Source organism: Panulirus ornatus, chromosome 56 (assembly GCF_036320965.1).
Source record: "Panulirus ornatus isolate Po-2019 chromosome 56, ASM3632096v1, whole genome shotgun sequence".
Classification (NCBI taxonomy): domain Eukaryota; kingdom Metazoa; phylum Arthropoda; class Malacostraca; order Decapoda; family Palinuridae; genus Panulirus; species Panulirus ornatus.
In genome coordinates this window covers 25,481,235-25,553,323 of record NC_092279.1, presented here as the reverse complement: position 1 = coordinate 25,553,323, position 72,089 = coordinate 25,481,235, and the positions used below count along the sequence as shown (strand labels likewise).

The following is a 72,089-nucleotide window of genomic DNA, read 5'->3' as shown; positions in this document are numbered from 1 at the left end:
ATGAGAGCCATATTTCATATCATCCTTTGCAGATGATGCAAGAACAAGTATGAAAATCATGTCAGTAGAGGAAGCCAAAAGGGTACAAATAGAGAAGGAAAATTTTTTATCTGGGCAGTGGAGAACAACATGTTTTTCAATGGAGATAAGTTCCAGCTCCTCTGGTTTGGGAAAAATGAAGAAAATGAAATACAGAATACCAAACACATATATGTTATCACAAACCAGTTGAATAATGTGAAGGACCTTGGAGTAATAATGTTTTATGATCTAGCCTCAGCAAACAACAAAACAGCAGTTTCCTCATGCAGAAGGATGTTGAGTTGGATCCTGTGGACCTTCAAAGCAGGCAAAGAAAAACCAATGACGATATTATTCAAGTTACTGATTCTTCACAAATTGAATATTGCAGCATTCTAACATCACTTACAAGGCTGGCAAGTATGGGGAATCAGAAAGTGTCCAGAGGTTTTTCACAGCCCATATAGATGTGGTAAGGGGACTGAATTACTGAAAATGGTTGAAACCTCAGAGACTATACTCTTAGGTGCAAATGATAGTGGTATATCATCTATATCTGGAAAATCCTAGAATGTATGGTTCCCAAATTACATTCTGACGTAACAGTCTACTGGCATGACAGCCACAGAAGACTTTGTAGAATACTACCTCTGAAATCCAAGGATGCAATATAAACAAAAAGAAAGAATCCCTTAAACATCAGGGGCCCAAGACTTCAACACCTTGTTTCCTATCATCAGAAACAGAATGGGATGCAGAGTTGAGAAGTTTAAGAGTGTACTGGACAAATAATTACAAAGTGTACCAGACTAGCCAGGCTGTAGTGGCTATGTTGGCCTGCAGGTTGCTTTGGTAGACCAATGACCCAATCCAACAGCCTGGGCTGTGGGGATAAAGACCATAAAGACTTCACCAGATCCCAGATATACTCACCCAATTTCACATATTTTTATTCTATGAAATTCTTCACGCAATCTCTCTTGGTGTCTGAGCACCCAAGCCACATTTTCATACTGTCTCCTTCACTTCTTTTACAAATACGTCATTTACTCTTTTCCAAACCATACACTTGCTTTTACCAAGAAATTATCGGGCATTCCATGTGCTGCCTTTTAGCATTTTCACATCCAACATCCATCCATTTTACCGTTATGAAGTAACACATTGTCCAGCAATACCCATTGACCTTAACCATACTCATCCATGTGTACTAATGTGTTAACCTATTGTAAATAATGTATTCTCAATCACCATTCCTCTTTCAGCAGACAGCTTAAGATGTTTTCCATATTCAATTTTACACCTTTTACCCCATGCTCCCCAGTTATAGCCTCTGTTGCCACATTACCCATCCATGTATTTAGATCCTTCAGCAAAAAGATTTGATTCCCTTTATCAAAACTGCCACAGTTCTCAATCATCTTCTCCCAAAAATCACTCCTTTTTTCTGTACTCTTCTAAGTACCAGTTGTATAAGGACTAATATCCTCCCACCTCTTGTAGTTGATAAACAAGAGGTGGGAGGATATTGGTGCTTAAATACATGGTACTGAGAAGAGTACAGAAAAAAGGTGTGATTTTTTTGGAGATGATTGAGAGCTCTGGCACTCACATCAGTCTTGAAATCATTTCCCTACATTTCATCAAAAAAGCCACTCATTGTTTCACTGTTGTCCTTTCCCAAACCCAGGACTTTGTCACTTAAATATTCTTGAATTATTTTTTTTTTCTTCCCTCTCAGCTTTGTTTTGCTCAGAGCCAAAACACCTAGGTCTCTGTCATCAAACATAGCACTTTTTTTTTCTTTTTTTTTTTTACCTTGTTTTATGAACACACATTCAAACACCCTAGCCCAGGCCTTCAAGGATAAGTTCTTGCTTGGCTGTTTCTTCATTTCTTTAAGTGATAATAGGGAAGGTTCTCCAGCTCCTGTGAGTCAGTTCATGTGACTTGCAGGAGATATTTGGGTAGTATTCTTGCTCCTCTATCCCTAAATGTTTATTACAAGAAGGGATAGTTTCCAGCCCACTACTTCCACCTGTTTCATTCCTCATCTGATATACAGGTTATATGTAGGTTGCATTCTTATTCTCCTATCCCAGCAGGTATCCTGTGTACTAATGGGCCTGAACTTTTATTGTTTTTAATGAAACTGGTTAGAAAGTGCTTTGTTGACTTAACATGAATGAGTAACACTTGACCAGTGGTCATTATATCTGAAATAGATAACATTCTTTTTAGGGGTTTGTAGTTACTGTGAAACCTATCTCTTGATTTCTTGGTAATTACTCCCTTGTTTGTTTGTGGTGTTATGTAAAAGTAAACATTATATTGCAGGTTCAACATGGGAGACAACAGCTATTCCTGTCGGGGCTTTGAAACTCCTACTCTTGGAAGTGACCTTTGGCCGGTTGGGTTTGATGTTGACCTTGCACTAGATGGACCAGGGGTTCGGAAGGGTCCTGGTGGGAATCTGGGTTCTGGTGGACTTGGTGGTGGAGGACTAAGTTCCCTCCAGTCAACAGGAAGTACCTCTGTAGGTGGAGGTTACAATGATATTCACCATCTCTCTGGCTTGTCCTCCATCTTACAAAAGTTTGATGATCTACATCCTGGGGATATATGTCAAGTGACGGAGCTCACTAACTCCTTACCTAAAGGAGATAGTGAAACAGCTCAGAGTCTATTGGCAAAGTTGGCATGTCAAGATTTAGGGCCTGACTTGTCCTCAGGAACAGATCCAAGCCACAAAGAACTGGAAACCTCCTTATTTGATCATGCTCCAAGTGGCATTTCTCATGGGTCTGGGAATAGTACTCAGGGTGTTGTGTTACCACACAAGACTCTCCTGGAATCAGCTGATGTATACGGCAGAATGACTTGCTATAGTGGGAAACTCGTGCTTCAGCTGAGACATATTAACTTAAACACCAACTATACTTTAAATGTGAGTGAATGCTGGCTTTGTGGGGAGAAGGTCAATATAGGATCACAAATTTGCACCCACAAACATACTTTGAATGGTCTGTTTCAAGTTAGTGATGAGTATGTGCAGATGGACATAGACAATTATATAATTCCTGAGCAAGCACTTGATCCACCTGATGGCCATGATATGACAGATAGTGTGCTTCAGCATTCTGACTCTTCTGGTTTGCATCATGATCTTGTTTCTTCAAGAGAGTTAGAGCTGCCTGAGAATTTGACAGGAGGTGGAGATAGTTTAAACCTAGGTGGAGGTGGTCCATCTTTACATTATACAACTGGCCCAGACACGGGATTGGTACCCCCTCCAAGTACTGCTTCCAATCTCATGAGCCCTGCTATCCCTACAAATCAGAATTCTTGCCTGAATTCATCATTTGGACAGATGCCACTTCCAGGAATGCCCATGACTAGCATTCACAGTGGCTTAGCTTCAAATATACCTTCTATGGCAGTCACGGGAAATTTAGCACAAGCATCACAACCAATTTGCTCAGTAAGCACTCCCATGTTTGGTTTGACTCACCCAGACCCTTCATCCACAAATGCAGTTTTAGTATCAGCTCCTAATGAAAGGAAAATAGTGCAAAACAGTCAACTTGCCATAGCAAACAGCTACTCTGTGGGAAGTGGACAGAATAACTTTAGTGTACATAATCAGATGAGTGGTGGTTCAGTACACAGTCAGCCTCTTCACCGTGATCTTTCAAGTCGTAACAAACAACCACAACAGTATCACTTATCTTTTCTGAGTAGTGGAGAGTACTCATGCCATGCATCAGCCACAATTGACAGTATACCAGAAAAGCATGCTGAGGCTCCTTGCCTAACGCCTTTACATTCTGTTACTGCGAGCTTTGATTCAAGGGTACAGAGGACAGATGTAACACCCAGAAAAACTGAAATTGGTGCAAAGAAAAGAAAAAGCAGAGCTCAGAGAAAGCCAAGTGTCATTCAGATGCGAGATTATAAAACTGACATGTCTGAGAACAGTGATGTTAAGAACTTCAATGCTGAATCCCTTGAAACTTTGCCTGTCAAAAATTATACCACAGAGCAAACACAAAATATTCTTGTAAAAAATGAGTGTGCTGAATTCCTTGAAAGTTTGCCTGTTAAGAATTATAACACAGAGCCAACACAAAATATGCCTGTAAAAAATGAGTGTGTTGAAAGCAGAGAAACAGCAAGACCTGATGCAAGCATAGAAGACTGGATCAAGCACAACTTGCCAGAAGGGGATTTGATAGTAGCAGACAATAAGATGAAGTATGTTGGCGAAAGTCAGTACAAGTCTTCATCTTTGGGTGTAAGGTTTGATGGTTTAAAAACATCACATGAACTTTCAGAAAAATCCCCAAGGCAGTACTCTGATCTTCAAAAATCACGAGAGCCAGATCAAACATCTCGCCTAGCAGCGCACATGCTAACCAAGGGGCTTGATCTGTCTTGCCGTTTATGTCTCAAAGATTTTGGAAAGGATATAAGAAATTACAAAAACCATATGAAGGAACATGGATTAGATGATATGGCATTCTTTGCTTGCTCATTTTGTTCAAAGACATTTGCAAAAGGCAAACACTACACGCAGCACCTCAAGACACACGTGAGGACACGACGCTTCTCTTGCCGAATGTGTAATGCAAGTTACAGCCGTGAGGCCAAGCTTCGTAGGCATGTGTTGAGTCACAGTCAGGAGCATCAGGAGAAGGAACACAAATGCTCCAAGTGTTCGAAGTCATTTAGTGCAAAGGAGTACCTTCAGGCTCATTTGAAGCTACATGGTGGGAAAAAGTATAAATGTGAAACGTGTGGGTTCCTCTGTTCCTCACCATTCAATTTGGATACTCACAGGAAGAAACATTTAGGTGATAAACCTTTTAAGTGTGAATTATGTGAAAAAACCTTTATTAGACGAGACTTCTTAGACAGTCACATGGAGCAGGTGCATAAGAACAAAAAGAGCAAGTGTGAAGTGTGTGGGAAATTATTTTCAAGAAAAGATGTCCTGAAAAGACATCTGGCAGTCCATAATAATGAAACATATGATTGTGAAGTATGTGCAAAAAAATTTTCACGGAAAGACATTCTTGCCTCTCATAAAAAGCTTCACAAGTTAAACTGTGAATACAAATGCTCCCTTTGCCCTGCATCATTCACCAGAAAAAATGTTCTAGGGAAACATGAGAAAGTACATAAAACCAAGGAACAGTGTAAAGTTTGTTACAAGTTTCTCCTCTCCAAACAGAGGTTAGAGACTCATATGAAAGTGCATGAGAAAAATGATTCAGGTAATGGCTCAAAAGATGGTAATGAAGGTATGCTTAAGTGTGAATTATGTGATAAGTCTATGACAAACAAAGATATTTTGCGAAAACACATGAGGAAAATCCATGGAAAGTTTCCTGAGAACAAAAAGAAAGTTGAAGTAGTGGAGAGAGAGAAAAGTTTCATTTGTCATTGGTGCTCCAAGGGATTTACACGGAGCTGTAATCTTAGCACCCATATTTTAAAAGCTCACCGCAAGGACTTAGAGGACGATGATTTTGATGATGATCTTCCCTCGGTGCTTCAGTCTCCTAAGTCAGAGAGTAGTAGCACGTCAAAGAGCACTAGTACCAACCCTTCATCTTCTGCTATATCAACTTTTACTACAGCTCCTTACCATAGTTTGTCAACAGCAACATCTTCACTTAGTATAATAACAACAGTAGGACTTTCAGGGGCAAACCAAAGTGTTGGAAACTCCTTGGGCAGTCTCCCATTCCACGTTGATGTGCCGGCTTCTTCACCATCACCATCACCATCTCATCCTCCTCCACCACTGCCATTGTCTTCCTCTCACTTCCCTTCATCTGGACCACCTGATTCTCCCATCAATTTGTCTGCAGATGCAATCACTGCAGCAGCTTATCTTCTGGCTCACCCCTCATACCCAGGTTCTTACTAGTGATCATTATTTAGAAATATGATTTCATTAATATTTTGCTTTTCCTTGTATATGATATAGTTATTTTTTATGTAAATCATAACCAAAGAAATAGCTGAACAAAGCCTGGTGAAGCTAACAACTGATTCATAAAGCTATTTCACCATTATTGTAGGTCAGTGGTTTGATTACCTGAAATGTTTTTCAGTCCATTACAAAATTTCAGGAACTTTAAATTTGTAACTGCCGATATTCTTTTTCTGCCTATATGTTTTTGTCACTAAGTATAGGATTCCACATGAAAAGATGTTGAATTTCATATTTATCTTTGTACACTTATGGATTCACAGTGGGAAGGGATGTGATGAACACCATGTGGTTTTAACTATTGACGTGTGACTGAAATTAGATGTGATATTTTGAAGTGTTAATCTTTGTTCCCAGTAATTTTCATTTTTTCTGATGTTTTGATGTCAAGATTATGACAGTAATTATTTTCATATTACAGATGGATTTATGATGACTGTGTATGATTTAGGCAGTATCATGTATAGCAACTTAACCAAGAAAGTGCCAGTAATTCATTACCTTATTTGTAAATTTTTCATTGTTCCTAGCATAAAGGACCATATCTTTTTTTATGGATGGTTAGCTTCCTTTTTTGTAACATTTTAGTTTATCCTTAAATACTGAAGGGAAAGACTTGAATTTTCTCTGTCATTTTGAATGTTTACATGCTTAATGAAGTTTTGCAAAAAAAGAAATATAAAAAAGAGCCATCCTTTATCAAGCCATGATACCCCATAGTGTTGAAGCAGCTTTGTTATGAAATAGGAAATCCATACCTGCCATGATATGGAAAGTTCATTCCTCATTATGTCTGTTATGGTCAAAAGGACCCTGGTATGCATGGTCATACTGTATGAGTTTTCATGTTCAGTAAACTGAGAATGTTTACATTTGCACATAAAGTTTATAGTTTACTTGATTGATACTAACCTTTACATATACAGTACCACAATTATCTGTAGTTATTGTATCATATTTAAAGAATCTTAGCTGATTATTACATAATTTTTTCACAAGTCTGCAGTAAAACCTACTTATTATGGGTGAATTTGAGTCTGGCTAGTTGAAATGTAATTTATTTAGCTATTTCCTTTTAAATTGCTAAGTAGATTAGTGTGTTTTCATACAGCTAGCATGCTCTTTCCTGCATGTCGAGGAGGTTAACTGATGCAAAACTTTCATGAGACATGTTTCAGAATTAAGAAAGCATTTGTTTATGAAGGTCTGCTTGGTACTGGTTTTCATATGGAACCTTTGATCTTTTCCTAGGATTAAAAGAAACTAAATACTTTATTACTTTATGGTATGAGGATAACTTTCTGGCTTGCAGGGATAATTTAATTAAAGTATGAGTAGCAAAATAAGAAAAGAAACATTTAAAAGTTTTCATTGTTAAAAAGAATAATAGTAATACTATACAACAGACTGCATAAAGTACCTTACAGTATAAAACAGCTTTTAGCAGACTTCTTCCTAAGCTGGCTGAGCTTTTTCTTTCACCCATCTTATGCCAGTGTTTGACCTTATATAAGATCTGTCATATTGATAGAACTTGCTGTAGAAATTTAGTTTTCTAAGTAATTTCTCGGGAAAAAATTTGCCTTGGCCTGTCGTCCAGTTAATGTAAATGATTAAAACATTATACAGATTATCTTTAACGTATGGAATGCATTTACCCTTGGGTAGTTTGTCTCTCATCAACATTATCACCATACCCTGTACAAACACATACAACTACCTTCATGCTCTACACACACACACACACACACACATACATATTCATACACGTACATGCCTTACATGCAAGGATGTACATGCACATGAACATACCAAAAACTGCATCAAACTATAGACAGGGTAATGCATTTATGTGCATGCTTACATATGATGCATGCACTCTTAATGGTGTGTGTGCATAAATTTTTTAAATCATATAACCCAAGCACTCTTTTAAGAGCTTCCTGCATCTTCAAGGTTACTCTACGATCATTAGCAAGGTGGTATGCATGTGAGAAAGGATAGTGAGTGATAGGATGACACTTAATGCAAGTGAAAGAGAAGAGATAGATGTATTGGCATTTCTTACAGGGAAGGAGTGTAAGCAATTTGAAGATGTACTAAAGGAAGGGGCGGGACGTCAAGAAGATGCAGGGGCTGAAAGAGAAGTCAGTTGCGAGTTTGGGTGGGTGATTATCAACAGATTTCAGGGAGAATATGAATTAGTTTTAGGAGGTTGATAGCAAGAGAAAAACAAAAGAACAAATAGGAGCATTGGTGAAGGTGGCAAATGGGGAAGTGGTAACATGCTGAGATGAATTAAAAGAGAAGATGGAGTGATTACTTTGAAGGATTGCTGAATGTTTTTAGTGATAGAGCAGCAGATATAGGGTGGGTAGGTATGCAAAGTGAGTCATGGCAAGTGGTTTGTTGGAAAGAGAAGAGTTGGTGAAGGCCTTGTTTAAGATGAACTGTGCCTGAAGTGTTTAGTATTGCTGTTTAATTTCTTAAGAAAGGGATGACTGTGTTGTTAATCAGTTAAAATTTTCTCTGTATGTATGGATTATAGTGAGGTGCTTGAGGACTGGCAGAATGTACGTATGGTGCCATTATTAAGGCAAGGGGCATAAGGGTGAATATTCGAAGCACAAAGGTACAAGTTTGTTAAGTATACCTTGTAAGTTGTGAGGGGAAAATGGGGATTAAGAGGGTATGGCATGTGCAGGTCATCAGATTGGGGAGTATTGTGGGTATGGGATGGGTAGAGGATGTGTTGCTTTGAAGAATGTGTGTAAGAAATGCTTATAGAATAAGAGGGATTTGTGTATCCTGTGTAAGGATCTGGAGGAAACATTTGATGGGATCCATAGAGATGCTTTGTAGAATAGGTTTAAGATATATGGTTTAGGAGGAAAGCTATATGAAGCAATGAAGCATTTTTACCAAGAGAGTAAGGTGCATGTGTGAGTAGGTAGAGAGAAGGTTGAGTGGTTCCAGGTGAATATTGGTCTGCAGCAGGGGTGTGTGATGTCACTATGACCTTGCAATCTAGTTATGGTTGAGGTGGTGAGGGGGGGGTAAATATGAGAACTTTGGGAAAAATAGTAGATCTGCAGTATGGCGGGGGTTGTGATGCTTGTGAAGTAAATCACTGGTGGCAGTTTTAAGTGAGAAACTGCAAAGTTTGGTTTCTGAGTTTGAATGGAAAAAAATTGGAGAAAGTGAAGTGTTTTATATACTTGGGAGTAGAGATGGCCGTGAATGGAAACATGGGAGCTGAAGTGAGTCAGGGTAGGTGAGGGGATAAAGGTCCCTGGGGCTTTCAGGAATGTGTGGAAAGACAATTCATTATCCAGAAGGGTGAAGATGGGCATGTCTAAGGGTATAGTACTCCTGACAATATTGTATGGATGTGAGGTATAGGCCCCAGATGAGAATATATGGAAGTGGGTGAATCTCTTGAAATGATAGGGTAAGAGCAAATGGTTGAGAGAGCTGAAGAAGTTTTGCTGAAATGGGTCAGACATATGGGGAGAATGCATGAGTAGAGATTCACAAATAGGATATACTTCTATAAGCCAGAAGTGGACTTTTTGTCTGTCTTCCTTGTGCTACCTTGCTGAAAGGGGGGGGGGGGTGTTTTAGCAAAGCTGTTTCCTGTGGGGCAGGGTAGCGACAGGAATGGATGAAGGCAAGCAAGTATGAATATGTACATGTGTTTATATATGTATATGTCTGTGTGTGTGTGTATATGTATGCATATGTGTGTATATGGGCATTTATGTGTGTGTGTATATATATATATATATATATATATATATATATATATATATATATATATATATATATATATATATATATATTTTTTTTTTTTTTTTTATACTTTGTCGCTGTCTCCTGCGTTTGCGAGGTAGCGCAAGGAAACATATGAAAGAAATGGCCCAACCCCCCCCCCCCATACACATGTACATACACACGTCCACACACACAAATATACATACCTACACAGCTTTCCATGGTTTACCCCGGACGCTTCACATGCCTTGATTCAATCCACTGACAGCACGTCAACCCCTGTATACCACATCGCTCCAATTCACTCTATTCCTTGCCCTCCTTTCACCCTCCTGCATGTTCAGGCCCCGATCACACAAAATCTTTTTCACTCCATCTATCCACCTCCAATTTGGTCTCCCTCTTCTCCTCGTTCCCTCCACCTCCGACACATATATCCTCTTGGTCAATCTTTCCTCACTCATTCTCTCCATGTGCCCAAACCATTTTAAAACACCCTCTTCTGCTCTCTCAACCACGCTCTTTTTATTTCCACACATCTCTCTTACCCTTACGTTACTTACTCGATCAAACCACCTCACACCACACATTGTCCTCAAACATCTCATTTCCAGCACATCCACCCTCCTGCGCACAACTCTATCCATAGCCCACGCCTCGCAACCATACAACATTGTTGGAACCACTATTCCTTCAAACATACCCATTTTTGCTTTCTGAGATAATGTTCTCAACTTCCACACATTCCTCAAGGCTCCCAGGATTTTCGCCCCCTCCCCCACCCTATGATTCACTTCCGCTTCCATGGTTCCATCTGCTGTCAGATCCACTCCCAGATATCTAAGACACTTTACTTCCTCCAGTTTTTCTCCATTCAAACTTACCTCCCAATTGACTTGACCCTCAACCCTACTGTACCTAATAACCTTGCTCTTATTCACATTTACTCACATTTACTCACTCATTCACATTTATATATATATATATATATTTTTTTTTTTTTTTTTTTATACTTTGTCGCTGTCTCCCGCGTTTGCGAGGTAGCGCAAGGAAACAGACGAAAGAAATGGCCCAACCCCCCCCATACACATGTACATACACACGTCCACACACGCAAATATACATACCTACACAGCTTTCCATGGTTTACCCCAGACGCTTCACATGCCTTGATTCAATCCACTGACAGCACGTCAACCCCTGTATACCACATCGCTCCAATTCACTCTATTCCTTGCCCTCCTTTCACCCTCCTGCATGTTCAGGCCCCGATCACACAAAATCCTTTTCACTCCATCTTTCCACCTCCAATTTGGTCTCCCTCTTCTCCTCGTTCCCTCCACCTCCGACACATATATCCTCTTGGTCAATCTTTCCTCACTCATTCTCTCCATGTGCCCAAACCATTTCAAAACACCCTCTTCTGCTCTCTCAACCACGCTCTTTTTATTTCCACACATCTCTCTTACCCTTACGTTACTTACTCGATCAAACCACCTCACACCACACATTGTCCTCAAACATCTCATTTCCAGCACATCCATCCTCCTGCGCACAACTCTATCCATAGCCCACGCCTCGCAACCATACAACATTGTTGGAACTACTATTCCTTCAAACATACCCATTTTTGCTTTCCGGGATAATGTTCTCGACTTCCACACATTTTTCAAGGCTCCCAAAATTTTCGCCCCCTCCCCCACCCTATGATCCACCTCCGCTTCCATGGTTCCATCCGCTGACAGATCCACTCCCAGATATCTAAAACACTTCACTTCCTCCAGCCTCTCACCATTCAAACTCACCTCCCAATTGACTTGACCCTCAACCCTACTGTACCTAATAACCTTGCTCTTATTGACATTTACTCTTAACTTTCTTCTTCCACACACTTTACCAAACTCTGTCACCAGCTTCTGCAGTTTCTCACATGAATCCGCCACCAGCGCTGTATCATCAGCGAACAACAACTGACTCACTTCCCAAGCTCTCTCATCCCCAACAGACTTCATACTTGCCCCTCTTTCCAAAACTCTTGCATTTACCTCCCAGGTAAGGATATTCCCTCAAAGGCCCAGTCCTCTGTTCTTAGCGCTACCTTGCTAATGCGGGAAATGGCGAATAGTATGAAAAAGAAAAAAAAAAAAAAAAAAATATATATATATATATATATATATATATGATAGAGTTGATAGAGATGCTCTGTGGAAGGTATTAAGAATATATGGTGTGGGAGGCAAGTTGTTAGAAGCAGTGAAAAGTTTTTATCGAGGATGTAAGGCATGTGTACGTGTAGGAAGAGAGGAAAGTGATTGGTTCTCAGTGAATGTAGGTTTGCGGCAGGGGTGTGTGATGTCTCCATGGTTGTTTAATTTGTTTATGGATGGGGTTGTTAGGGAGGTAAATGCAAGAGTTTTGGAAAGAGGGGCAAGTATGAAGTCTGTTGGGGATGAGAGAGCTTGGGAAGTGAGTCAGTTGTTGTTCGCTGATGATACAGCGCTGGTGGCGGATTCATGTGAGAAACTGCAGAAGCTGGTGACGGAGTTTGGTAAAGTGTGTGGAAGAAGAAAGTTAAGAGTAAATGTCAATAAGAGCAAGGTTATTAGGTACAGTAGGGTTGAGGGTCAAGTCAATTGGGAGGTGAGTTTGAATGGTGAGAGGCTGGAGGAAGTGAAGTGTTTTAGATATCTGGGAGTGGATCTGTCAGCGGATGGAACCATGGAAGCGGAAGTGGATCATAGGGTGGGGGAGGGGGCGAAAATTTTGGGAGCCTTGAAAAATGTGTGGAAGTCGAGAACATTATCCCGGAAAGCAAAAATGGGTATGTTTGAAGGAATAGTAGTTCCAACAATGTTGTATGGTTGCGAATCGTGGGCTGTGGATAGAGTTGTGCGCAGGAGGATGGATGTGCTGGAAATGAGATGTTTGAGGACAATGTGTGGTGTGAGGTGGTTTGATCGAGTAAGTAACGTAAGGGTAAGAGAGATGTGTGGAAATAAAAAGAGCGTGGTTGAGAGAGCAGAAGAGGGTGTTTTGAAATGGTTTGGGCACATGGAGAGAATGAGTGAGGAAAGATTGACCAAGAGGATATATGTGTCGGAGGTGGAGGGAACGAGGAGAAGAGGGAGACCAAATTGGAGGTGGAAAGATGGAGTGAAAAGGATTTTGTGTGATCGGGGCCTGAACATGCAGGAGGGTGAAAGGAGGGCAAGGAATAGAGTGAATTGGAGCGATGTGGTATACAGGGGTTGACGTGCTGTCAGTGGATTGAATCAAGGCATGTGAAGCGTCTGGGGTAAACCATGGAAAGCTGTGTAGGTATGTATATTTGCGTGTGTGGACGTGTGTATGTACATGTGTATGTATGGGGGGGGGGTTGGGCCATTTCTTTCGTCTGTTTCCTTGCGCTACCTCGCAAACGCGGGAGACAGCGACAAAGTATAAAAAAAAAAAAAAAAAAAAATATATATATATATATATATATATATATATATCACACACGCAGGGGTGTGTGATATATATATATATATATATATATATATATATATATATATATATATATATATATATATATATATATATATATATATATTTTTTTTTTTCTTTTTCATACTATTCGCCATTTCCCGCATTAGCGAGGTAGCGCTAAGAACAGAGGACTGGGCCTTTGAGGGAATATCCTCACCTGGCCCCCTTCTCTGTTCCTTCTTTTGGAAAAAAAAAATAAAAAAAAAAACGAGAGGGGAGGATTTCCAGCCCCCCGCTCCCTTCCCTTTTAGTCGCCTTCTACGACACGCAGGGAATACGTGGGAAGTATTCTTTCTCCCCTATCCCCAGGGATAAATATATATATATATACACGAGTGGATGGGCCATTTCATGTTTCCTAGCGCTACCTCAATGATGCGGGAAACACATTGTTCCAATTCACTCTATTCCTTGCACTCCTTTCACCCTCCCGTATGTTCAGGCCCTGATTGCTCAAAATCTTTTTCACTTCATCCTTCCACCTCCAATTTGGTCTCATGCTTCTCCTCCTTACCTCCACCTCTTACACATATATCCTCTTTGTCAATCTTTCCTCACTCATTCTCTCCATGTGTCCAAACCATTTCAACACACCCTCTTCTACTCTTTCAACCACATTCTTTTTATTACCACACAGCCCTCTTACCCTTTCATTACTTACTCGATCAAACCACCTCACACCACATATTGTCCTCAAACATCTCATTTCTAACACATCCGCCCTCCTCCGCACAACCCATCTAAAGCCCATGCCTTGCAACCATATACATTGTTGGAATCACTATTCCTTCACACATACCCATTTTTGCTCCGAGTTAATGTTCTCACCTTCCAGACATTTGTCAGTGCTTCCAAAACCTTCGCCTCCTCCCTCACCCTGTGACTCACTTCTGCTTCCATGGTTCCATCCACTGCTAAGTCCTCTCCCAGATATCTAAAACACTTCGCTTCTCCAGTTTTTCTCCATTCAAACTTACCCCTCAACCCTATTGAACCTAATAACCTTGCTCTTATTCACATTTACTTTTTACTTACTCCTTTCTCACACTTTACCAAACTCAGTCACCAACCTCTGCAGTTTCTCACCCAAATCAGCCACCAGCGCTGTATTATCAGCGAACAACAACTGACTCATCCACAACAGACTGCATACTTGCCCCTCTCTCCAGAACTCTTGCATTTACTTCCCTAACTACCACATCCATAAACAAATTAAACAACCATGGAGACATCAGCACCCCTGCCGCAAACCAACATTCACTGGGAACCAATCGCTTTCTTTCCTTCCTTCTCACGTACATGCCTTACATCCTTGGTAAAAACTTTTCACTGCCTCTAGCAACTTATCTCCCTCACCATATACTCTTAAAACCTTCCACAAAGCATCTCTATCAACCCTATCATATGCCTTCTCCAGATCCATAAATTCTACATCCACATCCATCTGCTTTTCTAAGTATTTCTCACATACATTCTTGAAAGCAAACACCTGATCCACACATCCTCTACTACTTGTGAAACCACACTGCTCTTCCCCAGTCTGATGCTCTGTACATGTCTTTACCCTCTCAGTCAATACCCTCCCATATAATTTCCCAGGAGTACTCAACAAACTTATGCCTTGATAGATTGAACACCATTTCCTGCATTAGCGAGGTAGTGTTAAGAACAGACTCAGCCTAGGAGGGGAAATCCTCACTTGGCCCCATTCTCTTGTTCCTTCTTTGGGAAAAGTAAAAACTGGAGGGTGTATTGAAATGGTTTGGTCACATGGAGAGAATGAGTGAGGAAAGATTGACAAAGAGGATATATGTGTCAGAGGTGGAGGGAATGAGAAGTGGGAGACCAAATTGGAGGTGGAAGGATGGAGTGAAAAAGATTTTGAGCGATCAGGGCCTGAACTTTTCATGTTTCATTTTCCCCGTGGACTCATAGGAATATATATGTATATATATATATATATATATATATATATATATATATATATATATATAGCACGTCAACCCCGGTATACCACATCGATCCAATTCACTCTATTCCTTGCCCTCCTTTCACCCTCCTGCATGTTCAGGCCCCGATCACACAAAATCTTTTTCACTCCATCTTTCCACCTCCAATGTGGTCTCCCACTTCTCGTTCCCTCCACCTCCGACACATATATCCTCTTGGTCAATCTTTCCTCACTCATTCTCTCCATGTGCCCAAACCATTTCAAAACACCCTCTTCTGCTCTCTCAACCACGCTTTTTATTTCCACACATCTCTCTTACCCTTACGTTACTTACTCGATCAAACCACCTCACACCACACATTGTCCTCAAACATCTCATTTCCAGCACATCCATCCTCCTGCGCACAACTCTATCCATAGCCCACGCCTCGCAACCATACTACATTGTTGGAACTACTATTCCTTCAAACATACCCTTTTTTGCTTTCCGAGATAATGTTCTCGACTTCCACACATTCTTCAAGGCTCCCAGAATTTTCGCCCCCTCCCCCACCCTATGATCCACTTCCGCTTCCATGGTTCCATCCGCTGCCAGATCCACTCCCAGATATCTAAAACACTTTACTTCCTCCAGTTTTTCTCCATTCAAACTTACCTCCCAATTGACTTGACCCTCAACCCTACTGTACCTAATAACCTTTCTCTTATTCACATTTACTCTTAACTTTCTTCTTTCACACACTTTACCAAACTCAGTCACCAGCTTCTGCAGTTTCTCACATGAATCAGCCACCAGCGCTGTATCATCAGCGAACAACAACTGACTCACTTCCCAAGCTCTCTCATCCCTAACAGACTTCATACTTGCCCCTCTATCCAAAACTCTTACATTCACCTCCCTAACAACCCCATCCATAAACAAATTAAACAACCATGGAGACATCACACGCCCCTGCCGCAAACCTACATTCACTGAGAACCAATCACTTTCCTCTCTTCCTACACGTACACATGCCTTACATCCTCAATAAAAACTTTTCACTGCTTCTAACAACTTTCCTCCCACACCATATATTCTTAATACCTTCCACAGAGCATCTCTATCAACTCTATCATATGCCTTCTCCAGATCCATAAATGCTACATACAAATCCATTTGCTTTTCTAAGTATTCTCACATACATTCTTCAAAGCAAACACCTGATCCACACATCCTCTCCCACTTCTGAAACCACACTGCTCTTCCCCTATCTGGTGCTCTGTACATGCCTTCACCCTCTCAATCAATACCCTCCCATATAATTTTTATTATTATTATTTTGCTTTGTCGCTGTCTCCCGCGTTTGCGAGGTAGCGCAAGGAAACAGACGAAAGAAATGGCCCAACCCACCCCCACACACATGCACACACACACACGTCCACACACGCAAACATACACACCCACACATCCCAACGTACACACATATATACACATGCACACAATTCACACTGTCTGCCCCTACTCACCCCCATCGCTACCCCGCCACACATGGAATAACATCCCCCTCCCCCCTCATGTGCACGAGGCAGTGCCAGGAAAAGACAACAAAGGCCCCATTCGCTCACACTCAGTCTCCAGCTGTCATGCAATAATGCCCGAAACCACAGCTCCCTTTCCACATCCAGGCCCCACACAACTTTCCATGGTTTACCCCAGACGCTTCACATGCCCTGATTCAATCCATTGACAGCACGTCTACCCCGGTATACCACATCGATCCAATTCACTCTATTCCTTGCCCACCTTTCACCCTCCTGCATGTTCAGGCCCCGATCACTCAAAATCTTTTTCACTCCATCTTTCCACCTCCAATTTGGTCTCCCACTTCTCCTCGTTCCCTCCACCTCCGACACATATATCCTCTTGGTCAATCTTTCCTCACTCATTCTCTCCATGTGCCCAAACCATTTCAAAACACCCTCTTCTGCTCTCTCAACCACGCTCTTTTTATTTCCACACATCTCTCTTACCCTGACATTACTTACTCGATCAAACCACCTCACACCACATATTGTCCTCAAACATCTCATTTCCAGCACATCCTCCCTCCTGCGCACAACTCTATCCATAGCCCACGCCTCGCAACCATACAACATTGTTGGAACCACAATTCCTTCAAACATAGCCATTTTTGCTTTCGGAGATAAAGTTCTCAACTTCCACACATTCTTCAAGGCTCCCAGAATTTTCACCCCCTCCCCCACCCTATGATTTACTTCCGCTTCCATGGTTCCATCCGCTGCCAGATCCACTACCAGATATCTAAGACACTTTACTTCCTCCAGTTTTTCTCCATTCAAACTTTCCTCCCAATTGACTTGACCCTCAACCCTACTGTACCTAATAACCTTGCTCTTATTAACATTTACTCTTAACTTTCTTCTTTCACACACTTTACCAAACTCAATCTCCAGCTTCTGCAGTTTCTCACATGAATCAGCCACCAGCACTGTATCATCAGCGAACAACAACTGACTCACTTCCCAAGATCTCTCATCCCCAACAGACTGCATACTTGCCCCTCTTTCCAAAACTCTTGCATTCACCTCCCTAACAACCTCATCCATAAACAAATTAAACAACCATGGAGACATCACACACCCCTGCCGCATACCTACATTCACTGAGAACCAATCACTTTCCTCTTTTCCTACATGTACACATGCCTTACATCCTTGATAAAAAAAACTTTTCACTGCTTCTAACAACTTGCCTCCCACACCATATATTCTTAGTACCTTCCACAGAGCATCTCTATCAATTCTATCATATGCCTTCTCCAAATCCATAAATGCTACATACAAATCCATTTGCTTTTCTAAGTATTTCTCACATACATTCTTCAAAGCAAACACCTGATCCACACATCCTCTACCACTTCTGAAACCACACTGCTCTTCCCCAATCTGATGCTCTGTACATGCCTTCACCCTCTCAATCAAAACCCTCCCATTTACTTTACCAGGAATACTCAACAAACTTATACCTCTGTAATTTGAGCACTCACTCTTATCCCCTTTGCCTTTGTACAATGGCACTATGCACGCATTCCGCCAATCCTCAGACACCTCACCATGAGTCACACATACATTAAATAACCTTACCAACCAGTCAACAATACAGTCACCCCCTTTTTTAATAAATTCCACTGCAATACCATCCAAACCTGCTGCCTTGCTGGCTTTCATCTTCTGCAAAGCTTTTACTACCTCTTCTCTGTTTATCAAATCATTTTCCCTGACCCTCTCACTTTGCACACCACCTCGACCAACACACCCTATATGTGCCACTCTATCATCAAACACATTCAACAAACCTTCAAAATACTCACTCCATCTCCTTCTCACATCACCACTACTTGTTATCACCTCCCCATTTGTGCCCTTCACTGAAGTTCCCATTTGCTCCCTTGTCTTATGCACTTTATTTACCTCCTTCCAGAACATCTTTTTATTCTCCCTAAAATATAGATATTTATGTATATATATATATGTATGTATATATATTTATTTTATTATACTTTGTCGCTGTCTCCTGCATTAGTGAGGTAGTGCAAAGAAACAGACGAAAGAATGGCCCAACCCATCCACATTGTATATACATACACGTCCACATGCGAACATATACAGACTTATACATATATACACATGTACATAATTCATACTGTCTGCCCTTATTCATTCCTGTCACCACCCCGCCACACATGAAATGACAACCCCCTTCCCCTTCATGTCCCCGAGGTAGTGCTAGGAAAAGACAATAAAGGCTACATTCGTTCACACTCAGTCTTTAGCTGTCACGTATAATGCACCGAAACCACAGCTCCCTTTCCACATCCAGGCCCCACAAAACTTTCCATGGTTTACCCTAGACGTTTCACATTCCCTGGTTCAATCCATTGACAGCATTCCAATTCACTCTATTCCTTGCACGCCTTTCACCCTCCTGCATGTTCAGGCCCCGATTGCTCATAATCTTTTTCACTCCATCTTTCTCTTTCCACCTCCAATTTGGTCTTCCATTTCTCCTCATTCCCTCCACTTCTGACACATATATCCTCTTTGTCAATCTTTTCACTTATTCTGTCCATGTGACCAAACCATTTAAAAACACCCTCTTCTGCTCTCTCAGCCACACTCTTTTTATTACCACACATCTCTCTTACCCTTTCATTACTTACTCGGTCAAACCACCTCACACCACATATTGTCCTCAAACATCTCATTTCCAATTTATCAACCCTCCTCCACACAACCCTATCTATAGCCCATGCCTCACAACCATATAATATTGTTGGAACCACCATTCCATCAAACACACCCATTTTTGCTCCGAGATAATGTTCTTGCCTTCCACACATTCTTTAATGCTCTCAGAACCTTTGCCCCCTCCCCCACCCTGTGACTCACTTCTGCTTCCATGGTTCCATCTGCTGCTAAGTCCACTCCCAGATATCTAAAACACTTTACTTCCAGTTTTTCTCCATTCAAACTTACCCCTCAACCCTATTGAACCTAATAACCTTGCTCTTATTCACATTTACTCTCAGCTTTCTTCTTTCACACACTTTACCAGACTCAGTCACCAGCTTCTGCAGTTTCTCACCTGAATCAGCCACCAGCGCTGTATCATCAGCGAACAACAACTGACTCACTTCCCAAGCCCTCTCATCCACAACAGACTGCATACACTTGCCACTCTCTCCAAAACTCTTACATTCACCTCCCTAATAACCCCATCCATACATGAATTAAACAACCATAGAGACATCACGCACCCCTGCCGCAAACCAACATTCACTGGGAACTAATCACTTTCCTCTCTTCCTACTTGTACACATGCCTTACATCCTCGGTAAAAACCTTTCACTGCTTCTAGCATCTTACCTCCCACACCACATACTCTTAATACCTTCCACAGAGCATCTCTATCACCTCTATCATCATATGCCTTCTCCAGATCTATAAATGCTTCATACAATTCAATCTGTTTTTCTATGTATTTCTCATGTACATTTTTCAAAGCAAACACCTGATCCACACATCCTCTACCACTTCTGAAACCACACTTCTTTTCCCCAGTCTGATGCTCTGTACATGCCTTCACCGTCTCAGTCAATACCCTCCTATATAATTTCCAAGGAATACTCAACAAACTTATACCTCTGTAATTTGAACACTTACCTTTTTCCCCTTCGCCGTTGTACAATGGCACTGCGCATGCATTCTGCCAATCCTTAGGCACTTCACCATGAACCATACATACATTGATTATCTTCACCAACCATTGAACAACACCGTCACCCCTGTTTTTAATAAATTCCACTGCAATACCATCCAAACTGCCACCTTGCTGGCTTTCATCTTCCGCAAAGCTTTAACTACCTCTTCTCTGTTCACCAATCCATTCTCCCTGACCCTCTCACTTCACACACGACCTTGACCAAAACACTCTATATCTGCCATTATCATCAAAAACATTCAACAAACCTTCAAAATACAATGTTTGCCATTTCCCGCATTAGCGAGGTAGCATTAAGAACAGGATTGAGCCTAAGAGGGAAAATTCTCACTTGGCTCCCTTCTCTGTTCCTTCTTTTGGAAAAGTAAAAACTGGAGGGGAGGATTTCCAGCCCCCTGTTTACTCCCCTTTTAGTCACCTTTTATGACACAAAGGGAATATTAGAAAATGGAAGCAAGTGAATGTGGCCTTTCTTTGACTGTTCCTGGCACTACCTCTTTAATGTTGGAAATAGCAGTTAAGTATGATGAGAGAGAATATATTCATATATTTCCTGCCCAAGTCTTATGAGGCTCCTGCAGCACTCAGGAAGTGGGCCATATCCACCAGTTGGGGCCAGAAGTCATAACTGGTTGTGATGTGTGTGCGTCTATGTACAGAGAGTGCAGGGTAATGGAGTAGTGTGTTCAATGTCTTCTGTATGATCTTGTGTTTTTTGTGTAGAATTGGGAAGCAAGCATGTTGAAAAGGGACTGTATTGGGAGGATTTTTCTTTCATGGTGAAGCAATTGAGTGTGGTTGTATTGTAACTAGTGATTGTTTTAACTGTACTATTTTGTGTGGTTTACAACTTTGTTATATTTGCTTTTGAAAGGGTGGAAGACCAAGCAGTTGAGGCATAGTGTGAAATGGTGTAGATGAATTTAAGGATAATAAGGGATTCTTTTTCTAGTCAAAATCTGGTACCAGTTGGTATTTCAAGGGCATTTAGTATGTGTTTTGCTTTTAAGTTGATGTTATTGGTGTGGGAAGTGAATGACATGTGTCACTTATGATGACTAGAATGGTTGTTTTGTTTAGTGGGAGTGACTGTCTATTCAAGGTGACTGAAGAGTGAGCTGTGTGGGATTAAAAGAGTGACTAAAGACTTTGGTGGAGTTGTAGATGTTCTGTTCTTGGTGAGCCATTGCTCTGATTGTGAAATAATGTTGCTTGGTTAATGTTGCTACTATGGTGTCTGGGTTTTGACATGTGATTGTGAGGTTGTGTTCATATGAAAGGACCTTCATATTGAGATTTTCTTGAGTTACCAGAAGGTTGTGTAGGAAGTCTGAAGAGAGTTTGAGAAAGAACTGCTTCTTGAGGAACTCTATTGTAGAGTTTAAGTTTATGAAATTTGAAGCTATTGTGAGTGGCTGGTATGGTGGTATGCTATGAAATTGTTCAACCACTTTTTGTCAATATTATGGAAGATGGTGTCAGGTATTTTTTTGTGTGAGGATGTGTCGAGAGCCAGTGTTTATCAAATGCTTTGCTGGTCTGTTGCTACTAGCACTGTGCAGGAGGCGGGTTGCAATTGGTTGAATCCATCTGGTTTTCATGTCTCAGCAGAGCTTAGGCTTTTTTAGAGTGAAAAGGCTCTTGGTAACCCTCGATTCTTTTCCTTTGCTGATGATACAGCCTTATAGAATATAAATTTTTACTTGTGGTGTTGCCACATGCAGGCAAAGTCCAGAAACAGACACACACACACACACACACACACACATTAATCAAAATAAAGAAAAAAAAAAGAAATAGAAGAAATCATACAGCTCCTAGATCACATGGCTGTCAGTGGTTTTATTATGAAATTAAGGCTCAATGATTATCAGAAAATCTTGTTATAGCCATTATCTCTTCATAACACAGTAAACATTTAAGGACCAATACAGGAAGGAAAAAATTAAGTTAGTGAGGGATTTTTCATATTTAATGATTAAGAGTTTTTTCATGACCTCGTATATTCAGTGTACAGTAAATAAATATAGTAGCAAATATAGCCTTGACCCATCATTTTTTGTAACTGTTACAGTGAGAGTAAGGCTGTCATATATTTGTTCTTTTTTTCTAAACTGAGTGCATTAGTAAGTAATATCAGTAGCATACAGAACAATCATCTTTTGTAACTAACATGATGAGATCGAGGCTGTTCTATTTTTTCTTCTAAACCAACTACATGTTACTTCCAGTCATGATGAAAAACATATGGAGTGTACACAGTGGACAGCTGATTTGCCTATAAATGGGAACATTTGTAAACATCGCAATGTATGTGAATATTATAACACAATGATATGTTTACACAAATATATAAAATATTATGAAATGGCTCTGTGTATGTAGACTGTGATTTAAAAACACCCGCAAGCTTGAGTAGTTCCCTGTAATGGTTATCAGTGGTATTATTGGCTGTTGCTAGATAAGACTTGATTGTCTCATTATGTATGTTGTACAGTACATTGTTGTGTATGAGTCATGTGTATTCCTGTGATTGAATGCATGATGATAAATAAAAAATGTTCACTACATAACCAAAGTGTAAGGTGAGGATTCTACAAGAATCACCATGGTTTTATTATGGGGGTTGCCTTTCCACATAAAATAAGTAAAATTAATCAAGTAGATACTGTATCATCAGTTATTCAGATTAATTACATGAACAAATGGGAAAAAATATTTAATGTTTCCACTAAATGCTTCTGATATTTTTAGGATAAGATAAAAATTAGAAAGTTGTAGTTTCATAATTTTATGAAATTAATTCCTTCATTAAAAGTTTTATTTTTGATATATATATTATAACTGGTGTACTTATGTTACTTCCATTGTAATTTAGGTGGGATCGTTAATTACCTCAGATATGAATAATCTTGGAAGTTTATAAAAGCAGTTCTTGAATAAACTTCACTCTGGGATGATATGCACTGATGCACAAGTACAAAAAAGAAGGTATATCAGCTGAATGTCTACCTTGTACAATGTTAATTATTGTGGTCTTTCAGTAGAATGTATTTAGTATCTTAGGATTTAGGGTAATATTTGGCTTTATGATGTGCTGAAGTTGCCAGTATTATTATATAAGGTTAGACTATGATCTCACACTGTACATGACTTAAGAATACTGTATTACAGTAATGGACTTATGTCATTTAAAGTTTCTTCATTAAACTTAAATGAAATCAGTCCTGTTAATGATGATGTGTAAATATCAAAATATATAGTTTAATATAAATGTAATATTCAAGTTTTATACATTTTCTTATAAATGTTGTTGAATAAATTATTTGTTTACTACTTCTTTCACTTTAACACCTCTAGTCAGTATGTAACAGACCAAAGTATATTACTTAGTGTTGGAAGCTGTGTGCATTTTACTTGATATTTTACGCATATTTCAGTTATGTTCTTTTTAAAGAACTTTCATCTAATGCATTTGCAGTACAGCTTTTCATCCAAAGCTTGGGTTGGCCCAGAGCTGGATTTAGCACTGTGGGGGACACAGGGATAAGTAAACAATTAGGATATAAAATTTATTACTTTTATGCCCTGTTTGTCCAGTGACTGCTTGTCAACCCCTTTATACCACATTGTTGCAATTCACTCTAACCCATGTACGCCTTTCACCCTCTTGCAAGTTAATGCACCAGTCGCTTGAAGTTGCTTTTACTCCAGTGGTCCTTCCATCCCCAATTTTGTCTTCCCCTTCTCTATGCCCCCTCCACTTCTGACGTACACATTCCTTTTGTCAACCTCTCTCCACTTATTCTCTCCATATCTCCAAACAATTTCAGTACACCCTTTTCAGCTCTCATCCACACTCTTCTTATTACCACACCTCTCTCTTACCCTTATATTACTTATTTGATCAAACCCCTTCACACCATATATTGTCCTCAACATTTCATTTCTAAGACATCCACACATCATCTATAGCTCAAGCCTCACATCCATACAATATTGATGGATTACTATACTTACAAATATACCAATTTTTGCCCTCCCAGATAATGATCTCTCTTTCCACACACTCTTCAATGTTCCCATGTCTCCTCACCCAGCCTATGACTCACTTCTGGTTCCATGGTTCCATTTGCTACCATGTCCACTTCCAAGTATCTAGAATATTAGACTCCCTCCAAATTTTCTCCATTCAAACTCATACCCCAATTAACCTGTCCCTCTGCCCTGCTAAACCTAATAACTTTGCTTTTATTCACATTCACTCCTCACCCACTACAGACTGCATACTCACACTTCTCTCTAAGACTCTTGCATTTGCCTCACCACCCTAATCGTATACAAATTAAACAGCCATGGTGACATCACACATCCCCTCCACAGACCATCCTTCACCTGGAACCACTTACTCTTTTTTCATCCTACTCATACATATGCTTAGCCCCTTGATAAAAACTACTCACAGCTTCTAGCAGCTTTCTTACCACATAAGACCTTCCAAAAGACATCTCCATCAACCCTTTTATATGCTTTCTTTAGATCCATATTTCTTCTCATACTTGATCACCATTTTCTGCATTTGCGAGGTATGTCAGAAACAAATGATGAAAGGTCACTTTCACTCATTCTTTCTCTAGCTGTCATGTGTAATGCACTGAAGCTACAGTTCAGTATCTACAACCAGTCCCCACAGACATTTCTATGGTTTCCTCTGACCACTTCACTCCCAATACTTTCTGGCAATCCAGACACAAACAATCCACCCAGCCTACTCTTCAGTCTTAAGACAGCTAATTTCATTGAAATCTAAGAGGCCTGTTATAACACACATGACTTCCTTTCCCCAAAATGATGCTGCCTCTCACTTAGGTAATTTCTCTTAGCTGGAAAGTCATGTTTGCTTTTTACTTTATCTTTTCTAAAGCCTTCCAGATCACACTTGTCAGTAAGACTGGTCTGCAGATCTGTACTGTTTGAAAAACTATCATACCAAGCATTAAGTTCCAGCTCATTCCAATATAAAAAAATGACACAGTAAAAATGGTAAGAAAACACAGTCCTTTCTGTTACATGGCATTTATAGGTGTAAAGAGGAAAATGCTTACTCTACAATACATACTAGATGTAAAAGTGAAGACTGGGATAGTACAGCAAAACTACTGACGTTATTCTTTTTGCTAATATAAAAGGATTGTCAAGGAAGTCAAGAGAAAGGTGCGAGAGGTGAAAAAGAGGGCAAATGAGAGTTGGGGTGAGAGAGTATCATTAAATTTTAGGGAGAATAAAAAGATGTTCTGGAAGGAGGTAAATAAAGTGCGTAAGACAAGGGAGCAAATGGGAACTTCAGTGAAGGGCGCAAATGCGAAGGTGATAACAAGTAGTGGTGATGTGAGAAGGAGATGGAGTGAGTATTTTGAAGGTTTGTTGAATGTGTTTGATGATAGAGTGGCAGATATAGGGTGTTTTGGTCGAGGTGGTGTGCAAAGTGAGAGGGTAAGGGAAAATGATTTGGTAAACAGAGAAGAGGTAGTAAAAGCTTTGCAGAAGATGAAAGCTGGCAAGGCAGCAGGTTTGGATGGTATTGCAGTGGAATTTATTAAAAAACGGGGGGACTGTATTATTGACTGGTTGGTAAGGTTATTTAATGTATGTATGACTCATGGTGAGGTGCCTGAGGATTGGCGGAATGCGTGCATAGTGCCATTGTACAAAGGCAAAGGGGATAAGAGTGAGTGCTCAAATTACAGAGGTATAAGTTTGTTGAGTATTCCTGGTAAATTATATGGGAGGCTATTGATTGAGAGGGTGAAGGCATGTACAGAGCATCAGATTGGGGAAGAGCAGTGTGGTTTCAGAAGTGGTAGAGGATGTGTGGATCAGGTGTTTGCTTTGAAGAATGTATGTGAGAAATACTTAGAAAAGCAAATGGATTTGTATGTAGCATTTATGGATATGGAGAAGGCATATGATAGAGTTGATAAGATGCTCTGTGGAAGGTATTAAGAATATATGGTGTGGGAGGCAAGTTGTTAGAAGCAGTGAAAAGTTTTTATCGAGGATGTAAGGCATGTGTATGTGTAGGAAGAGAGGAAAGTGATTGGTTCTCAGTGAATGTAGGTTTGCGGCAGGGGTGTGTGATGTCTCCATGGTTGTTTAATTTGTTTATGGATGGGGCTGTTAGGGAGGTGAATGCAAGAGTTTTGGAAAGAGGGGCAAGTATGAAGTCTGTTGTGGATGAGAGAGCTTGGGAAGTGAGTTAGTTGTTGTTCGCTGATGATACAGCACTGGTGGCTGATTCATGTGAGAAACTGCAGAAGCTGATGACTGAGTTTGGTAAAGTGTGTGAAAGAAGAAAGTTAAGAGTAAATGTGAATAAGAGCAAGGTAATTAGGTACAGTAGAGTTGAGGGTCAAGTCAATTGGGAGGTAAGTTTGAATGGAGAAAAACTGGAGGAAGTAAAGTGTTTTAGATATCTGGGAGTGGATCTGGCAGTGGATGGAACCATGGAAGCGGAAGTGGATCATAGGGTGGGGGAGGGGGCGAAAATCCTGGGAGCCTTGAAGAATGTGTGGAAGTCGAGAACATTATCTCGGAAAGCAAAAATGGGTATGTTTGAAGGAATAGTGGTTCCAACAATGTTGTATGGTTGCGAGGTGTGGGCTATGGATAGAGTTGTGCGCAGGAGGATGGATGTGCTGGAAATGAGATGTTTGAGGACAATGTGTGGTGTGAGGTGGTGTGATCGAGTAAGTAACGTAAGGGTAAGAGAGATGTGTGGAAATAAAAAGAGCGTGGTTGAGAGAGCAGAAGAGGGTGTTTTGAAATGGTTTGGGCACATGGAGAGAATGAGTGAGGAAAGATTGAGAATGAGGATATATGTGTCGAAGGTGGAGGGAACGAGGAGAAGTGGGAGACCAAAGTGGAGGTGGAAAGATGGAGTGAAAAAGATTTTGTGTGATCGGGGCCTGAACAAGCAGGAGGGTGAAAGGAGGGCAAGGAATAGAGTGAATTGGATCGATGTGGTATACCGGGGTTGACGTGCTGTCAGTGGATTGAATCAGGGCATGTGAAGCGTCTGGGGTAGCTGTGTAGGTATGTATATTTGCGTGTGTGGACGTATGTATATACATGTGTATGGGGGTGGGTTGGGCCATTTCTTTCGTCTGTTTCCTTGCGCTACCTCGCAAACGCGGGAGACAGCAAAAAAAGAAAAAAAAAAAAAAAAAAATTGTCCTTATCCTAGTTCCTGTATCAATAGTGTGTGGTTAGTGCACCCTACTTTTGTAGCTGGCAGTAAGTCATCCTATAATTTCTCATTTACATATACTGTCAAGTGAACTAAGGGTGCATTTTTATGTCCTGCCACTACAAGAGTGTTTGCACTACACTCTGTATTGTCAGCCCTGCACCTGTCTGTCTGCCCATCTCAGGAGACATTCTTATAAGCTAGATAATTCAATTTAAATTGACTAAAACTTCATGCCATAGCTACCCATATGCAAGTGATGATTAAATCTTTGGCACATATTTGCATAAATGTACATGATAAGGAAAACTGATTTTTTAAAAGCTGTAAGTCGAGAGCAATGAATGCTATAAAGTAAAAATTTTATGTACAGATATTGAAAACACAAATGTCATGATAATATTTTTTGTAAATCTTTTTTTTTTATTTTGGTTGCAGTGTAAACCTTCAATCTCAAGCTTATTAATGAAGAGTAAGATAAGTCTGACGTATTCACCAAAATTCAATATATAGTAGACCATTTGTCTGGCAGCAATTTTCCCTATTTCATGGAACCTATATCTCCTAATAAGGGACAGAACATAGTTCAAATTAAGTGAAACAGCTTCCTAGAAAATACCTAACGGAGGAAAGTGGAAACTAGTTTCAGAGCAAAACTTTTAATATTCCACGAGTTGACATATAGTTTTTTCTTTTCATTCATGCTTGAATTCTGTTGAAGGGCTGATCAAGCACAACAGTTTTATAGCCAAAAGTAAACAAAGGAGGACTTTATATAGCATCATATCTGTCTTAAGATTCTCCAGTTACATTCACTGGATGGAGAACAGAGGGCCCTAAACAAAGAACTGAACTTACAACCTCAAGCTTACTATTCACAACAGAATAAGAGAGCAGGAATGTTCATTGAGTAGACTATAATGCATTATGAATCTTTCTTGCCATTTTACCTACACCCATATGAATCCTCCTAGCTTACATCTTCCAATATAGGCCTCTGCACATACTTATATGTTTTCTAAAGCAACTAATGCTTTCATAAGAACAAAATGATGACCTACAATGCAATAAATGTAACAAGGGATGTATCTGCTATCTCTGAAGCATGGAAAACTGAAAATGGAATGGAAGTTCACTATCTTTTCACCTGCCTAATAACTTTCCGAGTCACATCAGACAGTTGAGAAGAAGGAATGTTGTCAATACCAAGAGAATGTTGGGGTGAAGAGAGTGGTGAGAGTAAGTGAGCTTGAGAAGGAGACTTGTGTGAGGAAGTACCAGATGAGACTGAGTGCAGAATGGAAAAAGGTGAGAGCAAAGGACGTAAGGGGAGTGAGGGAGGAATGGGATGTATTTAGGTAAGCAGTGATGGCTTGCACAAAAGATGCTAGTGGCATGAGAAGTGTGGGAGGTGGGCAGATTAGAAAGGGGAGTGAGTGGTGGGATGAGGAAGAAAGATTATTAGTGAAAGAGAAGAGAGAGGCATATGGATGATTTTTGCAGGGAAATAGTGCAAATGACTGGGAGATGTATAAAAAGAGGCAGGAGGTCAAGATAAAGGTGCAAGAGGTGAAAAAGAGGGCAAATGAGAGTTGGGGTGAGAGAATATGAAATTTTAGGGAGAATAAAAAGATGTTTTGGAAGGATGTAAATAAAGTGCGTAAGACAAGAGTGCAAATGGGAACATCGGTGAAGGGGGCTAATTGGAGGTGATAACAAGTAGTGGTGTGAGAAGGAGATGGAGTGAGTATTTTGAAGGTTTGGTGAATGTGTTAGATGATAGAGTGGCAGATATAGGGTGTTTTGGTCGAGATGGTGTGCAAAGTGAGAGCATTAGGGAGAATGATTTGATGCAAAGAAGAGGTAGTAAAAGCTTTGCAGAAGATGAAAGCTGGCAAGGCAGTGGAATTTATTAAAAACGGGGGTGAATATGTTGTTGACTGGTTGGTGAGGATATTTAATGTATGTATGACTCATGGTGAGATGCCTGAGGATTGGCGGAATGCATGCATATTACCATTGTTCAAAGGCAAAGGGGATAAAGGTGAGTGCTCAAATTACAAAGGTATAAGTTTGTTGAGTATTCCTGGGAAATTATATGGGAGGGTATTGGTTGAGAGGGTGAAGGTATGCACAGAGCATCAGACTGGGGAAGAGCAGTGTGGTTTCAGAAGTGGTAGAGGATGTGTAGATCAGACGTTTGCTTTGAAGAATGCATGTGAGAAATACTTAGAAAAGCAAATGGATTTGTATGTAACATTTATGGATCTGCAGAAGGCATATGATAGAGTTGATAGAGATGCTCTGTGGAAGGTATTAAGAATATATGTTGTGGGAGGCAAGTTGTCAGAAGTAGTGAAAAGTTTTTATTGAGGATGTAAGGCATGTGTACGAGTAGGAAGAGAGGAAAGTGACTGGTTCTCAGTAAATGTCAGTTTGCGGCAAGGGTGCATGATGTCCCCATGGTTCTTTGAATTGTTTATGGATGGGGTTGTTAGGGAGGTGAATGTAAGAGTTTTGGAGAGAGGGGCAAGTATGCAGTCTGTTGTGGATGAGAGAGCTTGGGAAGTGAGTCAGTTGTTGTTTGCTGATGATACAGCACTGGTGGCTGATTCGGGTGAGAAACTGCAGAAGCTGGTGACTGAGTTTGGTAAAGTGTGTGAAAGAAGAAAGCTGAGAGTAAATGTGAATAAGAGCAAGGTTATTAGGTACAGTAGGGTTGAGGGACAAGTCGATTGGGAGGTAAGTTTGATTGGAGAAAAACTGGAGGAAGTAAAGTGTTTTTGGTATCTGGGAGTGGATTTGGCAGCTGGAACCATGGAAGTGGAAGTGAGTCACAGGGTGGGGGAGGGGTGAAAGTTCTGGGAGCGTTGAAAAATGTGTGGAAGGCGAGAACATTATCTCGGAAAGCAAAAATAGATATGTTTGAAAGAATAGTGGTTCCAACAATGTTATATTGTTGCGAGGCGTGGGCAACAGAGTTGTGCGGAGGAGGGTGGATGTGTTGGAAATGAGATGTTTTGAGGACAATATGTGGTGTGAGGTGGTGTGATCAAGTAAGTAATGAAAGGGTAAGAGAGATGTGTGGTAATAAAAAGTGTGTGGCTGAGAGAGCAGAAGAGGGTGTTTTGAAATGGTTTGGTCACATGGAAAGAATGAGTGAGGAAAGATTGAGAAAGAGGATATATGTGTCAGAGGTGGAGGGAATGAGAAGAAATGGGAGACCAAATTGGAGGTGTTAAGATGGGGTGAAAAAGATTTTGAGCGATCGGGGCCTGAACATACAGGAGGGTGAAAGGTGTGCAAGGAATAGAGTGAATTGGAACAATGTGGTATACCGGATCGACGTGCTGTCAATGGATTGAATCAGGGCTTGTGAAGCGTCTAGGGAAACCTATGGAAAGTTTTGTGGGGCCTGGATGTGGAAAGGGAGCTGTGGTTTCAGTGCATTATACATGACAGCTAGAGACTGAGTGTGTACGAATGTGGCCTTTGTTGTCTTTTACTAGCACTACCTCGCATGCATGTGGGGGAAGGGGGTTGTCATTCCATGTGTGGCGACAGGAATGAATAAAGGCAGACAGTATGAATTATGTACATGTGTATATATGTATATGTCTGTGTATGTATGTATATATGTTGAAATGTATAGGTATGTATATTTGCGTGTGTGGATGTGTGTGTATGTACATGTGTATGTGGGCGGGTTCCATTCTTTCATCTGTTTCCTTGCACTACCTCGCTAACATAGGAGACAGCGACAAAGTATAATTATAATATATAACCAGGGAAATGTTCCAAAGCAACTCCTTGATGATGCCAGGATTTCTTGCCACTCTCATGTACTTCACTGTATTACTCACATTTTCTTGACTGCTGTGATATGTATCTGCTACCAAGAGAATTCACTGAAATATTTCTTCCTAATGAAATATGATTGGAATTCTTGTTACCATGTGAAGGGGAGAATGAGTGTTTATTTTCAAGCTGCTCATGCATATTTCTTGTGATGTAAAGATTCCTCCTTGGTTGATAAGACTGAGGATTAAGTGACAAGGAAGACACTGAAAGTAGGGACCGAGTTACTTCTGATAGTTCTGGTGATAAAGGAACTTCACTGTGACTCCTGTGAGGGGTTTGTAAAAAAGCTGATAAATTGTCTACAGGTCCTTCGTAAGCTGTGGACAATGTAGGTTCCTCAGGTGTCCTTTTATCCGTGTGATGGGAGGTTGAGTTTCCATGTTGATATGAAAGAACTGGCTCCTCTGGAGTTTCATTATCTACATTTGAAGTTGTACTGAAGGATAGATGATGTTGGTAAGAGAGAACAGGTTCTTCTGGAGTACAATCCTTTCCTGACATTATAATCTTACGTGAATTAGAAGAGCTAAATGACAGCAAAGAAGGTTCCTCAGGAGTTGCACTCTTTATATTTTTCTTTGGACACGTATCCATTAGATCAATACTATTAACATTCATGCCACTTTCTTGTTTGGGAACAGTCAGTGCTAAGAGCTGCATTGTATATTCTGAGTATTCTGGCTCACTTGGGGAGCCAGGTCCATTAAGAGGCAAATTTGAGGCATTATTTACAGGGGAATCAGAAGGTTCTTCAAATGGTTGATCATCAGGGGATGGACCTGTAAATGGTATCAGATGTGACTGGTTCTTCTGGTTATCTGCTGGTTGCTTAAATTCTCCCATATCTAATGCTGATTTGTATTGTACTTTTTCCTTAACTGGTAGCTTACACACACGTAAAACATCTGGAGTAAGTTTAATGGTTTCTTTTGCTTCAGTCAGCCACTCATCCACTGTCACATTAGACCATGGAAGTGAGGATGTTGACACTGAGGATGCTGTTATATCTGATGACTGCAAGGGATGAGTGTTGCTTGTCACTGGTGTTTTAAGATTGTTATATGCTGAAATATTCATCTGAAACAAAACAATTGAAAATATCAGGATAATTCAATATGCATTATACAGTAATCATTTTTCATATGCAGTAAACATTAAAGAAACAGGATAAGTTGATTACATTATCCAGTTCTAAGGCTAAGGCTTACAAATCACTAGCCCATACTTTTACATATGATATGAATCCTCCTATCCAGCTGTACTTTCCTGCTGCTTGCCATCCAAAGTGATTTGATACCAGCCAAGCACTGGACTGGATGGGAATAAGTAACAACTTCCATATCTTAATAAAGAGATATGTTTTGTTTGATATTTCCCTCATTAATGTCCAGGAAAGACAAAGAAAATACCTAATTTGCTCACATCCGTTTTTCAGCAGTCATGTGTAATGTACTAAAACCAAAGACCCCTTTCTGCACCCAGGCCCTACAGAACTTTCTCCCTGTGGCTGCCTCATGTACATATGTAATTAATTTCCATTATATAACAAGAAGCAATATCTCAAAATACCTACTTGCCTTCACATCCTTATAAATAACTGAACTAAATTGTTTTAGAGATGTGTTGAAGTGCAGGTTCATTTAGCTAAGTTAGATAAATAATTTTCATTCATATGAAGTAAGAACAGTAGTTATGTCTTATCAATACATGAAACAATATCATTATGAGAAAAGATTCTTTGATCTCTATATATTTATCTATATCTCTAATGCCTGTTCCCACATGGAACTCCCTTAAGGGGGTGGCTATGACAACAGAGTTTCCATGACTAGTGAACCCCAGTGCTGCTTCTTACCCTTTAGTGCCTCACCCTTAACAGGCAACTGGCAGAGGGCAACTTTAGCAGTGTTTGCATAGGCTCCTAACAAATGTTCTTACTGACTACTTCTACCTAAAGTTCCTGCCTGCTACTTATATCTATGTTTCTACTAAATGTTTTTAGCTACTGCTTCTATCTATTGCTCCTACCATTTTCAGTAGGCAGGGCTAGCACATAATGCTCCCTGCAAGAAAATCTAGAGTTAAGAAGAATGAGTTACACAAGTTAATTGTTGTCAAATGTTATGCATAACAAGAGCTTGTATGTTTGTGGACAGAATGCCAGTAGTCCACATGTGGGTGAGGCAGAATAGAAAAGACAGCTACCTGGGTCAGAGGAGTGCAACTTGACAATCTCTAGTGCTAGTAAAACTGGTAATATATCTCCCTAATCGTTGGCAGCCTACCAGCAACTACCTACCACCTCAGATATTTAGTAACAAAACTTTACTTCTCCCTTAGGAAGTACTATAGATAAAATTTCCACAAATAAGGATGGAGTGAAACAGGCATTGAGGTGCCAGGTGAGAACTTTCAGGAAGGTGATAGTCATGAATGGGACAGAGCAAACTGGAGCAATGTGATTATTGTGGGAGGGGGAACATGCTCTTAATGGATAGGACTGAGGGATAACTGGGAAATGGTCTGGGGAACTTGCTGTGGATGGTAGGCAATAGTTATGATGCATTATGTGTGATAGCTAAAGAATAGATGTAAGCAAATGAGGCTGTTGTTTTGTCTGTTCCTAGTGCTATATTGACAAAGTGGGACATGGCAAATAAGTATGAAAAATCTTCTACGTCTCTCAAAGATTACTTGCAAATGTAAGGAAATGGAACCATAATGCTTACTACATGACTGGGGTCACATCTCCACAAAAAGAAAGAAAGAAAGAAAGAAAAAAAAAAGCAGCTGCTGAACTAGTCTATAAAACTGACAACGATGCTCTACCTTGATGAACATCAAAGTCAGTTCTTTATGGAAATTACTTGTGTCCAGCCATCCAAAAAATGTAGGCTTTGAGGAAAACAATTACTTATGGGGGATTTAACAGTTTTACCCCTAAAATGAGGTGAATCTATGAGGAATCATTTATTCTTATCATCATAAACCATATGAGCTCAGTAGATAGTCATTTATAGGAACTTATCCACATAGTCACTTGTCCCAGCCGATTACAAAAATTATGGCTGAAGTGGCATAAACTAGCTAGTCCTTTTATTTTCTGAACAGTGGTATATGTTTCAACCCTGTTACTGTTGGGAATCAAAAACTGGTTTTAATGGGTTTTAGAAAAAAAAAGTTGGAAAGGAAGGGAATTGAAAAGAAAGACTGGATGCTTAATTCTTTTCCTATCATAGAGAAATGGTTTACATCCTTCAAAACATAATTTCTTACATAAAGACAGCACCTTATGAGCACCAGAGATAAAGGATTTCTGCTTTACTATTGTCTCCATCAATATGGATTAAGAATTTAGGATACCATTACTGTCTTCCAGTAGATAACATCATCAAAGACCATCATATCTCCTGTTATAAGCTTTTCCATGTACATCTGCAAGAAAGACAAGGGACTTAAAGGAAAACCTATAAAAGAAATGGAAATGCTTACCCTTGGCTCTATCAAGGCTTTTGTATGCATTTTGTCAACAAACTTCTCTCACATCTCAATGGTCTTCTACACAAATTGTGTATGATTAGTTGCAGGTCATAAAAATTTTCATTCAAATGCATACCACTATTAACACACATATACCACACCAGAGCAGTTTTGCTCATGCATCTAGAAGCATGCCACATCTCCCTTCCTCCGAACCATGCTAATCCCATCCTCCCATCTTCCTGTCAGTTCATTCCTTACCTTCTCGTTCATCCTTTAATTCTGCACTATTTATCCTTATACTTTGGATACACATTAACTTAATATATTCATTGCTACGTTTGTAATTCTTCATATAGAAATGCTGTAATGTTTTCTTTTCAACTCATGGTTTCATATAGAATTACATATTTTCTAAGAATATTTAATGAAAACTTTTGTTAGAAAAAAAGTACTTTTATCTCAATCACAATGCATTATGAGCAAAAAGTTTACATATTTCGTGTGCTAGGTGTTAGCACAGTGACAAGCTGGATCTCAAGAGGGTGGGCAGTATGTATGACTAAGAACTACAAAAACTAATGAGGCTTTGGCCCCTATTCCAGACATCATCTTCTGAAGATGTCATGCTCAAAGCCACGCAAGAGAAGTCAATCAGATCCAAGCAGAGATAATGCTGAACACAGATGCTTGTTGAGCATTAAAAATCCCTCTTGCCAATATCAGCAAACAAGAAGTCCTTCAAAAATGCTAAGGTAGACCCCAGTTTCTTTATATTATAAATTGATAGATCTGTCACTACATCTGCCCATCTCTTCAGTGGTTTTTATGTTTTAGGTAGCTAGACCTGTCATTACACCTGCCTGTATCTTCTGCAGCCTGCTTCTCAACCTTGTGCCATCTACTCTACTGCTGTGTATCTTTTTGACCAATCTATCTTTTGCCATGTGTGTGTGCCTTTCTAATGACTTCTTCACTTTACATAACCTTTCCACATCTTCATCAATCATTCCAGTGGTCTTATTCCCAGCCACTGAAATCAGTCTCAGTTTATCCATCTTTACTGCCATCAGTTTCATGGCAACAGTAGAGTCACCAACACTATTGCTTGAGACGATGGTTTTACAGTAGCAGTTGTATGTGAGATTTGATTATAATGTTTCCAGGCAGGCAGCCTGAGTTATATACGGAACAATAACTTCTTAATCCAAATTGAAATGGTGCTTACAGATACAGGCTTAAGGAAACTAGATGAACAAACAAATCTTCTCAGCAATTTTCAGTAAGACTAAGAAATTCTTAGAGCATCTTGACATCAAAAAATTACACTGATGGAGATTTTTTCCAGTAATGTATCAAAACTTTTAGTGAGGAATTTTGGTTCTAGATTAATCTTTACCCAAAAGCAGTAATTTTTCAAACTTCAATAGATTCTTATATCTACTGCATTAACTCTCACTGGTTGTCTAAATATCCAAGGCACAGTCAGACAAACAAGTATCTTCCCAAGTTTTGGCAAATCCATCATGGAAAAATCAAGTCATCTGACACATGAATTTGTGAAACAAATGAACAGTTGGCAAACCTGAAGAATCTTGAGAACTATTGTACTGCTTCTCTCATTTCCTTCACGGTTTTGTGCCTGATACTTGCTCTTGGTTGCAATTCATATGTAATGACATGTAAATTAAAGGCTTGGTTGACTATGGTTCCCATAAGGAAAGGTATTTACAAAACACTTGAGAGTAAGATACAGTACTGACAATGATTCACAAATTAGAAACATGAGGCACAGACATCTGAGGCACCAACACTATACCTACAATAGGGTAGTTCATACTTTGGAAACACCATGAATCACACAATTAGTTTCAAAATGACTTTGATGTGTATTTGATGTTCAGTCAGTGTGTTGCTTCTTCTCTTTTGAAATAGTAATCTTGAATATTTCAAATCTTGAATTTGGCATACAAGCCATAAGGAGAGACTTTCTTGCCAGGCATACCAACTAAACTGATGTAGTCGAGATAAGCCTGTCATTATACTTTGCCAGTTTTATATTTTCATAGGGAAAAAAATAAAGGAAAACAGTTATTTTGCTGATTGTACACTGTGTGCAGAACGTTTTCAGATGTACATCTTTCACTTTGACACCCTGGGCATGGGCTGAGGATGAGGATGTATATACATGATGTTTGACAGCTAACTGTATCTGATCTAACTATTAAGCTGGGAAAAGAGTAATGTTCATATATATAATTTTGTCAGAGATTCAAAACTCAATAAAAATTTTTTTAGCCTACTGTTTACTGACATGGTTACTTAATTTATAAGTTACAGTTAAGATGCCATTCAGCAGGGGATGTCTGTGTAAAGAAACACAGAATACAAAATACAATACATACCTGTTTTGAAGGTGTCAGCATTGGTAGTTCCTTACCCTGAAGAACTTGCTGACCCACTTCACTTAATACTGGTGATTTATATAATGTAATGGCAGTAGTGGTTTCTTCAGAACACCTAAGAAAGGAAAATGCATTCAGATATCTTTAAATATATAGCTGAAAGCACAAATTTAATACATCTGCTTCATGATTAGTTTTTCTTCTTTTAATGATAAGACTAATCTTTGTCAAAGAGGGTGTAACTGTGACTTTGAACCCTAATCTTTCAGAAGAAAAAAAAATCTTCCAGAGGCTCAACTTTAAGTGACAATCTGTCATCTTTGTGAGCCTATTTAATGGTCATATTTCAGTAATGTAACTAGCATATAGTAGTTTTGCAACAAGAGATGTCACAAGATTGTCCAGTACTCACAGGAGATCTGTCTTATGTCAATTGATCCCCCATTTATCCAATATAATGCAAAGCAAAACATTAAAGGGACTAATCTCATGATAGTGATTTTTAAGCTTGTCCAGTAGTGATGCAATGCTAGATGTCCACTAAGCAGGTAGTAATTGGGAGGCAGCTAACAACCGGGAGGGTTAGTGACAGTTGTGTAGTGAGCCAGCACTTAAGTGGTAGTGAAGTTGTGTTCCTCTGACCCAGGTAGCTGTCTTTTCTTTCTGCTTCACTCATATGTGGATTACTGGCATTCTGTCCACAAACATACAATCTTTCCTTATCATACATAACAACTGACAACTTGTAACTCACACAGCTCATTCTTTATAACTTAAGATTTTCCTGCGGTGTACTAAGTGCTAGCCCTGCCTTTTGGGAAGATGGTAAGAGCAGTAGGTGGGAGTAGTATGTAGGAATATTTTGACAGGAGTATTAGGTAGAATCATTAGGAAGAAGTAGTAAGTGGGAGCATTAGGCAGAAGCAGTCAGTAGGAACATTAGGTAGGAGCCTCTGCAAACACTGCACTGGAGTTGCCCCCTGCCAGTAGCTTGTAAAGGCTTATTAAGGGTGAGGCACTAAAGGCTAAGAAGAGGCAATGGAGTTTACGGGTTATAGAGACATGCAGTGGCCACTGCCTTGAGGGAGTTCCGTCATTTTTTTAACTGAGATGGCACAGGAAACTGAGGCCCTAATCAAGGCCACCTCATTAACGCTACCTCGCTAATGCAGGAAACAGCGATCAAGTATAGCAATAATAATAATAATAATAATATTAATAATGATTTATATATTCTATTTATTCATTACTTACTCAATCAAACAACCTCACACCACATATTGTCCTCAAACATCTCATTTCCAACACATCAACCCTCCTCCACACGATCCTATCTATAGCCCAAGCATCGCAACAATATAACATTGTTGGAACCCCTATTCCTTCAAACATACCCATTTTTGCTTTCTGAGATAATGTTCTCGATTTCCACACTTTCTTCAAGGCTCCCAGAACCTTCACCCCCTCCCCCACCCTGTGACTCACTTCCGCTTCCATGGTTCCATTCGCTGCCAAATCCACTCCCAGATATCTAAAACACTTCACTTCCTCCAGTTTTTCTCCATTAAAACTTACCTCCCAATTGACTTGTCCCTCAATCCTACTATACCTAATAACCTTGCTCTTATTCACATTTACTCTCAGCTTTCTTCTTTCACACACTTTACCAAACTCAGTCACCAGCTTCTACAGTTTCTCACCTGAATCGGCCACCAGTGCTGTATCATCAGCGAACAACAACTGACTCACTTCCCAAGCCCTCTCATCCACAACAGACTGCATCCTTGCCCCTCTCTCCAAAACTCTTGCATTCACCTCCCTAACAATCCCATCCATAAACAGAGTAAAAAAACATGGAGACATCACACACCCCTGCCACAAACCAACATGCACTGGGAACCAATCACTTTCCTCTCTTCCTACTCGTACACATGCCTTACATCCTCAATAAAAACTTTTCACTGCTTCTAACAACTTGCCCCCCCACACCATATACTCTATCAACTATCTCTATCTCTATCAACTCTACCATATGCCTTCTCCATATCCATAAATGCTACATACAGATCCATTTGTTTTTCTAAGTATTTCTCACATACATTCTTCAAAGCAAACACCTGATCCACACATCCTCTACCACTTCTGAAACCACACTGCTCTTCCCCAATCTGATGCTCTGTACATGCCTTCACCCTCTCAATCAATACCCTCCCATATAATTTGCCAGGAATACTCAACAAACTTATACCTCTGTAATAAGAACACTCATCTTTATCCTCTTTGCCTTTGGACTATGGCACTACGTGTGCATTCCGTCAATCCTCAGGCACTTCACCATGAGCCATACATACATTGAATATCCTCACTAACCAGTCAACAACACAGTCACCCCCTATTTTGATACATTCCACTGCAATACCATCCAAACCCGTCGCCTTGCTGGCTTTCATCTTCCACAAAGCTTTCACTACCTCTTCTCTGTTTACCAAACCATTCTCTCTGACCCTCTCGCTTCGCACACCACCTCAACCAAAACACCCTATATCTACCACTCTATCATCTAACACATTCAACAAACTTTGAAAATACCCACTCCATCTCCTTCTCACATCACCAGGGGAGACTGAGTACAGAATGGGAAAAGGGGAGAACAAAGGAGTTAAGAGGAGTGGGGGAGGAATGGGATATATTTAAGGAAGCAGTGATGGCTTGCGCAAAAGATTCTTGTGGCATGAGAAGCGTGGGAGGTGGGTTGATTAGAATGGGTAGTGAGTGGTGGGATGAAGAAGTAAGATTATTAGTGAAAGAGAAGAGAGAGGCATTTGGACGATTTTTGCTGGGAAAAATGCAAATGAGTGGGAGATGTATAAAAGAAAGAGGCAGGAGGTCAAGAGAAAGGTGCAAGAGGTGAAAAAGAGGGCAAATGAAAGTTGGGGTGAGAGAGTATCATTAAATTTTAGGGAGAATAAAAAGATGTTCTGGAAGGATGTAAATAAAGTGCGTAACACAAGGGAGCAAATGGGAACTTCAGTGAAGGGGGCTAATGGAGAGGTGATAATAAGTAGTGGAGATGTGAGAAGGAGATGGAGTGAGTATTTTGAAGGTTTGTTGAATGTGTTTGATGATAGAGTGGCAGATATAGGGTGTTTTGGTCGAGGTGGTGTGCAAAGTGAGAGGGTTAGGGAAAATGATTTGGTAAACAGAGAAGAGGTAGTAAAAGCTTTGTGGAAGATGAAAGCTGGCAAGGCAGCAGGTTTGGATGGTATTGCAGTGGAATTTATTAAAAAAGGGGGTGACTGTATTGTAGACTGGTTGGTAAGGTTATTTAATGTATGTATGATTCATGGTGAGGTGCCTGAGGATTGGCGGAATGCTTGCATAGTGCCATTGTACAAAGGCAAAGGGGATAAGAGTGAGTGCTCAAATTACAGAGGTATAAGTCTGTTGAGTATTCCTGGTAAATTATATGGGTGGGTATTGATTGAGAGGGTGAAGGCATGTACAGAGCATCAGATTGGGGAAGAGCAGTGTGGTTTCAGAAGTGGTAGAGGATGTGTGGATCAGGTGTTTGCTTTGAAGAATGTATGTGAGAAATACTTAGAAAAGCAAATGGATTTGTATGTAGCATTTATGGATCTGGAGAATTCATATGACAGAGTTGATAGAGATGCTCTGTGGAAGGTATTAAGAATATATGGTGTGGGAGGCAAGTTGTTAGAAGCAGTGAAAAGTTTTTATTGAGGATGTAAGGCATGTGTACATGTAGGAAGAGAGGAAAGTGATTGGTTCTCAGTGAATGAAGGTTTGTGGCAGGGGTGTGTGATGTCTCCATGGTTGTTTAATTTGTTTATGGATGGGGTTGTTAGGGAGGTGAATGCAAGAGTTTTGGAAAGAGGGGCAAGTATGCAGTCTGTTGGGGATGAGAGAGCTTGGGAAGTGAGTCATTTGTTGTTCGCTGATGATACAGCGCTGGTGGCTGATTCATGTGAGAAACTGCAGAAGCTGGTGACTGAGTTTGGTAAAGTGTGTGAAAGAAGAAAGTTAAGAGTAAATGTGAATAAGAGCAAGGTTATTAGGTACAGTAGGGTTGAGGGTCAAGTCAATTGGGAGGTAAGTTTGAATGGAGAAAAACTGGAGGAAGTAAAGTGTTTTAGATATCTGGGAGTGGATCTGGCAGCGGATGGAACCATGGAAGCGGAAGTGAATCATAGGATGGGGGAGGGGGCGCAAATTCTGGGAGCCTTGAAGAATGTGTGGAAGTCGAGAACATTATCTCGGAAAGCAAAAATGGGTATGTTTGAAGGAACAGTGGTTCCAACAATGTTGTATGGTTGCAAGGCGTGGGCTATGGATAGAGTCGTGCGCAGGAGGGTGGATGTGCTGGAAATGAGATATTTGAGGACAATATGTGGTGTGAGGTGGTTTGATCGAGTAAGTAACGTAAGGGTAAGAGAGATGTGTGGAAATAAAAAGTGTGGTTGAGAGAGCAGAAGAGGGTGTTTTGAAATGGTTTGGTCACATGGAGAGAATGAGTGAGGAAAGACTGAGAAAGAGGATATATGTGTCGGAGGTGGAGGGAACAAGGAGAAGTGGGAGACCAAATTGGAGGTGGAAAGATGGAGTGAAAAAGATTTTGAGTGATCGGGGCCTGAACATGCAGGAGGGTGAAAGGCATGCAAGGAATAGAGTGAATTGGAACGATGTGGTATACCGGGGTCGACGTGCTGTCAATGGATTGAACCAGGGCATGTGAAGCGTCTGGGGTAAACCATGGAAAGTTCTGTGGGGCCTGGATGTGGAAAGGTAGCTGTGGTTTTGGTGCATTATTACATGACAGCTAGAGACTGAGTGTGAACGAATAGGGCCTTTGTTGTCTTTTCCTAACGCTACCTCATGCACATGCGGGGGGAGGGGGTTGTATTTTATGTGTTGCAGGGTGGCGATGGGAATGAATAGAGGCAGACGGTATGAATTATGTACATGTGTATATATGTATATGTGTGTGTGTGTTTATATATGTATACGTTGAGATGTATAGGTATATATATTTGCATGTGTGGACGTGTATGTATATACATGTGTATGTGGGTGGGTTGGGCATCTCCTGTATGAGCAAGGTAGCATCAAGAACAGATGACAGAGCCTTTGAGGGGAAATTCCTCAGTTGGCTCCTTTTTCTGTTCCTTCTTTTGTACAGTAATACAGAAAGGGAGGGTTCCAGCCACCTGCTCCCACCACTCTTAGTCGCCTTCTATGATGTGCAAAGAATGCATGGGCAGTATTCTTTCTTCCCTATCCCCAGGGATAACATACCATAGCCTGAGCCAGGCATCCATTTTATCGACCAACTCCCTAAGAGTGGATGAACAGTTGGGTTAACTATGAACTGACTACCGCAACTAGAATTTGAACCTATGCACTTAACCCTGGGCAGCCCACGAATGCATCTTGGTCAGGAATGCATATTGCTACACTAAGGAAGTTGGAACAGGCATCAGAGATATGGATAAACAAATAGATAGTTAGATAGCTTTCCACTAACCAAAGAATCTGTACACCAAGTATGGCATTTGTACATCAATACTCAGCAAAATGTACTGTATGGACAGTTACAAAGACATGAGAAGAAAGATGGGTATGCAGAGACTGAAATCAATGTACAAGTTTTTTTTTTTTTTTTTTTTTTTTTTGCTTTGTCGCTGTCTCCCGCGTTTGCAAGGTAGCGCAAGGAAACAGACGAAAGAAATGGCCCAACCCACCCCCATACACATGTATATACATACGTCCACACATGCAAATATACATACCTACACAGCTTTCCATGGTTTACCCCAGACGCTTCACATGCCTTGATTCAATCCACTAACAGCACGTCAACCCCGGTATACCACATCGCTCCAATTCACTCTATTCCTTGCCCTCCTTTCACCCTCCTGCATGTTCAGGCCCCGATCACACAAAATCTTTTTCACTCCATCTTTCCACCTCCAATTTGGTCTCCCTCTTCTCCTCGTTCCCTCCACCTCCGACACATATATCCTCTTGGTCAATCTTTCCTCACTCATTCTCTCCATGTGCCCGAACCATTTCAAAACACCCTCTTCTGCTCTCTCAACCACGCTCTTTTTATTTCCACACATCTCTCTTACCCTTACGTTACTTACTCGATCAAACCACCTCACACCACACATTGTCCTCAAACATCTCATTTCCAGCACATCCATCCTCCTGCGCACAACTCTATCCATAGCCCACGCCTCGCAACCATACAACATTGTTGGAACCACTATTCCTTCAAACATACCCATTTTTGCTTTCCGAGATAATGTTCTCGACTTCCACACATTCTTCAAGGCTCCCAGAATTTTCGCCCCCTCCCCCACCCTATGATCCACTTCCGCTTCCATGGTTCCATCCGCTGCCAGATCCACTCCCAGATATCTAAAACACTTCACTTCCTCCAGTTTTTATCCATTCAAACTCACCTCCCAATTGACTTGACCCTCAACCCTACTGTACCTAATAACCTTGCTCTTATTCACATTTACTCTTAACTTTCTTCTTTCACACACTTTACCAAACTCAGTCACCAGCTTCTGCAGTTTCTCACATGAATCAGCCACCAGCGCTGTATCATCAGCGAACAACAACTGACTCACTTCCCAAGCTCTCTCATCCCCAACAGACTTCATACTTGCCCCTCTTTCCAAAACTCTTGCATTCACCTCTCTAACAACCCCATCCATAAACAAATTAAACAACCATGGAGACATCACACACCCCTGCCGCAAACCTACATTCACTGAGAACCAATCACTTTCCTCTCTTCCTACACGTACACATGCCTTACATCCTCGATAAAAACTTTTCACTGCTTCTAACAACTTGCCTCCCACACCATATATTCTTAATACCTTCCACAGAGCATCTCTATCAACTCTGTCATATGCCTTCTCCATATCCATAAATGCTACATACAAATCCATTTGCTTTTCTAAGTATTTCTCACATACATTCTTCAAAGCAAACACCTGATCCACACATCCTCTACCACTTCTGAAACCACACTGCTCTTCCCCAATCTGATGCTCTGTACATGCCTTCACCCTCTCAATCAATACCCACCCATATAATTTACCAGGAATACTCAACAAACTTATACCTCTGTAATTTGAGCACTCACTCTTATCCCCTTTGCCTTTGTACAATGGCACTATGCACGCATTCCACCAATCCTCAGGCACCTCACCATGAGTCATACATACATTAAATAACCTTACCAACCAGTCAACAATACAGTCACCCCCTTTTTTAATAAATTCCACTGCAATACCATCCAAACCTGCTGCCTTGCCGGCTTTCATCTTCCGCAAAGCTTTTACTACCTCTTCTCTGTACAAGTTAACTCCAAAAAACACATCTTCAGTTATTTCTAGAAACCCTGTTTTAGATACTATGCCATATCATGTGGTCCTCCATATTTCCTCCATGCACCCCTGTTCCCGCAAAATCCTTATCTCCCATAAACTTATACCCCTCTCAGCCATATGTTATGTTCTTCTACTTCATTCTTGATCTCCCCTTCATCTCATATTAATGTGTACATGGATCACCAAAGGTGGCAAAGAAAGAGAATATAATTATTTCTTGACATCCTATTACAAGAAACTGTTAACTCTGGGGGCTGAGGAAAGTGTGGAAGATTACAAAGTAGTCAATCACATCACCTACCTATCAGATGTTTCCTCCTTGTTCTCGGCTACATTCTCTTTATCGTCATCAACCTTCTCAGCTGTGATTTTGGGCTGAGGTGGAACGTAATCATATCTATATCATATAAAAGAAAGCAAACTATGCATTAGAAGCATAAATGCATTTGTCTATTGATATAATGACCCTTGCATTTGACCTAAAGATATTCAACTTGCCCTTCAAATAAATTCTAACCATAAGATCCTTAAACCCTTTTCCCATACTAAAATGCAATGTTCAAAACCACTTTCTAAGTACTGTACATACCTATGAAGTCATTTCATTACCTTGACTTTCAGTGGAATAAGTACCTTAAGTCCAGTTGCTAAGAATTACGGCAGAACTGTAACTTGACCAGGTGAAAAGGTTCTGTGAACCTTTTATTTTTAAGGGGCAAGAAGGATCTTGAAAAGTAGGAGGGTATTCAAACTAGATTGTTGTACTGGGGCAAGGGGCAGGTAGTGGACAAAGCTTCAAGTAAGGAGAGTGTCTTCTTTACATAACAGGAGCTTGGAAAGTCTCGGCAATGTATGATGTAAACAAAAGGTTGCTTAATGCTGTTATGGGTTTTAAACATTCATAAACAATAATATGATCAAATGATCTTAAGTTATTATGGGTTGCACCAAGGCCATGTAATGCCATCAAAGATATGCATCTTTATGCTAGAGGGAATATTAGAGATCTAAGAACAAACAGAAGGTTGAGAGACCTGATTACAAGCATAACAACAGAGAATGCATGTGTATGATGCTGATTAATTAGCAAATACTAAATTATTTCTAATAGTAAATTGTTTGTTAAACTTACAGTAAAGCAAAAATTTTGGGCTTAAAAAATAAATAGGCAATCCCTGTTTAATAAAAGTAAGTTTTTTTAACATTTGATTGCCTTTTCCTGCATGGCAAAGCAGTGCCAGGAGCAGGTGAGGAATGGCCTCATTTGTTCACAATTATTTCCAGTTGTGAGTGACACCAAATGAAAATGGTATTTGGTAAAAAGGAGCACAAGATGGGTTTTTGACACAAAGATGACTTGTATTACAAAAGTTTATATGGATGTTGTGAGAAATGAATGTGTCATTGCTGTAGACAGAGTAAAAAATGAGATCAGAGATATAAAGTTAAGGAGCATTTAGTAATAACTTACACAGAATGGAAGAGGAGAAATTGGCAGAAACACTGTATATGAATAAAGAAACAGAACAAAGTAAGAGGACACATGTTTGAGGGATCTGTTTGCAGCAAGGAATCTTGCATAAAAGTCAAGTGACTGGCATGCCAAGCAAGCTCTGGTAAAGTCATCTTCCTTCATAGTGAGGGATACAGACAGACATATGAAAAGGATTCTGGACCATAAAGAAGCCATACTGATAATATATTAGGTTATGGAATTCCTTAATAAATCAGTTCATCAAAAATGTTCAAATTTGTGAAATTTTTGTGAATTTCTCGTCATGTCTGAAAAAAGAAGTTAATCAAATTCAATTAAATGGGTAGGCCATTTACCTCTTCAGATATTGTTCCATCTTATCAATACCATTGCTTTGTTGATTCACAAGTTCCTGCACTGATTCAAGATAGCTGGAAAAGTTAGTGACTTCTGCAAGCTTCTCTCGTACTTCTTGAGACTGTTTCTGTAAATCAACCAATGGGAAAATTAGGTATTTTACTCTCATTTGTTTTACTCTGCCCTTCCATACCTAGGTTTCAGGATTTAAAAATGTAAGAGTAACTCTTGATTCATAAGGCATTGACAATAGAAGACCTGTCACACAAAAATGATTTATAAACTTAACACAAACCTATCAAATGTACTAAAGTAAGTAGTTCATTACCAGACATTTATGATGCAGCCCAAAAAAGGAGAATAATTCACAAATTACTAGAAAAACCTATAAATTCAACCAATAGCTTAATCTGTTCCCCAGGTTCTGCTTAAAATTATTTGCATTAGTTTTTATCTTCAGAGAGGAGATCCAGAGATAAAAACATTGCAATATCACAATGAAATGAATAAAAACTGAATGGGTCTTAAAATACTACAAAAGTATTTGCTAGTTCTTCCTATTTAAAATGGACTTATGTATTCTTTCTCTTTGTAATTGGGTTTCAAAAACCAACACAGATATACTTTGTCTCTTAATAAATTAACCTCATTCTTCAAAAATCTTGGTACTTATATACAGTGACAAGAGATATACGTAAATGGTGGTACAGAGAAGGATGAATGTTTAGGCATTTCAAATATGAATAACAGTGAAAGAAGTGTTTCAAGTTCATATATGAGATGCTCATATCTAAACCTAGGCAATTCCATGGATTACAAGAATGTGTGCATATTAACACAATAGATGAACCTCAACAAATAATAAAACACATAATTACGTGTAGGAAGAGAGGGAAGTGATTGGTTCTCAGTGAATGTAGGTTTGCGGCAGGGGTGTGTGATGTCTCCATGGTTGTTTAATTTGTTTATGGATGGGGTTGTTAGGGAGGTAAATGCAAGAGTTTTGGAAAGAGGGGCAAGTATGAAGTCTGTTGGGGATGAGAGAGCTTGGGAAGTGAGTCAGTTGTTGTTCGCTGATGATACAGCGCTGTTGGCTGATTCATGTGAGAAACTGCAGAAGCTGGTGACTGAGTTTGGAAAAGTGTGTGGAAGAAGAAAGTTAAGAGTAAATGTGAATAAGAGCAAGGTTATTAGGTACAGTAGGGTTGAGGGTCAAGTCAACTGGGAGGTGAGTTTGAATGGATAAAAACTGGAGGAAGTGAAGTGTTTTAGATATCTGGGAGTGGATCTGGCAGCGGATGGAACCATGGAAGCGGAAGTGGATCATAGGGTGGGGGAGGGGGCGAAAATCCTGGGGGCCTTGAAGAATGTGTGGAAGTCGAGAACATTATCTCGGAAAGCAAAAATGGGTATGTTTGAAGGAATAGTGATTCCAACAATGTTGTATGGTTGCGAGGCGTGGGCTATGGATAGAGTTGTGCGCAGGAGGATGGATGTGCTGGAAATGAGATGTTTGAGGACAATGTGTGGTGTGAGGTGGTTTGATCGAGTGAGTAACGTAAGGGTAAGAGAGATGTGTGGAAATAAAAAGAGCGTGGTTGAGAGAGCAGAAGAGGGTGTTTTGAAGTGGTTTGGGCACATGGAGAGGATGAGTGAGGAAAGATTGACCAAGAGGATATATGTGTCGGAGGTGGAGGGAACAAGGAGAAGAGGGAGACCAAATTGGAGGTGGAAAGATGGAGTGAAAAAGATTTTGTGTGATCGGGGCCTGAACATGCATGAGGGTGAAAGGAGGGCAAGGAATAGAGTGAATTGGAGCGATGTGGTATACCGGGGTTGACGTGCTGTCAGTGGATTGAAGCAAGGCATGTGAAGCGTCTGGGGTAAACCATGGAAAGCTGTGTAGGTATGTATATTTGCGTGTGTGGACGTATGTATATACATGTGTATGGGGGGGGGGGGGGGGGGTTGGGCCATTTCTTTCGTCTGTTTCCTTGCGCTACCTCGCAAACGCGGGAGACAGCGACAAAGTATAATAAAAAAAAAATTACAACATAATTCCCACATCTTCAGTATATGCATAAAGGACAAATACAACACAGTCTACTGACCAACACATGGTCAGTGACCTTTAACGCATGTAAAGATATGGATGATTACAGCATGATCCACTGATGTTTAGCACATGTTCAGAGATGAATAAATACAAAAGACTGGCTGACCTTCCATACATGACCAAAGATGGAAAACTACAACACTAATTCACTTATCTGGAGCATAAGCAGTGAGTTTGATGAATATAACATGACTCAGACAAAGATGGAAAATATATGACTGAACTTCAATGTACATTTAAAGATGGATATTAATCAAGGAATAAATGTCATTCAGTTCTGTGCAAGCACTGAAGCAGATACAACATATTTTGAGTAACTTTAAATACAAACAAAGAGACAGATAAATACATGATTCAATAAACTTCATATCTTGAGTACATGTAATGAGATAGGCGATTCATTTTTTCTTCAGTATTAAGGCAGACACTGATAACCAAAGCATGATTCACTAACCTTCAAATCTTGACTTTCCTTTTTGAGTATGCCTAAGCCTCTGTCATAGTTCTGAGGATTTTGTCTGGAAAACAAGATAATTTGGTAATCTAATGAGGGAAAATCTAGTACCAACAACCTGCAGTTTTGAACATAGTATCATATATTTAAAAAAAAAATAAAAGCAAGGAAAATATAAAAAGATCTGGTTTAATAACTTGGTACAGGTAGCATAAATGCACTACAATAACTAGACATATGATATTCATCTTGACAGTATCATTAAATTCGATTTCTCAGATGAAAAATTTTATTCAGAAACTAGCAAGTTTCCAATACCCATACAGACTAAGCTCTACCAAAACTAACCCAAGTTGATTAAAAAACAAAATTAATGACTGTAAGTGTTTGAAAAAATAGTTTACTATCACCACATACTGACAGGTTAGGTATTGAAGCAAACCTAACAATCTATCTATGAACCTGCTAACAGAAAAAAGACAAAGAAATAGATTCAGCTTGCTTACCCAGCAGGCTTGTTCAACTGTTCCTTTAAATCTCGAATCTGCTCGTTAACATGCTTACACAAGGACCGAAATTGACTGAAGAAAGGCTTGGTTTGATTTTCATCCATTGTGCTGTGGGAGAAAATGGTGCATGAATATCAATAATTCAATATATGTTTGAAGATGTACTTACATTCATGCATGAAGACCGTAAAATATCCAGACAGCAGGGGATGACTGAAATCACTCAGATCCTACTCTGCATGGTAAAGATGAATAAGAAATGGAAAATCCTCGAGAGTCTGGTTTTCAGCTTTAACTATACCTATTAACTTCAAAATATATTCAGTATATTATGCTGAAATCAACTGATAAAGATAAGCATGACTCAAAAATTATGAATGCAAATTTTCTTGAAAGTATATGGTATTAAGATTTAAAGAAAAAAGAAAATCTTCCTGAAAACATAATGCAATTAGTTTTGTAGAAATGTATTTTGATGATTGCTAGCATTCACACATCACATAAAACCAAACATTATTTTTGTTCATTCTATTTATACATGAAAATGAATTTTTTTTTTTCTTTTTTTGCTTTGTCGCTGTCTCCCGCGTTTGCGAGGTAGCGCAAGGAAACAGACGAAAGAAATGGCCCAACCCACCCCCATACACATGCCTTGATTCAATCCACTGACAGCACGTCAACCCCGGTATACCACATCGCTCCAATTCACTCTATTCTTTGCCCTCCTTTCACCCTCCTGCATGTTCAGGCCCCGATCACACAAAATCTTTTTCACTCCATCTTTCCACCTCCAATTTGGTCTCCCTCTTCTCCTCGTTCCCTCCACCTCCGACACATATATCCTCTTGGTCAATCTTTCCTCACTCATTCTCTCCATGTGACCAAACCATTTCAAAACACCCTCTTCTGCTCTCTCAACCACGCTCTTTTTATTTCCACACATCTCTCTTACCCTTACGTTACTTACTCGATCAAACCACCTCACACCACACATAGTCCTCAAACATCTCATTTCCAGCACATCCATCCTCCTGCGCACAACTCTATCCATAGCCCACGCCTCGCAACCATACAACATTGTTGGAACCACTATTCCTTCAAACATACCCATTTTTGCTTTCCGAGATAATGTTCTCGACTTCCACACATTCTTCAAGGCTCCCAGAATTTTCGCCCCCTCCCCCACCCTATGATCCACTTCCGCTTCCATGGTTCCATCCGCTGCCAGATCCACTCCCAGATATCTAAAACACTTCACTTCCTCCAGTTTTTCTCCATTCAAACTCACCTCCCAATTGAATTGACCCTCAACCCTACTGTACCTAATAACCTTGCTCTTATTCACATTTACTCTTAACTTTCTTCTTTCACACACTTTACCAAACTCAGTCACCAGCTTCTGCAGTTTCTCACATGAATCGGCCACCAGCGCTGTATCATCAGCAAACAACAACTGACTCACTTCCCAAGCTCTCTCATCCCCAACAGACTTCATACTTGCCCCTCTTTCCAAAACTCTTGCATTCACCTCCCTAACTACCCCATCCATAAACAAATTAAACAACCATGGAGACATCACACACCCCTGCCGCAAACCTACATTCACTGAGAACCAATCACTTTCCTCTCTTCCTACACGTACACATGCCCTACATCCTCGATAAAAACTTTTCACTGCTTCTAACAACTTGCCTCCCACACCATATATTCTTAATACCTTCCACAGAGCATCTCTATCAACTCTATCATATGCCTTCTCCAGATCCATAAATGCTACATACAAATCCATTTGCTTTTCTAAGTATTTCTCACATACATTCTTCAAAGCAAACACCTGATCCACACATCCTCTACCACATCTGAAACCACACTGCTCTTCCCCAATCTGATGCTCTGTACATGCCTTCACCCTCTCAATCAATACCCCCCCATATAATTTGCCAGGAATACTCAACAAACTTATACCTCTGTAATTTGAGCACTCACTCTTATCCCCTTTGCCTTTGTACAATGGCACTATGCACGCATTCCGCCAATCCTCAGGCACCTCACCATGAGTCATGCATACATTAAATAACCTTACCAACCAGTCAACAATACAGTCACCCCCTTTTTTTATAAATTCCACTGCAATACCATCCAAACCTGCTGCCTTGCCGGCTTTCATCTTCCGCAAAGCTTTTACTACCTCTTCTCTGTTTACCAACTCATTTTCCCTAACCCTCGCACTTTGCACACCACCTCAACCAAAACACCCTATATCTGCCATTCTATCATCAAACACATTCAACAAACCTTCAAAATACTCACTCCATCTCCTTCTCACATCACCACTACTTGTTATCACCTCCCCATTTGCGCCCTTCACTGAAGTTCCCATTTGCTCCCTTGTCTTACGCACTTTATTTACCTCCTTCCAGAACATCTTTTTATTCTCCCTAAAATTTAATGATACTCTCTCACCCCAACTCTCATTTGCCCTTTTTTTCACCTCTTGCACCTTTCTCTTGACCTCCTTTCTCTTTCTTTTATACGTCTCCCACTCAATATCATTTTTTCCCTGCAAAAATCGTCCAAATGCCTCTCTCTTCTCTTTCACTAATACTCTTACTTCTTCATCCCACCACTCACTACCCTTTCTAATCAACCCACCTCCCACTCTTCTCATGCCACAAGCATCTTTTGCGCAATCCATCACTGATTCCCTAAATACATCCCATTCCTCCCCCACTCCCCTTACTTCCATTGTTCTCACCTTTTTCCATTCTGTACTCAGTCTCTCCTGGTACTTCCTCACACAAGTCTCCTTCCCAAGCTCACTTACTCTCACCACCCTCTTCACCCCAACATTCACTCTTCTTTTCTGAAAACCCATACAAATCTTCACCTTAGCCTCCACAAGATAATGATCAGACATCCCTCCAGTTGCACCTCTCAGCACATTAACATCCAAAAGTCTCTCTTTCGCGCGCCTGTCAATTAATGAATAAGAATCTAATTTTTCATGACTTACATTTCCAAGAATTAATTTATGTAAATACAGTTTGACATGGAGACTATCTTACACTAGGATCCAAGCCTATGTAGGCTTATTTTAAAGCCATCAAACTTTTAGCTATTATGGATCATAATAAATTGAGATTCTGGGTCTTATACATTTATCAAGCCTGAAAAACAGAAGCTTTTAGCTTCATGATTCTCACAATTTGCCTGCAAAATCAATCATTTGCTACCATTAGTAGGTTTTTTTTTCATACTATTCTCCATTTCCCGCGATAGCGAGGTAGCATTAAGAACAGAGGACTGGGCCTTTGAGGAAATATCCTCACCTGTCCCCCTTCTGTTCCTTCTTTTGGAAAACTAAAAAAAAAAAAAACGAGAGGGGAGGATTTCCAGCCCCCCGCTCCCTTCCCTTTTAGTCGCCTTCTACGACATGCAGGGAATACGTGGGAAGTATTCTTTCTCCCCTATCCCCAGGGATAGTAGGTAACCAGACTAATAATCGACTCCCTGTAAATGTTAATCCACAACCTTTTTCGATTGTTAAGAGCCCTTAACAATGACTTCACAACCTTTATTGATTGTGATGAGCCCTTAACAATGACTTCAAAAGGTGTATAATAGCAGTCTTACATGATGACGGTTTTAAGACTTCTAGTATCTTATATGATGTCCATATGCAACTTCCAATTCTAAAACACTTGTTTCTTTTGTCAGTATCTTATCTTTGATTAAGTTGCATGATACTAAAATGCATGTTATAACAGTAATTCATTGCATCTGTGTACTGTACATTAACTTCTTTGCATTAACATAAATATACCTCACATGGTATGATCATTTTCATGAAAAGCTACAGAAAGTGGTATGCCAATTGAATTGAAAATTTGCCCAAAACTGTATTACCTCAGTGGATGCCATTTACCATATGACCACTATAATCTACAAAAGCTTTTATGCAAAATTTGTGAAATGTGGCATTTTCATGTATGCTGCTTAGTGTGAAACTTTCCGGTACAAAACTTAACCGATACAAGATCTGTCACTCTTGTGAAATTCAATCTTAAGACAGTACTTAAGTAAAAATGTAAAGCACCACCCTTTCAGTGAAGGCCATATTGTGGAAACATAAGTCAAGTTACGAGCTGTCAGCTGGCTGAGAATGTCGCATCCAGAGTGCTTTACATCCCGAACACCTAAGTGGGCTGAGCTCATGCCAGGGACCAAACCCATGCCAGGGGATAAAAAGTCAACAAAACTAACACTACACCACCAAAACATGTAATGTTTTAAGTAAACTTGGTAAAATTGGATGTCTGGGGCATGCCTTGACGCACTAACTTACACTTATAAAATAATAAAAAGAAATTTCATGGTTGGATAAATTTTGAGTCACTTTCATCTAGAGCACTTTTACAACGGAATAAGTTTGCGAAAATATGAAAATATAAAAGCTAACCCAGTCAAATGGTGCTCCAAAATTAAACTCACATCATTATCTATTCAACCACAGAAAACAAATCATCTATGTCAATATTCATCTATTACTATTAATTCCCTTCCTAATTTCATTATTTGTCTAAAGCACTGTGCTATTCAAAACTAATAATGCTCCCCAAAAATAAACTGGTAATTATTTACTTCTGAGACACGGCATTTCTAACTTGGCAAAATACATAAATATTGAACAAATTGGAATATTTTACCGAAGACAGCACATGAAGGATATATAAAACACTTATTTTCAAAATGGTTCTCATATATGCAAAATGATGATAGCACAGAGTAAAGAATAACGACGAAAGTTTAAACATTCGAGAGAGAGAGAGAGAGAGAATTGAACGATTTCATGATTAAAAACGATTACCAATTAATGACCTGAGCCGTTACCAGCACCAATTATAATCAGAGATTAGTTACAAACACAGTGAGATCATGAGCACCTAATTCATTCCATAAAACACGTTTCATTAAAACATCTTGTAAGTTGACATACTTGAACGGCATTTTTACCGTGAACTTCGAGTATTCTAGCTAGTCATTCTCTCTGACAGATGAAGATAATATCAAACACCATCAACACAATCCTGGGAGGAGACGACCTGTACTAATTTAATCATTAAGCCAAACCACAGACCGATGGTAATCCACCATATTGACTTACAAAATCTCCCTAAGCAAATGTTTAGACCTAATTATGATGGGAAACCGTGGTCTGTATTGGGATGTACGTTATGGCAGACTATCATGTGAAAATATACCCAATATCTACATAAAAATGGATGTTCTCACATACACTCCACTTAAACTGTTTAAATGTTTCCTCCAAGATGGTAAACACACAGAACTGCCAACTGTAACGACGAGTTTAATTTCTAAAATCTCAAAGTTTCTGTTTTTTTTTATTATAGTAGGCAGTAATTAAGACAAAGTTAATCATATATATCTTAATCTAATGACTTACGTCCCAAAATCATCCAGATATTTGCGTCACTATGTGTTTGATACAGAATTGCCAATATCATAGTCTCAATATTCATTTTCATTTGAGTTTTCTTCTACATAAGTAAGCAGAATTGTTGAAAAAAAAAATTGCTGTTTCCTATTTTCTCATCAAAAATCGATAAAGTAAAGAATTAGAAATCTGAAATGCATTAGTAAAATTATTTCGGGGTTTTCAGTTACTATGTGCGAATGCCAGAGGTTGTCAAGTTCAAATTATTTTAATCCGTCTAAGAATAGGAAGCAAGAATCAGATTATCTTGATTCATGGTGTACGAAAACAAGTAACATGAATGAGCGGGTGTTGAGTGTGACGTGAGGAGGGGGATCCTGAGTGTGACGCGAGGAGGGGGATCCTGAGTGTGACGCGAGGAGGGGGATCCTGAGTGTGACGTGAGGAGGGGGATCCTGAGTGTGACGCGAGGAGGGGGATCCAGAGTGTGACGCGAGGAGGGGGATCCTGAGTGTGACGAGAGGAGGGGGATCCTGAGTGTGACGCGAGGAGGGGGATCCTGAGTGTGACGCGAGGAGGGGGATCCAGAGTGTGACGCGAGGAGGGGGATCCAGAGTGTGACGCGAGGAGGGGGATCCAGAGTGTGACGCGAGGAGGGGGATCCAGAGTGTGACGCGAGGAGGGGGATCCTGAGTGTGACGTGAGGAGGGGGATCCAGAGTGTGACGCGAGGAGGGGGATCCTGAGTGTGACGCGAGGAGGGGGATCCTGAGTGTGACGCGAGGAGGGGGATCCTGAGTGTGACGTGAGGAGGGGGATCCTGAGTGTGACGAGAGGAGGGGGATCCAGAGTGTGACGAGAGGAGGGGGATCCAGAGTGTGACGAGAGGAGGGGGATCCTGAGTGTGACGCGAGGAGGGGGATCCAGAGTGTGTCGCGAGGAGGGGGATCCTGAGTGTGACGAGAGGAGGGGGATCCTGAGTGTGACGAGAGGAGGGGGATCCTGAGTGTGACGAGAGGAGGGGGATCCTGAGTGTGACGAGAGGAGGGGGATCCAGAGTGTGACGAGAGGAGGGGGATCCAGAGTGTGACGAGAGGAGGGGGATCCTGAGTGTGACGCGAGGAGGGGGATCCAGAGTGTGTCGCGAGGAGGGGGATCCTGAGTGTGACGAGAGGAGGGGGATCCTGAGTGTGACGAGAGGAGGGGGATCCTGAGTGTGACGAGAGGAGGGGGATCCTGAGTGTGACGAGAGGAGGGGGATCCTGAGTGTGACGAGAGGAGGGGGATCCAGAGTGTGACGAGAGGAGGGGGATCCAGAGTGTGACGAGAGGAGGGGGATCCTGAGTGTGACGAGAGGAGGGGGATCCTGAGTGTGTCGCGAGGAGGGGGATCCTGAGTGTGACGAGAGGAGGGGGATCCTGAGTGTGACGAGAGGAGGGGGATCCTGAGTGTGACGAGAGGAGGGGGATCCTGAGTGTGACGAGAGGAGGGGGATCCAGAGTGTGACGAGAGGAGGGGGATCCAGAGTGTGACGAGAGGAGGGGGATCCTGAGTGTGTCGCGAGGAGGGGGATCCTGAGTGTGACGCGAGGAGGGGGATCCTGAGTGTGACGAGAGGAGGGGGATCCTGAGTGTGACGAGAGGAGGGGGTTTTGGGTGTGACAAAAGGAGGTGGGTTCTTACGTGCAAGGATCGTCTCACACTACTCAATCATGGGAGGAGACTGAAAGCATCAGCATGAGTCATCCATGCAACATTGGGGACACCATGCAACACCTAGGACACCCGTGCAACACTGGGGACACCATGCAACACCTAGGACACCCGTGCAACACTGGGAACACCATGCAACACCTAGGACACCCGTGCAACACTGGGGACACCATGCAACACCTAGGACACCAGTGCAACACTGGGGACACCATGCAACACTGGGGACACCATGCAACACCAAGGACACCCGTGCAACACTGGGGACACCATGCAACACTGGGAACACCATGCAACACCTAGGACACCCGTGCAACACTGGGGACACCATGCAACACTGGGGACACCATGCAACACCAAGGACACCCGTGCAACACTGGGGACACCATGCAACACTGGGAACACCATGCAACACCTAGGACACCCGTGCAACACTGGGGACACCATGCAACACCAAGGACACCCGTGCAACACTGGGGACACCATGCAACACTGGGAACACCATGCAACACCTAGGACACCCGTGCAACACTGGGGACACCATGCAACACTGGGAACACCATGCAACACCTAGGACACCCGTGCAACACTGGGGACACCATGCAACACTGGGAACACCATGCAACACCTAGGACACCCGTGCAACACTGGGGACACCATGCAACACTGGGAACACCATGCAACACCTAGGACACCCGTGCAACACTGGGGACACCATGCAACACTGGGAACACCATGCAACACCTAGGACACCCGTGCAACACTGGGGACACCATGCAACACTGGGAACACCATGCAACACCTAGGACACCCGTGCAACACTGGGGACACCATGCAACACTGGGAACACCATGCAACACCTAGGACACCCGTGCAACACTGGGGACACCATGCAACACTGGGAACACCATGCAACACCAAGGACACCCGTGCAACACTGGGAACACCATGCAACACCAGGGACACCCGTACAACACTGGGGACACCATGCAACACTGGGAACACCATGCAACACCAAGGACACCCGTGCAACACTGGGAACACCATGCAACACCAAGGACACCCGTGCAACACTGGGAACACCATGCAACACCAGGGACACCCATACAACACTGGGGACACCATGCAACACCAGGGACCACACAACACCAGAGACACCACACAACACCAGAGACACCACACAACACCAGGGACACCACACAACACTAGGGACACCACACAACACCAGAGACACCACACAACACCAGGGACACCACACAACACCAGGGACACCACACAACACCAGGACACCACACAACACCAGAGACACCACACACACAACCACGGGACACCACACAACACCAGAGACACCACACAACACCAGGGACACCACACAACACCAGAGACACCACACAACACTAGGGACAACACACAACACCAGAGACACCACACAACACCAGAGACACCACACAACACCAGGGACACCACACAACACCAGAGACACCACACAACACCAGGGACACCACACAACACCAGAGACACCACACAACACCAGGGACACCACACAACACCAGGGACACCACACAACACCAGAGACACCACACAACACCAGGGACACCACACAACACCAGAGACACCACACAACACCAGAGACACCACACAACACCAGGACACCACACAACACCAGAGACACCACACAACACTAGGGACACCACACAACACCAGAGACACACACAACACCAGGGACACCACACAACACCAGAGACACCACACAACACCAGAGACACCACACAACACCAGAGGACACCACACAACACCAGAGACACCACACAACACCAGGGACACCACACAACACCAGAGACACCACACAACACCAGGGACACCACACAACACCAGGACCCACACAAACCAGAGACACCACACAACACCAGAGACACCACACAACACCAGAGACACCACACAACACTCAGAGACACCACACAACACCAGGACACCACACAACACCAGAGACACACACAACACCAGGGACACCACACAACACCAGGGACACCACACAACACCAGGAGACACCACACAACACCAGAGACACCACACAACACCAGGGACACCACACAACACCAGAGACACCACACAACACCAGAGACACCACACAACACCAGGGACACCACACAACACCAGAGACACCACACAACACCAGGGACACCACACAACACCAGAGACACCACACAACACCAGGACACCACACAACACCAGGGACACCACACAACACCAGAGACACCACACAACACCAGGGACACCACACAACACCAGAGACACCACACAACACCAGAGACACCACACAACACCAGAGACACCACACAACACCAGAGACACCACACAACACCAGAGACACACACACACCAGAGGACACCACACAACACCAGGGACACCACACAACACCAGAGACACACACAACACCAGAGACACCACACACACCAGAGACACCACACAACACCAGAGACACCACACAACACCAGAGACACCACACAACACCAGGGACACCACACAACACCAGAGACACCACACAACACCAGAGACACCACACAACACCAGAGACACACACAACACCAGGGACACCACACAACACCAGGGACACCACACAACACCAGAGACACCACACAACACCAGAGACACCACACAACACCAGGGACACCACACAACACCAGAGACACCACACAACACCAGAGACACCACACAACACCAGAGACACCACACAACACCAGGGACACCACACAACACCAGAGACACCACACAACACCAGGGACACCACACAACACCAGGGACACCACACAACACCAGAGACACCACACAACACCAGGGACACCACACAACACCAGAGACACCACACACCAGGACCACACACCAGGACACCACACAACACCAGAGACACCACACAACACCAGAGGACACCACACAACACCAGAGACACACACAACACCAGGGACACCACACAACACCAGGGACACCACACAACACCAGAGACACCACACAACACCAGAGACACCACACAACACCAGGACACCACACAACACCAGAGACACCACACAACACCAGAGACACCACACAACACCAGAGACACCACACAACACCAGAGACACCACACAACACCAGGGACACCACACAACACCAGGGACACCACACAACACCAGAGACACCACACAACACCAGAGACACCACACAACACCAGGGACACCACACAACACCAGAGACACCACACAACACCATAGACACCACACAACACCAGGGACACCACACAATACAACACCAGGGACACCTACACAACACCAGAGACACCACACAACACCAGAGACACCACACAACACCAGGGACACCACACAATACAACACCAGGGACACCACACAACACCAGAGACACCACACAACACCAGAGACACCACACAACACCAGGGACACCTACACAACACCAGAGACACCACACAACACCAGAGACACCACACAACACCAAGGACATCCACACAACACCAGAGACCACTTAACACCAATACCACCCACACAACACCAGAGACGCCACACAACACCAAGGACATCCACACAACACCAGGGACACCTACACAACACTAGGGACACCACACAACACCAGGGACACCACACAACACCAGTACCACCCACACAACACCAGGGACACCACACAACACCAAGGACATCCACACAACACCAGGGACACCACACAACATCAAGGACATCCAAACAACACCAGGAACACCACACCAGAGAAAACACACAACACCAGGGACACCAACATAACACCAGGGACACCAACACAACACCCACTTACACTAGAGACACCGTAGGACACCACGACCACACAACACAACAGTAGGGACACACAAACAACACCAGGGACACCAAAACAACACCAGGGACACAACACAACACCAACGACTGGCCTCAAAAACCCAAGACAGAAAATCCCACGCCCGTCTCCATGTTTTCGAAACTTTCCCGGAACTTTCTTGACACTTTCTCCGGCCTGGGACACGTCTCGACCATTACCATCCCTGTAAATGACAAGGTGGTAGTCCGGTACCTGTGAAGGTGCAGTGGGAAGACACCAGTAGCGGGGGGGGGGGGGAAATTTTTGAATGGTTTGAGGAACCTTAGTATCCCATAACGAGAGAGAGAGAGAGAGAGAGAGAGAGAGAGAGAGAGAGAGAGAGAGAGAGAGAGAGAGAGAGAGAGAGACTTCGACTTCCAAAGTAACTGAATACTAAGGCGAAGAGACGAGAGAATTACCGAAGAAGTAGAGAAACATGAATATCAGTCCATGGCAATACACTTGGTAAGTCTTTTTGTCTCGAATATTGCTCACTCCAACTCGAATATCAGAGTTTAAGTGACTAGAAAGCAACAGCCATTAATTGATACAAACAGTTTCTCAGTCTGCGTTTGATATGTTATTGAATTGGAATTCTGCAAGAATATTTGTGACGAGAAAAGGGAAGCAGGAAATGTATGATACGTAAAATCTTATCACAATGTAGCTGTGTCATCAAGGAGACAACATTGGATATTTTTTCCCATTTTTGACCTTAGGTCCTATCTCAGGCCAGTTAGGTGAATTCTGAATAAAATTCACCTCCGAAGAGATCTTGTTTACTATGATTATATCAAAGTAAAATTTTCGCCGTACAATTATAACGATGCAATTACTAAAGCTAAACCAATCATATGAATGTTAATTCTAACCCATCCAAGTACAGCAAAAACATTTTCTTCAGGTATCACATAAATTTTGACTTCTGCCACACAATCACGAACAAAATGATTGTGCTTCCATGCTCATGTAATTTTTTGTTCTGTTCCTTCTTACCGACTGATGCGGGTGCATAAAACAAGAACTCGACAAATGTCAGGGTAACTTATTGATTGGAAGTATGTAAACTCTACTGACAGGTCATCCTATTTAGGGGAATAACGATAGATATTTCCTATTGTTTCAATTTTCTTTTTGTTAGTACCTTGTTTTTGCACTCCTTCAAAGGCTTCTTGCTTCTATCCACCATTATTTGGTTGTCCTCCATAATGGAGAATGTGTTGCTGTCAACGAAAACACACTTATACGCCTTCAATGTATCGTGATGAAAGCGAGAAAACTTATTATAGTCGTTCACCCATAGTCATAGTTGGGTTCATAGAAAACGATACATTCTGCTTCGAGGAAATGGAAGCAATGACTTGAGGGTAAACTATTAAGTAGGTTATGTCTAATTGCAAACATGCTCTAGCAAGACCTTAACAAACTGATGTACATCTTGATGTCTTGAAATACACCTTTCTTTCCCAGGGTCTGCATGGATTACACAATATTCCTTATTATAACATTTCAGGGACTAAGGTTGCTTCTGTCCATTTTCTTTATATACTGGTTATCATTGTTGACTATGAACTCACGCACGGGCACCGCCTGGTCAAATTCTGTGATGTAATTATTTCACGAAAGTGCACTTGGGAACTTATCGTGTTTCATTTTCCCCATTGACTCATAGGAATATATATATATATATATATATATATATATATATATATATATATATATATATATATATATATATATATATATATATATATATATATATATATATATATATGATAGAGTTGATAGAGATGCTCTGTGGAAGGTATTAAGAATATATGGTGTGGGAGGCAAGTTGTTAGAAGCAGTGAAAAGTTTTTATCGAGGATGTAAGGCATGTGTACGTGTAGGAAGAGAGGAAAGTGATTGGTTCTCAGTGAATGTAGGTTTGCGGCAGGGGTGTGTGATGTCTCAATGATTGTTTAATTTGTTTATGGATGGGGTTGTTAGGGAGGTGAATGCAAGAGTTTTGGAAAGAGGGGCAAGTATGAAGTCTGTTAGGGATGAGAGAGCTTGGGAAGTGAGTCAGTTGTTGTTCGCTGATGAAACAGCACTGGTGGCTGATTCATGTGAGAAACTGCAGAAGCTGGTGACTGAGTTTGGTAAAGTGTGTGAAAGAAGAAAGTTAAGAGTAAATGTGAATAAGAGCAAGGTAATTAGGTACAGTAGGGTTGAGGGTCAAGTCAATTGGGAGGTAAGTTTGAATGGAGAAAAACTGGAGGAAGTAAAGTGTTTTAGATATCTGGGAGTGGATCTGGCAGCGGATGGAACCATGGAAGCGGAAGTGGATCATAGGGTGGGGGAGGGGGCGAAAATCCTGGGAGCCTTGAAGAATGTGTGGAAGTCAAGAACATTATATCGGGAAGCAAAAATGGGTATGTTTGAAGGAATAGTGGTTCCAACAATGTTGTATGGTTGCGAGGCGTGGGCTATGGATAGAGTTGTGCGCAGGAGGATGGATGTGCTGAAAATGAGATGTTTGAGGACAATGTGTGGTGTGAGGTGGTTTGATCGAGTAAGTAACGTAAGGGTAAGAGAGATGTGTGGAAATAAAAAGAGCGTGGTTGAGAGAGCAGAAGAGGGTGTTTTGAAATGGTTTGGGCCCATGGAGAGAATGAGTGAGGAAAGATTGACCAAGAGGATATATGTGTTGGAGGTGGAGGGAATGAGGAGAAGTGGGAGACCAAATTGGAGGTGGAAAGATGGAGTGAAAAAAATTTTGTGTGATCGGGGCCTGAACATGCAGGAGGGTGAAAGGAGGGCAAGGAATAGAGTGAATTGGATCGATGTGGTATACCGGGGTTGACGTGCTGTCAGTGGATTGAATCAGGGCATGTGAAGCATCTGGGGTAAACCATGGAAAGCTGTGTAGGTATGTATATTTGCGTGTGTGGACGTATGTATATACATGTGTATGGGGGTGGGTTGGGCCATTTCTTTCGTCTGTTTCCTTGCGCTACCTCGCAAACGTGGGAGACAGCGGCAAAAAAAAAAAAAAAATATATATATATATATATATATATATATATATATATATATATATATATATATATATATATATATATATATATTATCCCTGGGGATGGGGGAGAGGGAGTGCTTCCCGCGTATTCCCTGCATGTCGTAGAAGGTGACTGGGAGGGGGGGGAGCGGGGGGCTGGAGATCCTCCCCTCTCGTCTTTAGTTTTCCTAATGAAGGAACAGAGGAGTGGGCCAAGTGAGGATATTCCCTCAAAGGCTCAGTCCTCTGTTCTTGGCGATACCTTGCTGACGTGGGAGGTGGCAAATGGTGTGAAAAATGTATATATATATGTATATATATATATATATATATATATATATATATATATATATATATATATATATATATATATATGGGGATAGGGGAGAAAGAATACTACCCGCATATTCCCCGTGTGTTGTAGAAGGTGATTAAAGGGGGCGGGAGCGGAGCGCTGGAAACCCTCCCCTCCTTGTATTTTACTTTCTAATGGGGGAAACAGAAGAAGGAGTCATGTGGGGAGTGTTCATCCTCCTCAAAAGCTCAGATTGGGGTGTCTAAATGTGTGTGGATGTAACCAAAATGAGAAAAAAAGGAGAGATAGGTAGTGTGTTTGAGGAAAGGAATCTGGATATTTTGGCTCTGAGTGAAACGAAGCTCATGGCTACAGGGGAAGAGTGGTTTGGGAATGTCTTGGGAGGAAAGTCTGGGGTTGGTGAGAGGACAAGAGCAAATGAAGGAATAGCACTATTCCTGAATTAGGAGTTGTGGGAATATGCGAGAGAGTGTAAGAAAGTAAACTCTAGATTGATATGGGTAGAACTGAAGTGGATGGAGAGAGATGGTTGATTATTGGTGCCTATGCACCTGATCATGAGAAGAAAGATCATGGGAGGGATGTGTTTTGGGAGCAGCTGAGTGACTGTATTATCAGTTTTGATGCACGAGACCAGGTTATAGTGATGGTGATTTGAATGCAAAGTTGCATAATGTGGCAGTTGAGGGTATAATTGATGTACATGGGGTGTTCAGTGTTGTAAATGGAAATGGTGAAGAGCTTATGGATTTTTGTACTGAAAAAGGACTGGTGATTGGGAATACCTGGTTTAAAAAGAGAGATATACACAAGTATATGTATGTGAGTAGGAGAGATGGCCAGAGGGCGTTATTGGATTATGTGGTAATTGATAGGCATGTAAAAGAGAGACTTTTGGATGTTAATGTGCTGAGACTTGTCCCTCAACCCTACTGAACCTAATATCCTTGCTCTTATTAACATTTACTCTCAAATTTCTTCTTTCACACACTTTACCAAACTCAGTCACCAACTTCTGCAGTTTCTCACCTGAATCAGCCACCAGTGCTGTATCATCAGCGAACAACAACTGACTCACTTCCCAAGCCCTCTCATCCTCAACAGACTGCATACTTGCCTCTCTCTCCAAAACTCTTGCATTCATCTCCCTAACCATCTCATCCATAAACAAATTAAACAACCATGGAGGCATCATGCACCTGTGCCGCAAACCAAAATTCACTGGGAACCAATCACTTTCCTCTCTTCCTACTCCTCGGTAAAAACTTTTCACTGCTTCTCAGCATTATCCTTAAACATTTCATTTCCAAAACATCCACACTCAACTGCACATCTTTATCAATAGCCCATGCCTCACACCCATACAATATCATCGGAACTACTATTCCTCAAGCATAACCATTTTTGCCTCTCATATAATGTTCTCTCATTCCCATTCCATACATTCTTCAGCACCTCCAAAACCTTTGCCCCTTTCCTCTCCCTTATGCTCCGTTGCCCTGCGCTCTTTTCGTGTAGATACACATGTAGTATCAGTATACTGTATGACCTATGATCCTGGTCATTGGACATGGCCAGCTTCCTGTGTATTTTCAGGAGCCTTATAAAGATAGAAGGGACTCCTGGACAGGAAAGAAAATATGTACATACAGTATTACTGTAAAGGGTTACACCACAAGTGAAGAGTCACCTTTACCGATGTTGTACCGTTGTTAATGGATAAAAAGAACGAGTCATGTCAAGGATATGCTCACTTCAAAATGGTTAATAATTTTCTTTGAGCCGCAAGAAGTTTATAAAAGGAGTTCTGAGGTTATATTATAAATACTGGTATATATGTGTATATATATATATATATATATATATATATATATATATATATATATATATATATATATATATATATCCCTGGGGATAGGGGAGAAAGAATACTTCCCACGTATTCCCTGCGTGTCGTAGAAGGCGACTAAAAGGGGAGGGAGCGGGTGGCTGGAAATCCTCCCCTCTCGTTTTTTTTTGATTTTCCAAAAGAAGGAACAGAGAAGGGGGCCAGGTGAGGATTTTCCCTCTAAGGCCCAGTCCTCTGTTCTTAACGCTACCTCGCAAACGCGGGAAATGGCGAATAGTATGAAAAAAAAAAAAAAAAAAATATATATATATATATATATATATATATATATATATATATATATATACTTTGTCGCTGTTTCCCGCGTTAGCGAGGTAGCGCAAGGAAACAGACGAAAGAATGGCCCAACCCACTCACATACACATATATATACATACACGTCTACACAGGCACATATACATACCTATACATTCCAACGTATACATATCTATACATACACACAAATATACATATGTACACATGTACATAATTCATACTTGCTACCTTTATTCATTCCCGTCGCCACCCCGCTACACATGAAATGACAACCCCCTCCCCCCTCATGTATGTGAGGTAGCGCTAGGAAAAGACAACAAAGGCCACATTCGTTCACACTCAGTCTCTAGCTGTCATGTATATTGCACCGAAACCACTGCTCCCTTTCCACATCCAGGCCCCACAAAACTTTCCATGGTTTACCTCAGACGCTTCACATGCCCTGATTCAATCCACGGGGAAAATGAAACACGATAAGTTCCCAAGTGCACTTTCGTGAAATAATCACATCATCGGGGGAGATACATAAAAGAAATATAAGTCGGCTACGTCTTTTCGTTGTATATCAGCTGACTTATATTTCTTTCTTGTATCTCCTCTGATGATGTGATTATTACACGAAAGTGCACTTGGGAACTTATCGTGTTTCATTTTCCCCGTGGACTCATTGGAATATACTTGATCACGCGCAAAATTGTGATCCTTTCCTATATATATATATATATATATATATATATATACATATGGAAAGAGGGGCAAGTATGAAGTCTGTTGGGGATGAGAGAGCTTGGGAAGTGAGTCAGTTGTTGTTCGCTGATGATACAGCGCTGGTGGCTGATTCATGTGAGAAACTGCAGAAGCTGGTGACTGAGTTTGGTAAAGTGTGTGAAAGAAGAAAGTTAAGAGTAAATGTGAATAAGAGCAAGGTTATTAGGTACAGTAGGGTTGAGGGTCAATTCAATTGGGAGGTGAGTTTGAATGGAGAAAAACTGGAGGAAGTGAAGTGTTTTAGATATCTGGGAGTGGATCTGGCAGCGGATGGAACCATGGAAGCGGAAGTGGATCATAGGGTGGGGGAGGGGGCGAAAATTCTGGGAGCCTTGAAGAATGTGTGGAAGTCGAGAACATTATCTCGGAAAGCAAAAATGGGTATGTTTGAAGGAACAGTGGTTCCAACAATGTTGTATGGTTGCGAGGCGTGGGCTATGGATAGAGTTGTGCGCAGGAGGATGGATGTGCTGGAAATGAGATGTTTGAGGACAATGTGTGGTGTGAGGTGGTTTGATCGAGTAAGTAACGTAAGGGTAAGAGAGATGTGTGGAAATAAAAAGAGCGTGGTTGAGAGAGCAGAAGAGGGTGTTTTGAAATGGTTTGGTCACATGGAGAGAATGAGTGAGGAAAGATTGACCAAGAGGATATATGTGTCGGAGGTGGAGGGAACGAGGAGAAGAGGGAGACCAAATTGGAGGTGGAAAGATGGAGTGAAAAAGATTTTGTGTGATCGGGGCCTGAACATGCAGGAGGGTGAAAGGAGGGCAAAGAATAGAGTGAATTGGATCGATGTGGTATACCGGGGTTGACGTGCTGTCAGTGGATTGAATCAAGGCATGTGTATGGGGGTGGGTTGGGCCATTTCTTTCGTCTGTTTCCTTGCGCTACCTCGCAAACGCGGGAGACAGCGGAAAAAAAAAAAATATATATATATATATATATATATATTATCCCTGGGGATAGGGAATTAAGAATACTTCCCACGTATTCCCTACGTGTCGTAGAAGGCGACTAAAAGGGGAGGGAGCGGGGGGCTGGAAATCCTCCCCTCTCGTTTTTTTTTTTTTTTTAATTTCCAAAAGAAGGAACGGAGGGGGCCAGGTGAGGATATTCCAAAAAAGGCCCAGTCCTCTGTTCTTAACGCTACCTCGCTAACGCGGGAAATGGCGAATAGTTAAAAAAAAAAAATATATATATATATATATATATATATATATATATATATATATATATATATATATATATATATATATATATATATATATATATATATATAACGATGAAATTCTTACACTAAGAAAAATATTAGTTTTCTCATATTGCGAACTATCTCGAGTCGGTGAGCAGTCGGGTATGACAGAATCCATTAAAGCGACTATTTAACATATTTTTGTGGATATGTTTTGTATTCATATTCATGATAAATATTCTGGTTTAATTATTCTGTAGCAAAATAGTACAATTACATACAGTAATTGTTTTGCAATCTGGTAATGCCTGCGTAGGCACACTTGAATGCAGAGAATTGTAAACAAAAATATTTTGAATAGCCTAGTGGAGAGCTGGACACAGTTTCGGTGTTAAATGGAACAGTTGCAAGCTCTTTTGTTATGTGATTGTTTAACATTTGAACGAAGACGAATAAGAACTAGAGGACTGACTGTAAGATAAGTGTGGTTTGAAGAAATCAGGCAAATAGCGATGATCCTCCTACTAACTGGTACGTTAATTTCTTATCAGTCTAGGATGTTTACTGTGTATGCCAGAGATTATAATAATTTTAAAGCCAATTTCAATTTTTATGAATACTTGTAAATTTCTATGTATGAATGTTTGTATTTTGATATAAGATATGAATTGGTATACAAATATGTTTGATCTTTCCGTGATACTATGCATACGTCTCCATATTTACTTTTGCATTTGTATTTTTCAATGTGCTTTGGGTTAGCCATACAGCTGTGTCACTTACAACTGTTTACTTGTTATACCCATACAATATACTTACAGTGACCCTTACCTAACTTCAATATACTCACAGTGACCCTTACCTAACTTTAATATACTCACGGTGGCCCTTAAGCTAACTTTAATTAGGTCAGGTCAGTTTGCGTTGTGGCGATTTTAGGGTTGGCGACTCTGTCTGTTGTTGATACTCATCACCAAGATGGCGAAGAACACCCTCACGCTAAACGACTGCACTGCAAGTCTCGAAACATTATTATTGGTTTTCTCATGAACTTCCTGTAAGCCTCATGTGCATGGCGATACGACCTTTGAGCAAGAAGGTACAAACCTTGGGTATGATGGGACTGAATTATGAGCTTCATACCCAAGGGTCGTACCGTCATGTTTAGGAGCCGTACCGTCGTGTTTGGGGATCGTGTGGTCGTGCTCAAGGGATGAATAACTTAAAACAGAACCGTTAGAAAAAACTTGGATAATCACGTGAGAATTGTCTGGAAATATGTGCTTTGTATGAGTGAAAAACAGAAGCAGACACCATGTGTTAATAAGTTTCCGGTGTGGTTTTGATTGTCAACCTCATTTATATTATGCGTTAAGCTCATGATTAAGGCTATTAATATCTTTGCACTCAGAGGCTGTCATGGTATTTGAGAGGCTTAAACAGTTCTAAAGGGATTAAGAAATTACATAAAATATTCGAATGCATGTATGTATGTACTTAGTTGTACGTAAGTGCACAGATTTTTCATAAACTCGTAGACTTAAAAGACTCGCTTTTTGGAACTCCATCATTATGATGAAAATATTCAGTGTTATTATGTAACCCCAAGGACCCTTTCTCCAGGGGCTCCTACAACTTCAAGGCTTCACAATAGTAGCAGGAAAAGGATGGACTACTATGAAGTGAGGGAGATTGTACTCCAATGATGCAGTTTTGACGAGCATAAGACTTTTCGTTCGCTTTTTAACCAAATAGTAGGCGGAGTCCGGTAACTCCTGGGAAAATAGGGGATAATATTAAAACAAACAGCGCAACTGGCGTCTCTCTGTTCAAGAGCACCTTTAAGAAAACCGCTTATATATACAAAGCAGTATTAGTAAGACCATAATGGAGAAGACCTGGATTACGGGAAATATAATGACACGTGAACGTTATTACGTACCGCTTGATAAAATGTCTTGTTGATAAGATTTGCGGTACATTACCAGGGAAGCCTTTGGTGTCATTAACTTACACGTTAAGTAAACGAGGAAAGGTCACACATGCGTTGACTTTGACGCATTGGACAAAACATCTGAATAATTCTTGTAAAGTGATGAGTGTCAAACAGTTACAAGAAAAATTCATTTGTAGTAAAGAACCGTAAGAGTACAGAAAAACTAAAATGCATGTAGAAAATAAGAAACAAAGACTAGAGTAACAGGCATTTTCGACAGAAGGACGCTGCACACTCAGGGGGAACACACATGCTCTGATTATGGTTGTACATTTGACAACTCGCATGGCTCAGAGGAAGGCAAGCTGAGCCTCGTACCCACTGCCACTTGTGGCTTGTTGGGTGTCAGGATTACCACAGTGCCAGCATCACGCATGGCTTGGTGGGACGTAAGCCTAGAATAATGCCATTATCTCTCGTTCATTGGTGGTAGGCAAACCTAATACAGCTGTGGCTTGATGGTAAACTTATACCGCTGTGGCCTGATGGTAGACAAGCCTAGTACAGCTGATCATGCGTGGCGTGGTGGGAGGTAAGCCTAGCATAAAAGTAGTATCACAATGGCTTTTCCAATCGTGGCTTGGTCTTGGTGGGAGGCAAGCCTAGAAAAGAATAGTGCAGTGCCAACACTACTCGCTCCTTGGTGGGAGGGAAGCCTAAAATGGCACCACTCGTGGCTTAGTAGGAGGCAAGCCTTGAGTATTAACACTCATGGCTTGGTGAGAGGGAAGCGTAGCATTGCGCCACTCGTGGTTTGTCGGGGGAGGCAAACATATAAGATTCCTGGGACACTCGCACACTGGTGGGAGGCAAGCCTTGTCAGATGCCACTGCTCGCACACTTGCAACTTGATGGAAGGCAAGCCTAGCTAATTATTGTCACTTATGGCTTTTGTGGGTGGTAATCATAATCATATCGTAGTGGCAACTGTGGCTCGTGGATTGTTGGGAGGCAAGCCTAGCATCCAGAGGCCATTGGGTTAGCTGACCCCAAGGCTCAGTAGAATGACTGAGGAATTCTTCTTAAGCAGCTTTCCTCATGTAGTGTATTTCTGACATCCAGGTTGTCTGTAAGGATAATATTGGGCATATAAATGATACACGCTGACCTCAATATTTGGTGGATATGTACGATTTCTAGTTATGTTTTCATAGCGAATTGTTTTTTGCTGTTTTTTTTCTTTACTGTCCAGCAATCAAAGTCTTGCGTCATTCCTACATACTGGGGTCATTGGGCTTGAAACTTTGTACACATGTACCGTCAAACATCTTCAAAGCGTAAATTTTGTGCTTATGTTGGTTTCAGTCAGCTGAGGCGAGACAGGGTATAAAGATATATTTCCACAAACCTAATACACTGCCCAGGGTAAATGTTTTTTAATTTGAATTATTTCTGTTCTATAGGGGTCACAGGTCACATAGCAGACAGTATATTTTTACCATTACGTGGCCATCATTCAGCCTTTGTTTATGAAATATGGCACAAAGATGCCTTTCTTCGTTCTTCACATCATAATCTGTTTATGACGACTGTTTTCATCGCTGTATACGGTATGTTTGTTTTGCAGTTTATATGTGTGTTTGTATACATTTAGACGTTGAAATCAAGAGACTGGACCTCATCCCTGGATTAGCGGGAAAGCTTAAGAACCCGTTGTGGACATATGATACAGTCTTTGTGAATAGTGTATAATGACCTGGGAGATGAACC

At 41.2% G+C, this 72,089-nt stretch overlaps 2 protein-coding genes across 2 annotated transcripts in view; one reads left to right on the top strand and one right to left on the bottom strand.

Moving 5' to 3' along the window:
- LOC139766025 (uncharacterized) overlaps nt 1-6,099 on the top strand; it is an 18,992-nt gene extending 12,893 nt beyond the window's left edge. The window contains exon 2 of the mRNA XM_071694139.1: nt 2,359-6,099. Coding sequence (XP_071550240.1) covers nt 2,366-5,956 — 3,591 coding nt within the window. The 5' untranslated portion in view covers nt 2,359-2,365 and the 3' untranslated portion in view covers nt 5,957-6,099. The remainder of the gene's footprint in view (nt 1-2,358) is intronic.
- Nucleotides 6,100-30,625: 24,526 nt separating this feature from the next.
- LOC139766024 (uncharacterized) lies at nt 30,626-55,230 on the bottom strand. Its single transcript, XM_071694138.1, has 7 exons — nt 55,185-55,230; nt 49,886-49,996; nt 49,380-49,443; nt 46,809-46,936; nt 45,280-45,375; nt 37,549-37,663; nt 30,626-32,740 (listed from the first exon to the last, which is right to left on the bottom strand). The coding sequence occupies exons 2-7, from the start codon at nt 49,990-49,992 to the stop codon at nt 31,658-31,660; spliced, it is 1,593 nt and encodes a 530-aa protein (XP_071550239.1). The 5' UTR covers nt 49,993-49,996; nt 55,185-55,230; the 3' UTR covers nt 30,626-31,657.
- Nucleotides 55,231-72,089: the final 16,859 nt, after the last annotated feature.

Coding starts and splice junctions, on each gene's coding strand:
- LOC139766024 (XM_071694138.1), bottom strand. CDS start 49,992: ATGGATGAAAATCAAACCAAGCCTTTCTTCAGTCAATTTCGGTCCTTG. Junction 49,444..49,885: donor CAGTTGAACAAGCCTGCTGG/GTAAGCAAGCTG, acceptor CTTGTTTTCCAG/ACAAAATCCTCAGAACTATG. Junction 32,741..37,548: donor TGCTGACACCTTCAAAACAG/GTATGTATTGTA, acceptor GTTTTGTTTCAG/ATGAATATTTCAGCATATAA.